Raw genomic sequence first — 72,089 nt, 5'->3', positions numbered from 1 at the left:
GACATTATCCGGCATTGTCCTGGATGAGCCTGATATAAGTGAAGAGAGGAGCAGGGGATCAGAGATGAGCAAGCAGGATGACGGGAGACAGAGCTGGGCATGATGAGGCCATACTATAGGTGGTGCCGGCAGCTTCTAGCACCTAGAAGATTCTAGAAGGAACATATTCTCCCCTGGAGCCTCCGAAAAGAACTCGGCCTGCTGACACTTTGATCATAGGCCTGTAATCCTCATTTCAGACTTCTGATACCCAGATTGTAAATGGATACATTTGTATTGTTTTATGCCACTAAGTGTGTGGTAATTTTTATAGTGGAAAGAGGAAACTCATACACATGCTAAACTGTATTAATATGATAGACAAGACGAAACTCCAGACTTTAAAAATGGTAAGAATAATACATAATCCCAACTCTCTCCCCAGGAGGTGTAGAGAACCATGAGGCATTGCTTGGAGACTTTCCGGTGCATAGTGCCTATACACACGACTTTCTCAGAGCTTTTGAGGAATATCATTGGAAGCACAGAGAATAGCTTCCTCTAAAAAAAATCAGCGAAAATTACCCTTTAAGGATTTTAGAGATTCGTCATTGTAGAAGATTACCTTTATGCATCGTTTACTTTCCTCCCTTCTGTATTTTAAGGAGTTTGAAAATATGCAATTCAAGAAACTTGGTAAACCAAAGAACATACTTAGCCTGCAGGTGCATCTGTGGACCTGAACAGGTGCCTTAAAAGTGAACAAAGCCCTCAAAAGTGTTTAGAGTTGGAAAAAATGTTAACAGCACATCTAGTAAACCTCTGATCGTAGTTAGATCTCATCACATTCTGCCCTTTGTGCCATGAAAGATGTAACCTATTTAGGAAATGCCATACCACGGTGGCCCCGTGCGGCTCCAACCCAAGTAGATAATGTTTACGCACGCATGAAAGCATGGTGTTGTTACCCAGATCACTGCTCTCAAGCCTGTAACCTGAAACAAAATAATGAGGCTCCTTTTGGCTTGAGGAATATTACTTTTTGTCCTTGTAACAACTACAAGATCAAATTCAAGGAGGCTTTTTTTTTTCTTTTTTTAACACACAACGTTCACTTTCTGCTTTGAGTTCCAGCTGTGAGTGGAATTAACTTTCAAAATAAAGAAAATGGACTCTGCAGCTGGAGGGGGGAGAGTTTGGGGCTTACTTGCATCAGACTCAGTTGGCGGAGGGAGGAAATATCATGGATTCTCTTCGGCTACTTTTCTGTCACTGTGGGAGGCCTTTGTGGAAGGAATCTAACCTTATTCTGCCTTCCTGTCGTCTGCCTGAATCGAGGGGTAGCAGCGCCCAGGAAAGCCCGGGTCTTAGGAAAGCGCCAGCTGCGGTCGCTCTTCTGTTCAAGAGGGGAACACGCTCAGTGCATTTTCCAGTAACCCTCATTCACTGAGATTCACCCTGTGGAATGCGGTTCTTGAAAAAAAAAATGGTATATTCATGCATTTAGGTAATTCGAGTACCATGCATTCACTGAGTACACGGTGGGGTAGGACTTAACCTTTTGCTGCCAGTTTGGGTGCAGTGTATTTGCCATATCTCCAGGTGTGGTGAATCATGTTCCTGTGCCACGTTTAAAAAGCAAACACCTTACTCGGTTTGTTCTAAAGATTCCTGAAGTGAGAAAAAAGACAGAAGCACAATTCATTTTTGTTGCAAGTTTCTCCTTAGGTGCATTCATTCATCACGTTTCTATTGAGTACCTGCTAGAGATCAGGCACTCTTGCAGGCACACGCAAGAGAGACGGTCTCTGGGCTCATAGAGCTTTCACTTTTGTGGGAGCAAATGGGCAATAAGCTAAGAAACGGATGTGACAATTATCTCACAGAACTGTGAGCCTGGAAGGGATAAGGAAATTAAGCCTGGGAAGGATAAGGAAACAAGGTCTCTCTCTGCCGAGACTTTCCTGGCCTGTCCAGCAGAGAGCTGAGGGCAGCTCTCCAGGAAGAGAGCAGAGCAAGCCTCAGTCCCGGACGCTTTTGTGTTTGGAAATCTTGGTGGACAAGAGCTACAGTGGAAAGAAGGAAGGAAGGAAGGAAGGACGGAAGGAAGGAAGGAAGGAAGGAAGGAAGGAAGGCAGGCTGCATCAAGTAGAGATCTAGAAAGTGTAGGGTTTGTTTACTTCTCCCAGGCAGATAGTGTAGGTAGCACGTCTGCTCTCTGTTACACGTTTTTAACCATTCATTTGGGCTGATTACAGCATCATGGAGGTATGGTCATTATTTTCTTTCTTCCCGAAGAGGTTCTTGAACTTACAGCCGCGGCTGACGTTGCTGAAACTAACATCGCTTTGATGTTCTCTGCATCCTATCATCACACCAGCTTAAAAGGAGGGATTTGTTTATTTTCTCTGAGGGCTCAAAGAATAGCTTGGTGTTCTCCAAGCTACAGAAGGATGCTTTCGAGCTCATTTGCCTAAATTTTCAAAGTGTTCTTTGTTGGACATACGTGAATATGGTGGAAAAAAAAAGAGGAGATAAGGTATGCTTTCCATATTCACCTCTTCCTTTTCATCTTGCTGAGTTTCCTCCCCCTCCGCCCCCCCCCCCACCACCTGTTGCTTCCAGCATATCTTGATGGTAAATTCCCAGCCCTTAACATGTTCCCCCAGGGCATTGATCCATTTACTCCATTTTGAGCTGCATACGATAAATCACAAGTTTCAACATCAAGCTCTACTAAATCTTGTTTGTGCTCCGTTAATGAAATCACCTATTTTATCTCATCACTGCAGGTAAAAACGATTTTCCATATGCTATGCGCCCTTATCATGACTTCTAAAATGCCATTATGGTTACATACTATCTAGTTTACGTTTATAAAACAGAATGTCAGCTTATGAGGAAATGATCCTAAAAAATGCGTAGAGTTATTCACCAGCCAGTCTCAGCTGCCACTGAATGAATAATTCCATGATTAAGAGCCGGGGAGGGTGCAAGCCACAGAATCTGCTGTTTTCATAGAACTCGATAAATTAATTAGCTCATCTTGTGATTATGTGACTCTGTTAGAAAGAACACAGTATTGCTGAGATAGCTTGGGATAAATACGAACATGCTGAATATCCTTTTTTTTTCCATTTTTTAAAAAATTCTGGGCAGAAATTAAATATCTTGAAAACAGAGAAGCTGCTAATATTGCATAGTAAGCACTAACCGGTTAAGGTGAAATCTCAGGAAAGACATTGAATGCAGAGTAATCAAATAATAGATCGATTAAGTCTAGTGAAATTAAAATATATCTGTAATGCACATAATATGCAAAATAGTGCATCAGCCAATTGAACTTTTCAATTTACAATTATGATAGTCTATGGTCATAACCAGAGATAGGAGAACATAAGTGAAAAATGTTTTGAAAATGGAAAAACAAAAAGATATATATATATATATATATATATATATATATATATATATATATATCTACACACATATACATACACCTACATACATATATATGCATGGAGTATATGGTATATATCATTTGTTGAATGATTATTCATTTATAACTTAGTGTATACATGCAGCTTCCATATTTATATGGAAGATTATTTATTCATGGAATGTGATCCCTGCCCAAATAGTTTTGATATAAATTCCAACGTTTCCATCACATTATCCGAAAAGTCACATTGCAATCCTCCCGTTGATAACCATCTTTCACAGACCTGAGTCTGTTCTGTGATGATGGCTTTAGGAGTCATAGTTTATGGAAAGATAAAAAATAATTTCAAAATATGGGAAACCAATGTTACAGAAGGGAAATGCCTTATTTCATACTGGGAGTGTTTGCCTTTTTAAATAGCTAATCAGAAATTTGACAAGGTAACTAAAAGGTAATGAAGTTGTGGCAGCACAGAAACATGAGAGGAATGAAAGAATTAGAAGAGAATGTCAAAAAGTCTGCTGTAGGGGCACCTGAGTGGCTCAAGTCAGCTGAGCGACTGACTTCCACTCAGGTCATGATCTCACGGTTCGCCGGTTCGAGTCTCGTTTCGGGCTCCGTGCTGACAGCTCGGAGCCTGGAGCCTGCTTCGGATTCTGTATCCCTCTCTCTGTCCTTCCCTTGCTTGCACACTGTCTCTTTCTCTCTCTCATTCTCTCTCAAACATAAATAAAAACATTAAAAAAAAAAGTTTCTTGGGGTCAAAAACAAGAAAGAAAAGAAAAGATCCCAACCAGCAGAAACCTTCAGCGTATTTGATAGAATGTAGTGCTGGCTGACTTCCTAAGGCAAGAAACTTTGCAAATATCCATTTGGGATTTTTGTCCCCTTCAATCTCTACACAAGTGTCCAAGTGGCTTTCAGAGCAAATCTCAGTCAAGGATTCCCATTTGATCTAATTACCTCCAGACCCAAGGGCATTCACAGTTTCCAGGAATGTGTGAATGGCATGAGCCTCACGTTCCATTTCAAAACAGAACCTGAGATTTGGAGCTTGTAACATTAGCGGGAATGTAAATTACAATCTGCATTAGAATAAACTCGCTGCACTGGGAAGAGTGAGCAGAAGGAATGGGGGCAAGACGGACTCTCTGCAGGTGTAAGGTTCAAAATCTGACCAAGGGCAGAAGTTCCAGGAAGACAAGAGTTTGACTCCACGTGAGGAAGTTCTGTGCAGCCCTGAGAGGACTCCAGGCGTGGATTTGCTATGAATGGAGACACTGGGTACAGGGACAGAATTCAACCAGGGTCTCAATGACCCCTTCCCAAGGTATCACAAAACAGAATACTGCAATCGAGTGTGAGATTAGGATGCTTACGTCTGGTAGGACATCTCACCAAACCCAAGATTCTGTGACAAAAGGCAGGTTGATTTCACTTTCATTGCTTTTTTCAAAATCTGAACATCTTTGAGTGGGTAGAAAATATCAGATTAAAGTTTTTATATAGGACCTTTGTTGTAATAAATATTAGTATCAAAATACACAACAAATGGTGTCAATTAAAAATGTTATTATAGCCAACTAACCTTCAACAAAGCAGGAAAGACTATCCAATGGAAAAAAGACAGTCCCTTCAGTAAATGGTGCTGGGAAAACAGGACGGCAACATGCAGAAGAATGAAACTGGACCACTTTCTTACACCATACATAAAAATAAATCCAAAATGGAAAAAAGATCTAAATGTGAGACAGAAGGCCGTTAAAATCCCAGAGGAGAACACAGGCAGCAACCCCTTTGACTTCAGCCGGACCAACTTCTTATTCACACATCACTGAAGGCAAGGAAAATAAAAGCAAACAAGAACTTTGGGACTTCATCAAGACAAAAACATTCTGCACAGAGGAGGAAATAATCAACAAAACTAAAAAGTGGCCTACAGAGTGGGAGAAGATATTTGCAAATGCTGTATCTCATAGAAGGTTAGTATATAAAATCTATAAAGAACTTGTCAAACTCAACACCTAAACAGCCCAGTTAAGAAATGAGCAGAAGACACGAATAGACACTCTTCCAAAGAAGACATCCAGGTGGCTCACAGACACACAAAAAGATGCCCAGCATCATTCATCATCAGGGAAATACAAATCAAAACCATGATCAGACATCACTTCACCCCTGCCAAGATGGCTAAAATTAACACCACAAGAAGCAACAGGTGTTAGCGAGGATGCAGAGAAAGGAGAACCCTCTTGCACTGTTGGTGGGAATGCAAACTGGTGCAGCCACTCTGGAGAACAGTATGTAGGCTCCTCAAGAAACTAAAAATAGAACCATCTTACTATCTAGCAATGGCACTATTAGGTATTTACACAAAATATACAAAAATACAGAGTCACAGGGACACGTGCACCCCAATGTTTATAGCAGCGTTATCAACAATAGCCAAACTCTCTCTATATATATTATATATATAATTATATAATTATCTATCTATATATAAATATATATATATATAAATATATATATATATATATATATATATATAATGGAATATTACTCAGCCATCAAAAAGAATGAAATGTTGCCATTTGCAATGACATGGATGGAGCTAGAGCGTATTATGCTAAGTGAAATAAGTCAATCAGAGAAAGACAAATTCCATATGATTTCACCCACATTTGGAATATAAGAAAAAAACCTCAAATGAATATATGGGAAGGGAGGGATAAAATAGAAGAGAGGGAAACGAACCACAAGAGACTCTTAACAATAGAGAACTAACTGAGCGCTGCTGGTGGGGAGGTGAGTGGGAGATGGCTAGATGGGTGACAGGTATTTTTTTTAATGTTTATTTATTTTTGAGAGAGAGAGATGGAACATGAGCAGGAGAGGGGCAGAGAGAGAGGGAGACACAGAATCTGAAGCAGGCTCCAGGCTTGAGCTGTCAGCACAGAGCCCGATGTGGGGCTTGAACCCAAAACTGTGAGATCATGACCCAAGCTGAAGTCGGACGCTCAACCGGCTGAGCCACCCAGGCACCCCGATGGGTGACAGGTATTAAGGAGGATTGTTGTGATAAACACTGGGTGTTGATTATAAGTGATGAGTTCCTACCTTCTACTCCTGAAATTTAAAAAAAAAAAAAGAATTGTTATTCAATGACCAAGATATGAAAAGAAAAAGCCAATATAATGAAGTTCTATAGGAGTGACTTGAATGAACTAACTTGAGAAGAATAAAACTTGTTTTCCTCATAGTGTGTTAAAATGCCTGGTGGAATTCATTCAGTATGTAGGGGAAAGATCATGAAGCATTTGAGGCTTTATCATTGCACAGACGTGGTCCAATTTTGGCTAGCCTGATAGTTAAAAATTCACTAGCTGGCCGTTTCAAAGAAACTTGGTGTTTTGGTCTCCAGACACTGGCTCGAATATTTCCAGTGAGTTTCCTTCCTCATTAAATCTTTTCTTTTTTTGTATTTTTTTAAATGTTTGTTTATTTTTGAGAGGGAGGCAGACTGCAAGCAGGGGAGGGGCAGAGAGAAAGAGGAAGCACCTCTTTCTCTCTGCCCCTCCCCCACTTGCCCTCTGTATCTCTCAAAAATAAACATAAAAAAAAAAAATAACTGCCACTTAAACAATATTCAGTGAAGGAAATACTTGTAAGGCAAATTCTATGAAATCAAAATTCATGCAATTATAATCTTTTCCAATCTAACCTTAAACCATCATTGTTTAATCAGGACATTTTATCAGGTATTCAGAACAGTTTAGCCTACAGGCCAGGTCGTCCTACTTCAAACACAGTAGAAGAGATGGAAGGAAGTATTCTATTATATACTTTCCAGCTTTTTTAAATTTCATGTTTACTAAATTTTTGTGAAGGAATTCTATTTCTAAAAAGCGAAATAGCACATGGGTGGTTCAGTCAGTTGAGCATCCAGCTTCAATTCAGGTCACGATCTCAGATCAATGGGTTCAAGCCCTGAATTAGGTTCTGTGCTGACATCATGGAGCCTGCTAGTGATTCTCTCTCTCCCTCTCCCTGTGCCCCACCTCTGCTCATGCATGTGTGTGCTCTCTCTCTCTCCCTCTCTCTCAAATAAATAAATAAACAAACATTAAAAAAAAGTAAAATAGCACATTTTCACTGTAATATTTGAATTTCCTGAGACACATCTTAAACTATCTCAAGACTTCTTTTGATTTTTACCATCGTATATATAGATGCTATTTGCATTTCTTGTAGGAAGATGCTTTGTTTGGGGCTAAGATAAACTAATTAATTAATTAATTAATTATGTTTAATGTTCATTTATTTTTGAGAGAGAGAACACAAGTGGGGGAGGGACAGAGAGAGAGAGAGAGAGGGAGACACAGAATCCGAAGCAGGTTCCAGGCTCCGAGCTGTCGGCACAGAGCCCGATGCAGGGCTCGGACGCACAAGCTTCGAGATCGTGCCCTGAGCTGAAGTCGGTCGCTTAACTGGTTGAGCCACCCAGGTGCTCCAAAATTAATTAATTTCTGGCAAATCATCTAGTCAGTTAAAATGTTTAGTTCCACGGAGATCTAGAATACGATTAAAGACCCATGACCAAATGCTTCACCTCTTTGTATTTCTATAAACATTGCGAAGGGCATGTACCGGGTCATTCAGTTCTGGGAACAGCCAAAATTTATCGTAAAAACATTTCTTACATCAACACGTTCTACTAGGTTAAAAATGGATATGCCTAACACCCACTATGAGGGTCTTGCAAGCTTGAAAGAAAAATTCCACAGGTTAAAGTAGATAGCTTTTCTCTCTAAAATATGACAATTAAGAGTGAATATGATTTTGTTGGGGATGTTTGGGCAGGGAACGTTGCTCAGATCTGAGTGACATTTTAATTTTAGGGCATATGCTTATGAAGAAAGCTTCTCGGTTAGCACTATTCTTACAAAGCTTTCTTTTATGTAGATGCCAAATCAATTTTATAGCAGGCTTTTCATCTCTCGCTCTGCCAAGGGAAAGTATGTACTTTAAAACTAAACTATCTGTTAAGGAAATGAAAAAATCACCCAGAGGGCTTCATGGCCTTTGACAATTAGTGCCTAAAAATTTTCAGATGTCCCATCTGATTTAAAAAAAAAAATCACTGACAATAAATATAAACAGAAGGATCACGTTTCCCCGGTAAGCATGGCCTCCAGGCTCATTTGGAGCTTCGGTTTGTCATCAAATACGGTATTTTTTTAAAATCCAGCCCACAATGTCCAGTTTGCCTTGAAGAGATTTAGTTCTCTCTTCTCTTCCCCCCGGGGAGAATGAAAGGAAACTTATTTGATATTTAAAAGACTACAGAACTGAGTCCTCTGTTTTCTCTCCCAGGAAATAGCTATCTATTCATTATTATAGAAAACAAAAAAACTATTCGTGAGAATGTTGCGCTCTGTTGGGGGCGGCGTGGCAGCACGGTCGTACATAGGTCAGGCGTCCAGCAGCTGTCTACACGTCGCAAGAAGCCTCATGATGTTCCACAGCCCACGTGGGACTGTTAGTTACTGGTGTAGTATGCCCACGAAACTAAGCCCTGAAGACTGAACCGTGTATCCCAGCAAAATGTACAGATGCAGACAGGGCATTCTGAGTTTTCAGCTTGTTCAGCCAACCTGGGGCGTCATAGAAAGATACGCAGGAAGGAGAAGTCTGATGTCCTAGCAAACATTTTACGATGTTTTCCAGCTGTTTTAAGACATACGCATTTTACCTTGAATTAGTTTGCTAGAAGCGCCATTAACGATGTACCACCCACTGGGTGGCTTAAGCAACAGAAATTTATTTTCTCACAGTTCTAGAGGCCAGAAGTCTGAGATCCAGGGGTGTGGGTTCCTTGCTCCTGAGGACCCCGAGAGGGGATCTGCTCAGACCTTTCTCCTTGACTTGTAGATGGCCATCTTCTCTCTGTGACTTCACAGCCTCGTCTTTTCTGTTCACACCTAATGCCCGAATTTCCCCTTCTTAGGGGACAGCAGTCATGTTAAATTAGGGCCCACCTTAATGAACTCATTAAATGTAATTACCTCTTTGAAGACTCCATATTCAAGGGCACTCACATTCTAAGGTGTGGGGGGTAAGGACTTCAAGATAAGAATTGGGGGCACCATTCAGCCCATGGTAACTACGCAGAGTGCCAGAAGCTTGGTTGTATTCAAGGATTTAAGGTGATTCTAGTATCTGTTGGATATTTTTATGTTTGCAGGAGTTAGGATGATTCAAAAAGGACAACTACAGAGGGGGGCGCCTGGGTGGATCATTCGGTTGAGCGTCCGGCTTCAACTCAGGTCATAAGCTCACAGTTTGTGGGTTCAAGCCCTGCGTCAGGCTGTGTGCTGACAGCTCAGAGCCTGGAGCCCGTTTCGGATTCTGTGTCTCCCTCTCTCTCTGCTCCTCCCCCGCTTGTGCTCTGTCTCTCTCTCTCTCTCTCAAAAAGAAATAAATTAAAAAAAAAAATTGTTTAAATAAAAAAAAGGAAAACTACAGAGGGAGAAATAATAGAGTACAGGTAATCTAAGGTCTCATTTATAGTGACCCATCTCAAAGAGTATTTGCAATGAAATCTATTTAATCTGCCTTCTATTCCACATTGAGTTTGTTCATAAGTGTCTCACAAATTTTCGCACACCTTTTTCACTATCTGATCCCACTGTCTCATATCTTCGGTCTCCATCCTGTCTTTACCACCGTATGCCTGTGAAGCTAAAACTTTACTTTCGCAAAAACAACACAAATCAACAAAAGCGTCTTTTTTTTTTTGTTAATATCCTCAACTTCAAAACCAATTTTTTCTGCACAAGTACCAATGCTATATTACAGTAGAAACATGATTTTAGTGCAGAAAGTTACTATATTTCTACTTAAGTCTATTGTGCTTTATGAGGGCTATTCATTTAGTTTATGTATGGCATCTCCCAAATAGACTAAAAGATGCTAGAGGGCAATGCATGTTTCTTTAATTTATGTTGGTAACCAAGGCAGCATCCGGGACTGGGCACCGCAAATAAGGGCTCTTGGTGAGTGTTTCTTCCCCAACTTCATGTTGCGACAACATAATCATTCTACCACGCTCTATGGTTTATGGAGGCTGAATTCCTTCCTCACCATGTGTGTGCAACCTTGTTTCACCATATCTAAATTGATCCAGGAAGCGTAATTTTCTTGATATATGCCTCAAGCAAGCTGCTATTATGGAAAGTCAAATTATTGGTCAACGATGTTACTTGGCCTGCACATATCTGACACAAGCACTCTCCCATGTATTACAAACAGAGAGCACATTTTCTCTCATTCAGCAGAGTTACCAGTCAAGTCACTGCACGCATTTTGCCTGGGTTAGCTTCTCAGCGGCCATGCAAAATATGCCATAGATCTCAGTGTACTGGATGGATAATCTCTTGGTGTTGACATTTTTCTTCAGTAAAAATAAATGAAAGGAATGTACTGCTATGAGCTAAAGTCATTATTTTTAAGTGCCAAATTCTCACTGGCAGGTAAGCCACGTGCTAGAAGGGAGTTGGGCACTAACGCTTCTAGAATCACAGAGTAAGAATTAACATATTTTCAGACAGATGGCATTTGACGGACTGACGCCATAGTCAAAATCTTGAAAACATCACAAACGTGTTGCAGTATAACCTCTCTCCATGTGCCTTCTCCATTTCAAATCAAAAGACTATTGATTATTACTGAGCCCCTCGAATGGAAATACAAATTTGGGGACAAATATAAATATGACAAAAGTTATTTTTGTTTCTGGACTTCCTGTGTTTTGCCTTACTTTAAAAGTTTGGTCACAAATTGTTTAACCTTCATTACGGATACTTTCAAATATATAGAAAGTAGGGACGATAGTTTAATGGAGTTCCATCACCCAACTTGAAAATTAGAAACATTTTGCCATCATGTAATTTTAAACAAAACAGATTGCTCATGTGGATTGGGGATTTATTGATTGGTTATTTGGTGGGTTTAATTAGTCAACTACATCAGTTTCATTAAGTAATTATTAAGCTGCTTTAAAATGCTTTTCATGTTTGCAGATACTGAAAAACATCTAAGTAGATCTTTCATCAGCCACCCTATTTTTTTCACTGTCAGATTCGCATGATATTCCATTACCTCCAAAACCTTAACTGTAACATGCACTGATTTCACTGAGATGTGATGGAAGGTTCAAATCATACATTCTATAAGGTAGGAATCGTGTTGGAAAAAGCAAAGTAAGGAGTTTTTAAAGTCTTACTATTATTCTTGGTGTACACAATGAGAAAGGAGGAGAATTTGCTTTTTAGCAATGAGGAAATCATACGAATCAGCCCACACTCCTTACGCCTGGAAAGAAGTCATATAATATATGACTCTTTTATAATATAGAATTTCTCTATTAATTTGTTCATGTGTTTAACCAAAAAGTATTGAATACTTTCTGGGGATGTTGAGCACTGGAGTGATAGCAAGTGATACAGACAAGTGCTGACTCTGATAAAACTTCTAGAAAATTCAGACACTAAACATTTGCAATACAGTATGGAGCATGAGATAGCAGGGGAGGTACAGGGTGTTGTGAGAACTGGATAGGAGAGGATCCAGGTTAGTCTGAAGTCAAGGAAGTCTCCCTAGAGCAAGCAAAGGATTCTGAGGCAGAGGCTCCATAGATGGGCAACATTGAGCCTGAAGCAGGAGTAAAGCAGGGTCAGGGGGAGCAAGGAGAAAGGGAGCAAAGATGGGGCTGGAGAGGAAGTTGGGGGCGGGTCACACTTCAAGCTGAAACATTGGGGTGTATCCTGGGCCCAATGCAGAGCTACCCCAGCACTTTAAAGTGGATAGCAGGACACAATTTGATCAAGATTTAGTCTGGTTCCTATGAAGAAAATGAACAAAAGGCAATAAGTCCATAGGCAGCAAAATGATTTAGAAGGATCTTGCAACTACACAAGTGAGATTTGCTGATCAGTTACATTACGGCGAAATCAACCATATAGAGAGGAGAGGGGTATTGAGAGTACACACCTCTTTTATTATTTTAATACAGACGGGATAAAACACAGTAAAAGTAAGTTGTCCAAAATCAAATTACAGATTTCATTTTTTTCTGATTCACAGTCCAATTCTTTTGATGCTATTATAGTGTTTTCCTTTAAGAAAAGCTTAGTGGTTCTACAAAAAGAAAGGAAGGTAGGAAGGAAGGAAGGAAGGAAGGAAGGGAGGGATGAAGTGAAAGAGGGAGAGAGGGAGGGAGGAAGGAAGGAAGAAAAGAAGGAAGGAAGGGAGGGAGGAAGGAAGGAATGGAGAGAAGGAAGGAGGGAGGAAGGGAGGGAGGGAGGAAGGAAGGAAGGAAGGAGGGAGGAAGGAAGGAAGAGAGAGAGAGAAGGAGAGACAGAGGAAAAGAAAGAGAAAAGAAAGAATGAAGGGAGGAAGAAAAAGAAAAAACTGTCCTTTTTGCTTGAGAATACCTTTTATGTGACAGAACTGTATCTTAGTATCTCAATCAGCCTGTGCTAATTTTTTATCTTTTACACATTTTCCAGTATACTTTGATCTAACTCTTCTATCTGCTACCATCTTGCTTACAGCCTCTCCATTGAGAAGCGGACAGTGAGAAAGTACAACACAGGCAGGAGAGAAACTGGGATCGCCAAACACTTGACTGTCTTCATGTGCCCTACCTAACTGAAGCCTGCTGGATTCAAATGTCTTAGATGTATAAGATTTCTCGGCACATATGTAGATGATCATGTTATTTTCTAATTCCTAATTCGCTTTAAATATTTTCCGCATGATTTATATATGCACCGATCATTTTTAAAAACTTAATTTTGTTGTTCTCAGCAGGCTCTTGATGTTCCGCGATCTCAAAACAAATGGCAACACTGAGAAAAAATTTATAATTTTCTCCTCTCATTTATTTTCCATAATGTTAACACAGTCATTTTGGTTGATTTGGGAATGCTGCAAGGAAATGACAAGAAAATGCGTGGCAGGTGCAGCCAATTCTCCAAACCAGTCAATTTAGGTTAAAGATAAGCCAAACTGGATAAAGTGCCATGATCAACAATAGTTACAACCAACTTGTTATGTTACATTTTTGCTTCGGATCCAGAGTTAGGTGGGAAAATAAGAGCCTATGGTTTAAGTTAGCTTTACTTGAAGAGTTTATTTAAAGGAATAATTCAGGTTTCTTTTCGAATTACTTCTATTTTTGATTTCCCCTGGAGCAAGCTCTCTGTACACAGAAGCCCAGGCATAGGATTTATTTGAATTTGAATTAAAACGTGGGATGGCTCCAAAGTCTCTCATATTTACATTCCTGGCAAAACCTAAATATTGCTAGAAGGCATAGATTCCTTTGTGAACCGTGGAAGGATTTGAGGGATTTTGGTGTTCTAGGGCTCTTTTCGAGGTTATGAAAGCTTTCACAAAGAAATATATTGTGGCTTTACAAATCTGAAGGTGAGAATTCTTTCAGGATGCCAAGTTCACCACAATTTTCTGTTGGTATTAATTCTCAGGATCCAAAACGGAAGGAGCGGACTAGGAAACAGGGTCTACCTGAAATTGTTTACTCCAGGTCCGTGCAATTAGCAGTTACCATCTTAAAAGGGAGAAAACAGGTTTTTCATAGCAACCCTTACAGACTCCACCACCAAACACCCATTAGTATCAACGGTTGTCACACAGCAAAATGCTCAAGGGCTTTATTGAACATATATCCTTAAGGGTCAAAAAAAAAAAAAAAAAAAAACCCAAAAAAACCCAACAACAGTGTTTTTTGATCACAGTTTAAGCAAATGTCTTCTGAAGGATATTTTAAAAAATAAATATAAGATTGATTATTTTTAAGTGAATTTTTATATTCTTACAACGTTCCTCCTTTCTCCTTCGAACCCTATAGGAATACGTATAGCGAATTTAAGTCTTCCCCAAGCCCTTGAGTTTGATTTCTGGCTTCCAAGACCCCTGCATCAATACCTGTACATTCCTATTTACCTGTTTATTCTCCTCCCTAGACACTGAGGTTCTTACGATGGGGGACTGTGCCTCCTTCCTGAACCTAGCAAACTACTCCCCTGTGGGAGGCAGAAGACAGCCATCATTCATTGAATAGGGAGATCAACTCTGTTTGGACTTTGAAGCAAATACCCTAATTGCCACACCCCTAAATGTATGTCAAAGTCGTAACTTGGCCGCATAGAGTTGCATAGTAATAAAACTTTGGAATTCAGGTTATTCCCAGAATATTTCAATAATATTTCTGGAGCTCAGAATACAGCTGTTTTTCACCCTGGAGTAGGACCTGTAGGGCCAGCCTAGATTTTTTTTTTTAAGTTTATTTATTTATTGTTGAAAGAGAGAGAGACCCACAGAGTGAGCATGGGGAGAGGCAGGGAGGCGGGGAGAGGCAGGGGGGCGGGGAGAGAGAGAGAGTTCTGAGCAGGCTCCACGCTGTTGGTGCAGAGCCCAGCACTGGGCTTGAACTCAGGAACCATGACATCGTGACCAGAGCCAAAGTCAAGAGTCAGACGCTTAACGGACTAAGCCACCCAAGCATCCCAGGCCCAGCTTAGAATTAAACGTAGGAAAGACATTTGTTGTGACACCTTCACTTGTGTTCATGCCTCTTTGGTAAGATATCAGTAAATAGGTATAGACAGGTTAAGCGACGACCTCTGTGCATTTTAACCAGGTTATTCTGAACATAAACCCCCAAATTATAAAAACTGCCCAACAGGATAACGGTGTTATGCTCCCTTTACTCAGACCATCCCTTTTCCTGGTGCACGGAAAATCATGAGGCCATTCCATTCAGGACACTGCCGTCCTTCAATCCCAGGCCATCAGACTGGTTGTGTAAAGGCAGTGTCCTTAGATCTCCCACCCTCCTGTTTGTGACCCTAGAATTACATCTATTGGGATTTCCCCATATTCACGTGCATTCATATCTTGTGGCTGGTCTGACAATTGACCACAAACTTGTGGCTTCAAATAACACAAATTTATTCTATTGCTGGTCTGGAAGGCACGAGTCCAAAATCGGTCTTGCTGGGCTAAGGTCAAGGTCTTGGCAGGGCTGGTTGCTTCTGGGGTCTCTAGAAGGGAGTCTTTTTCCTTGGTTCTTCTGGATTCCAGAGGATACTGGCATTCCTTGCCTCATGACCCCTTCTCCCAACCCTCCTGTCTCATGACTCTGCCATCACATCTCTTGCCTCTTCCTTTGACATTCTTACCTCTCTCTCCTAAGGACCCTTGTGATTGCATTTAGGGCCCCTCCCCCCATGGGAGAAACCAGGAGAATCTCACCACCTCAAGATCTTTAATTTAATCACACCGGCAAAGCTCCTTTTGCTTTATAAGGCAATACTCACGGGCTCCGGGGACATCTTTGAAGGGGCATTCGTCAGCCTATTGAACCATTGCTTTAAAAACAAAATAAAGGGGCGCCTGGGTGGCGCAGTGGGTTAAGCGTCCGACTTCAGCCAGGTCACGATCTCGCGGTCCGGGAGTTCGAGCCCCGCGTCAGGCTCTGGGCTGATGGCTCAGAGCCTGGAGCCTGTTTCCGATTCTGTGTCTCCCTCTCTCTCTGCCCCTCCCCCGTTCGTGCTATGTCTCTCTCTGTCCCAAAAATAATAAACGTTGAAAAAAAAATTAAAAACAAAATAAAACAAAAAAACAAGGCTGCCTGCCCCAAATAAGCAAACAGCATTTGCTCCCCTAGGAGTTTCCTGTAAGAGCAGCTACTACCTTTGGAACACAGACCGGCCCGTTTGTGTCTCCTTGATCATTTATCCACACTGCATGGCATAAATAAACATTAAAAGAGTTCAATAGATTACTATGATGTCAGAACCATAGCGGAGAACCTGCGATCACATGACCAAATTACCATCATGTAGGGAAGGCGCGGTCTCCTGTCCCAGGGATAACCCATGGGCCGCCTAGGTCTTATCTTCTCGTTTGAGCTCTTGCCTGTTCTACCCAGATGCTAAGCAAACGCTCCCTTCCTGCAGCCCCAATGCTATATTTAAAAAGAAAGGCCCTCTTTCTATGACTTCCAAACACTTACATGGTCTCACCAACTCCAAAAATTCCCATAAAATTCATGAATGATCAATATATTCTTCTAAGTGTCGAGAATAATTCAATTGACAGGAGTTTTCCTACGACGATTTTTTGTGCCTTATATCTCTCCTTCCAGCCTCACTGTCCTGGCTAAATTTCTCTCCTAAAGAGCTTCTTTCTCTCTTTTGGTTCTCTCACAATTACAACACTCCCCACCGGCTCCCCTGCCTAGAAATCTGGAAGGCAAAAGCCCTTTCTCCGTTACTGCATTTTTCTTTTGCAGATTATAGTTGGTCGAGGCAAGCAGTTTTGTTTTATTAAATATGAAGGAAAAGCATTTGTCTACAACAGATTTATCCATTCAACCATCATCTCATTCATTAATAACAGGTATCACATATTGAGGGTTTTCCCTGTGACAGGCACTGCGCTAAGCACTATATTCACATTATCTGATTTAACAAGCATCTCTGAAGAAATAATTTTGTGAACACTATGATGATAGGTCTTGTAGTGAACATAGGGGACAGCGACTTACGATCTAGTATGAGAATTGTATTACCACACAACTTTAAGGAACATCTCAACAGAGGCCGAAGATACACAGATACACAAAAGGAGGGATCAGATTACATCTTAGGAAACAGAGGTGATTTCTGTGGATAGGGTGGCATTTGAGAAGGAAGGAAGGGGCGTTGGAGAATCAGGAAAAGACAAAAATTATGCACATGCAAATGAAGAGAAGGATTGGTCATAACGCCTACCTGATGTGTCTTAAATGTGCTGTTTGAAAGTTGAAAGCCAGCAAGTATTGTAAGATATTTGTGCTTAGACATAGATAGGATTAGGGACTACTTCTCCTATGTGTCTCTACATGATGATGCTGAAGATACATTCCCAAGTCACAGGAAGTGTACAAGAGGAAGGCGGTTGTTGCTGCCCTTACCTAGATCATCTGGGTTCTCAAAGCATCTCCCAAAATCCCAGCTACCTTTCAAGGACCCTTTTGAAAAATCAAAATTTTCCGGCTGAGTTTTTCCTGTTTATACGATTCACAGCAATTTGTAAGCTCCTCTTTTATGACACTCTTTTTTGCTTGGTTATAGCTCTGCCTATATACTTTTTTTTCTTATCTGCCGTACAAGCCTCTTGAGACTCAACTTCCTTGAAAGAACCACCTGTATTATCATGATCTCTTCCACATCTAGAGCCTAGCACATGCCTTTGTTTACAGTAGAAAAGAAGAGAGAATAAAGCAGAAATAGTGTCAGACATCAAAGAAACATCAAAGCTGTGGAAGGAAACGTTTTGAGGGCAGGTTGGGCTTAGTGGGGAAGGACACCGCCATATTCTGGCAAAACACACTTTGATGACATTGTTTCTCTGCTCTGAGAAAGTGCAGGCTCCATATTCTCCTCCATACTTTTCCCTGGAGGGAGGCTTAGGAGCCCTGATCTCTTTCATATGCTCAGGGGGCCACCAAAGCAGCGACCTGCTGTTTCCAAAGGAGAAAGGCAAAGTGTGCTCTGTAGTGAGAACTGTCTATAGGTATTTCATCGTTCTCCCTGGACTCTGACTCCAGAGGCTGAACGTGGGAAAACAGCAACGCATGGGCTCTGTGACGTCCTCACATCCCCGTATATCAAAATCCAGTTAGCCCTGGCAGGGAATCCAGGCAATGGTTGCTCCTCCATATTTGGGTAGTGTCTGAGCTGCATTCGACCTCTTCAGTGGTTTGTCCTGCACTTTTTGAAAAAGACTTTATTTGTAAGCAGTCTCCGCACCCAACGTAGGGTTCACTCAAACCCGCAACCCCAAGATCAAGAGTCACACGCTCTACTGACGGAGCCAGCCAGGCACCCCTGTCCTGCACTTTTAAAGAGGGAATTGTTGGGGCGCCTGGATGGCGCAGTCGGTTAAGCTCCGACTTCAGCCAGGTCACGATCTCGCGGTCCGTGAGTTTGAGCCCCGCCAGGCTCTGGGCTGATGGCTCAGAGCCTGGAGCCTGTTTCCGATTCTGTGTCTCCCTCTCTCTCTGACCCTCCCCCGTTCATGCTCTGTCTCTCTGTCCCAAAAATAAATAAACGTTGAAAAAAAAAATTTAAAGAGGGAATTGTTCCTGGCAGTGAGCCATTCTTCTTAGAGCTTGATGGTCAACTCCGCCGCCAGCCACGCGGGATGTAAAAGAGCTCTGAAAGTGCTATTCAAATGTTGTCTTCTGCGTCTCAGTGTCTCCTAACTCCATGGCTTCTCTCCCTCTGCGCTGGGTCCCCTTCACTCTTGCCTCAGCCCCACGCATTCCATACCCGGCATCCAGAGTGGTTGTGGGAAACCATGAAGCTGGTCACGATCTTCCCTTGTTCCCTCTCCTCTTTGCCATGATCTGCCAGGTGCACATGATCTGGCCCTGACCTCTTCTCCAGCCTTTCACACGCCCTTTCACCTGGAATGCTCCAGACTTATTCTCCTCCCCACTGCTTTCCAAGTGCATGTGCCTTGCCCATGGCCTTGGTGCTCTCCTCGTGCTCAGGCCTCAGCTCAGATGGCATGCTCCAGAGTGCTCTGGCTGAATGCCACCTCACCACTCTCCCTCCAGTCAGGCCTGTCCCTCTTCTGTCAACCTCCCTTATTTCCTGCTTTGCACTTATCCCTGATGGGTTGATCGACTACTTTCTGTCTCTCCCTACTAGACTTACAGGTGGAATCTCACCTATTGGATTTGTTCAAGGAATGTTGAATGCTGAGCAAATAAGTGATCCACGGTTTCCCGACTTTTACGCATTTGACGTCTACCTTGCTGGAACAAGGACTCTATAGTCTAGTATTATCCATGCTACCAAAACCTTAAGAAATCTGGATTTGATTCTCAAAACCTTGTGGGATAACTTCTGCTGTCTTATGAGAGGTTGCCAGTGTAGACTGAATAAGGATCCTTTTCCAGACCCAGATGGCTTTTGACCTAAACCCAGTTCAATCACTTACTCCTTATGTAACTTAGGTGAATGCATTAACCTACCTGTGCCTCAGTTTTCTCTCCCACTGAACAGATAAATTAAAAAATAATTAAATAATTAATTTAAAAAATAAATAGTAAAATAATTATAAAGTATTAAAAATCATACGACTTCATGAGATCTCTATAAGGAAGAAATGACTCAAAATACGTAACTGCATAGAACATGGCCTGGCCCATTGTAAATGCCCCATAAATGTTAGCTGTTATTAGGGATTTAACATATCTGAGGAATACATACTTGAACTCTTACTGAATATCAGCAATTTTGTATAGTTGACAATCCATTGTTTTAAAATACATGATATTTAAGTTGTTAAAAGGTTAACGAGAGCTTTTATCACAGATTACACCTATTTTTCACTCTTTGAGTCAAGAAAATCTAGGCTTTATTGAAGTTTATACAAAGGTTAGTGTAAAAGGTTGCTCTTTGAGGCTTATGAAATCATACGGTTTTCCAGCTATAAAAAGATAAATATTTGACTTGCAATCTACCTAATGACTTGCATCTGCTTATTTATTGGACTAAAAGCATCCATGGGGAGCCAGGTATGTTGATACTGGGCTTTACACGGTAGTTGCGTGGCAATGCCAATTAGAATGTAACAAAATCACCCATTGCTTCCAATTCAGCTGGACCAGCTGGAATTGAATCTATAAGCTATAATTTGTGCAAATATATATCCAGAACTCTGTTGTTTCTCTCTCTACAGGAAAAAGAAACATGTAGAAGAAAATCGTTCTTCCTTATAAGAAGCCAAGTTATACCGATTTCTTTAAAGAAACTAAGCCGACTTTACAATCAAAAAAGAGAATTATATGCATGCCGCTGTTGCTAAAAATGAGGCACAAACATAATGCACTTAACTTTTTAAGGGATCACATGCTCTGATTCTCTCCGCAACTGTGGTGATTTGGTGAGATGTGTGTTTTTGAGCTGAAATATCCTGTTGTCTTTATTTTTTATTCATAGTTTTGTTTTTTAAAGTTTATTTCTTTTGAGAGAGTGAGTGGGGGCTAGAGAGAGAGAGAGAGAGAGAGAATGAGAGAGAGAAAGAATTCCAGGCAAGCTCCACACCATTAGCACAAGTCCGATGTGGGGCTCAGACTCACTAATGGTGAGATCATGACCTGAACAGAAACCAAGAATACAGGACTCTTCACCGACTGAGCCACCCAGGCACCTCCTGGTGTTTTTTTTTTCAGAAGAAATCCTAGCTAATAGACCACAAAGGACTGCCACTATAATTAAAACAAAACAAAAGAAAAAAAAAGAAGAAGAAGATCAATAAACAATTATTTACCTTGATTGCATTTCCAAATTGAGGTTGCCTTATAATCTCCCAATTATTATCATTTAATTTAAGATGTTCTTATACCCCTTCTTTTCAAGCAGATGGTTCTGAATCGTGTTTGAATAATTTTATTGGCTACATGTTGCAGTATAACAATTGGGTTTTTTTAAATGAACTTAGGGTAGAAAAATCGAGATGAAAGAGTTACTTTCCTGTATTTCTGGCGATTTTTACATCCATCCTTCTTGCCGATAGGATGGAGCTAGTGTTGTTTATTTAAATAGGAATATGGAAAGTGAATTTAACCTCAGAAAATCAGTCTTTCTTTAGTACACTTTCTTTCTTTTTTTTTTTTTAATTTTTTTTTAACGTTTATTTATTTTTGAGACAGAGAGAGACAGAGCATGAACGGGGGAGAGTGAGAGAGAGGGAGACACAGATCTGAAACAGGCTCCAGGCTCTGAGCTGTCAGCACAGAGCCCGACGCGGGGCTCGAACTCACGGACCGCGAGATCATGACCTGAGCCGAAGTCGGCCGCTTAACCGACGGAGCCACCCAGGCGCCCCTACACTTTCTTTTTCTATAACTCCCCAGTTTGAGGAAGCAGAAGTGACTTGGCAAATAAATTACAATATTTAGGATTGTAATCTTAACTGAATACTATGAGAAGGAAAAATACATTGTGTTTCCTTTTTGAGCACCTTTCTTCCAAGTGCTGTTGGAAAATGTTTGACATAGGGAGACAATTTTTTGAAAAAAGTCATTGGATGACTATCCTAATGAGGAACCTTTGACAATAGATGACTAAAGCCCAATTTCTCTCAGGTACGGACTTCTCAGAAATCTCCAATAACGCGACTTTGTGGCAGGGAAAGACGGTACTCTGGGACAAGCTGTATTCAAATTAGTCTCCAAATCCAGTTGTGTAAATGCCCTTGCCTCAATGTGACTCATTGTTCTCTAAACTTAGTAATCTAATCCTTTTGGCGCTGGTCATATTTATGCATTGTCTTCTGCCTGATGTTCTTAAAATCTGTTTCTTGACTGACCTACCCAATGGCTTATTGGAGAGCTTTCTTGAATACCATCATCGTCTGTATACTTTGCAACTCAGCCAGATTTTCACTTCAGGAGGCCAAATCAATACTCTTGCACAAGCAAAAGGCACCTTGTTGGGGTGGATGTAGACCTTAGTCATAAGGCTGAGTGAACAGAGAGATAGTTGGATTTCAGCCCTGCTGGCTTCATAGGTCAGAAGCCATAGAGCATTGCACCAACTGGCCCTCCAGAGGTAATAGCCCAGTGTAATTTGTAGCTTATACGTGGGTGGGCACAATCAGAATCCAGGTATTGTTAACTTGAATTCCTCATGAAACTGATTTAACCACCTCAAATTATTACTTAAGAATCACCCGTTCAATGAATGAAATGCCAAACCACCCTGCTTAAAATGCAAAACCACCCATAGTGTAGAGTTTTGTCCAGAAAAGGAAGCCTTTTGTACTTTTTTTTGCCTTACCCTATCCTTAAATTATGAATTTAAGTGAAATTGAGAAGTCCATAGATGAAGACCATAAGTCACATGGCTGTCCTATATATGCACTTATCATCAACACCCAGTTTACACTTAAAACAAAAAACTAGCAATAAATTACCGTACTGGGCCTAATGGTTAGTTGGCTGGGCTTCGGATTTAGAACACCAGGGTTATAATCCTGGCTTGCCATGGTCCTGAGCTAATGATTCTTTCTCAGCCTCCATTTCCCATCTGTAAAAGGAGGATGATAGGATCGCCTCGCGATCAGGTTTTTAATGCGAAATCGACGAGAAGTTTCATGCAACACACATAGGATTGTGTTTGACACATAGTACTTGCTCAATAACCTGAGATTATAGTATTATTAATTTAAGACGCAAGCAATATTAGGTAATGTTATTTAAATAGTGACAATTCATTTGCATCCTCAAATAGAATGGGTCACTTACATAATATTACAAAGCACGTTACGCTTTTTTATATTACAGTGGAAGGAGGATATGAGAACCAGTGATAGTCCTCAGCAGAGACACACAATAACTATCTGGAGCCTTCTGCCCTCCTCCTTGGGAGCACTCCCTCTGGAGCGTCAGCTGCTACAACAGTGGCCAATGTATTTAGTTGGCCTTCTCATCTTTTCTAGGGGGGAGCTTCTTATTATAAATCAATCTTCTCTTCACGTGAACTTATCCCTTAGAGAGCGAGAAAAAAAGACATCAAACCCCATTCTGGATCCGTACAAAGATTTGTTTACTTACTTTCCTTTTATTTCCTGGTAGAAGATATCTAATGGACCAAAGCTCTCTCAGTGTAGTAGGAATACTGGATTTCAATGTATCACTTTCTTTAAGCCGTTAATCCAGACTAAAATAAGTCCTCCGATTACTTAAAAAATAATAATAATAATAATAAAAGAGTGGGGGATAATAATAAAAGAAGCTTGGCGGAGGGGAAAGCAACAGGAAGGAGAACAGATCTCATTTTAGCCCCCAAATACTCTGTTTAAAAAAAAAGAAATAAATAACAGCAGAAGAGGCTGGTGTTGCAGATGAGGGGATAGGGAGCATACTTATGTAGGCCAGTGTTCAAGATGATATCAAAAAATCACGCTATCATTCCTTTCCTATGTGTCTAAGCCCACGTATTTTTTTTTAATGTTTTAGTTATTTTTGAGAGAGAGAGAGAGAGAGAGAGAGAGAGAGACAGAGAAAGTGAGCTCAAGTGGGGGAGGGGCAGAGAGAACCGGGGGAGACCGGGGATCCAAACCAGCTCTGCCCTGATAGCAGCGAGCCAGACTCGGGGCTCGAACTCACGAACCGCGAGATCAGAACTTGAGCTGAAGTCGGTCGCTCAACCGACTGAGCCACCCAGGAGCCCCTAACTCCAGGTCTTCATCTCTTCCTTTCCCGATGAAACTTTTACAGACGCTTTTCTCAGGGTGTCCTTTTTGTGGCTCTCAAGTCCTGCCTCCGGCTCCCAGATTAAAAATAGAAAAGGGGATGTGAATGGAATTGTATCTGAGCCAGCCTGTTTCCACGTGAGAAAACTCTAGCCGGAGAATGGTTTGTTAGATACATGCCACCATGAAATCATCTTATTGGAATAGAAAAATAATATAAAAATAGTTTATAAAATAGAAAACAGAAAAATACTATAGTAGGTCAAGCCGATCGGCCTTACACTTGCAGTTTCTGGTTATCAAGTTCTACTGCATCATGTGATTAGTTGTGGCTTCTTTAAGGCTATTAGACTTGAATAAGAACACCAAGTAAAGTAAAATTTAACAATGTCGTGCCTGGCAAGGTGATTTAATGTGTAGCACGATGCCATTTTAAAATAGCCATTTAAGATGATGTGATAATCACTACATTTCTTTTTTGAATTAAGAGAGTTGTTCCTACTTGTGTACATCTTTAAGTTTCTGAACATTTTCCTAACTATGACCTGATCTGATTTGATCTCATAATAACTTGGGTGAGATACTGAATACAAGTATTAATTCTAAGGTACACTGGAGTTTTCCACTGCAGACTCTGTTCACATTTTCATCAGGTTTTAACTTCTATTTGTATCTTTGGATTCCTCAAACCAATCTTTGCTTTTTATATTTGCTTCGCTTGGATGAAGGCTTCCAAATGAGCTCGGCTACATTTTTTTTCTTTTTTTTTTTTTTTAACATTTTTATTTATTTTTGCGAGAGAGACAGAACAAGTGGGAGAGGGGCAGAGAGAGAGGGAGACACAGAATCGGAAGCAGGCTCCAGGCTCTGAGCTGTCAGCACAGAGCCCGATGCGGGGCTTGAACTCATGAGCCATGAGATTATGACATGAGCCGAAGTTGGACGCTCAACCGACTGAGGCACCCAGGCCCCCCTCTTTTTTTTCTTTTAACGTTTATTCACTTTTGAGAGACAGAGAGACAGAGCGTGAGAGTGGAAAGGGCAGACAGAGAGGGAGACACAGAACCCAAAGCAGGCTCCAGGCTCTGAGCTGTCAGCGTAGAGCCTGATACAGGGCTTGAACTCACGGACTATGAGATCATGACCTGACCCAAAGTTGAACGCCCAACCACCTGAGCCATCCAGGCGCCCGTCGGCTACGTTTTTCTATGGGTTGTTATAAATTGATACGTGTGACTGTTACAGATCCTGGGACAGGGACCCAGAGCCCAGTAGGAATCAAACACCTACCGGACTTACCTCACTGGGCAGCAGATCAGGTTTCAGTGCACACTAGCTGGGTAAGTCTGGCTCTGTTATCCCATAGATATCACTAATTTAAAAATATTCTGATGCCATTCAAAACACAAAGTCATACAATTCATATTTGACCAAGCTGCCACGGGAGTCCAGGTCTCAAGATCTCTGCTTAACTTCCCCTTTGCCTCTCTTCCTTGCACCTAACACGAAACCAGTTAAATGATGGCATATAAAAAGGGAGCTTGGGAACAGCTTCCAACAGTGCTTTAAAGAGTCACTTCATTAAAATTTAAAATAATTAAATGAAATAAAGAGTCACTTCATCCCTTCCCCTTCTCCAAACTCCTGTGACCCCATCCATGAAATCAGCTGGAAGCGACAGAGAGGAGCCAGGGTTCTATTCTCTGTCCCTTTCTGGACAGGAAATCACCACGAAATGAAAATGATGAGCCTTATCCACAGCCATAGCCGGGCCAGTCTGCTCTCCCTGTCATTCTCGACGACCAACTTATTCATGTTTTATTCGTGATTTGTAGAAAGTGCCGTGGCTCGTGGTTATCAAAAATCTATTTTTGCTGAGTGTTTGCTCTCATTTAAAATTAGTGTCTTCAGCACTCGCATGTGTATTGTTGAAAACTCTCAGCACACACACATCCACACACGGGCACACACAGTCACTGAACACACCGAGCAAACCTTCTCTTTGTACGCTAACGAAGAAACCTAGGTATATCCATGACCTGATCAGTCTTGGAATTCAAAATTGCAAAAGCTCTAATAAAAAATGTGTTCCATTTCATAAATAAATGTCCCTCCGTTGCTTTCCCGTTTTGTTTCTGAACCACTGACAAGTATTTTATTTGTCTTCTGGTGAGAGCTAAATATTTGATGAATTCCATCGGCTCATAGCATATTTGTTAAACACAAACTCTGCTTCCTGTTCGGGATCGAGCAATAAAATTTGTGTTTGTTTGGGTTGGCAAGTTTTTGAGTAGACTCTACACTGTAACTCTTCGCATATTTGAACCGTTTATCCAAGGTTGTGGAACTCTGTATCAAAACTCTTGAATGGAGGGTTTCTTGGCATCCCTCTTATCATTCCTTAATTCTTTTGTATTTAAAAAAAATAACTCATTCAGTTGGTACAGAGTCCTCACTATACCTTTCTAAAAGATGTTGGAACAAAGCAAAAGTGAAAAATTTTTTTGCCATCTTTTAGATTTCTCCTGAATATGTTGACAAAGCTTGTTTTGACGCACTGGTTTTGTTTTGTTTTTGTGCTCTTTGATGCACTAGTTGTAAAAGAAGAAGAAAAGAAACCAACTGGCAGGAAATGTATCAATAATCATTTGTTAATAGCATTTCAAGGTTAGAAAAACACAAGGTCTGTCTAATTTTTATGCGTCACTGATTAGCTTTTTGTGAGGTGTATACCTTTTGGGGTGTGCAATCTAACTAAGCTTTCCCTGAGGCAGGGGAGGCGTTTCCTCTTCCTTCCTTTTCATTAAGTCATAGTATCTTTGCCTCCAGGTGTTAACATTATAATCATAATCTACATAAAAATTGTCAATTTAAAACTCCATCCATTATGATCTCAAATAGATAGTCAAAATACAAGATGGCGAATATCCACCCTCTACCACCATGTAAAGGTAGAAAATGACATGTTTGCATTAAGAGTGCATTAATTGAGGGAAATTAAAACTCTGTTAGGACACAAGATAAATTAGAGGAGACGTTGTTGGATAGGCTTTGAGTAGCAGCCCCAAGCACACTTGGTTTCTTCTCGGACAAAAGCCCTGTAATCCCAATGGGCAGAGCCATGAGTTTCTTTCCTTCCGTTGTTTCCCACGGCCCCAGCCTGTGCCAAGTAGCAGACAGAGAAATGGCCCCAAAGGAGCAAAGATAAAGATAGTGTGATAGCTTAGGCAAGCACAGAATGAGCCTCTGAACTTAGAGAGGAATTGATATAAAAATGTAAAAAGTGAAAGTTAAGGGAGTAAAAACAACATGGCTGCACTGCTGGATGATTGGACTGGGGCCGAGGAGAAGGAACAGTATGAGCTAAATCCTCACATCCTGTGGATGAGGCCATACCTGAGAAAGGAGAAAGAGAAGGAAAGCTGGTCTGTAGGAGACAGGCCATGGAAGGGTGGATTCAGTTGGTACAGGCTGAGCATGGGGTGCGTATCCATGGGGCAGTTTTGATGGAGGTGGTGCCCCCAGACCTCAGCAGTAGCACAGAAAGAGTAGGGGGTGTATTCCTCATGCACAAAGGTGACATCATCCAAGGTGTATATGGAGAGACTAAAGGCATGCATGAGGTTAGAGGAAAGGTAAATTGAGGAACTGTGGACAGGACAGGAGACAAGACAGTGAAAATCCAACATGAAAACAAGTGTATCATTTATGCTATCCACAGTAGGGAACAATGAAAGATTTTTAAGCACCAGAGTGATACTGTGAAAATTGAGGGGAATTAGCCAGGAGATCGTGTGCAACATCACATCACATGCTAAGGAAATAATTGTCCCCTGAAATATTCTAGACACTATACACAGTGAAGAGATTAATAGTGAATAAAAAAAAAAAATACGACCCCTATGTCACAGAGAGAACAATGAGCAAAGGAAGAATCTAGAGAGAAATGTTCCAGTGACAACGGCACTGTGAAAATCCAGGTTTAAAGAAAAATGACTTGATTGTATAAAAAAAAATTGTTTTGTTTTGTCTTTTCAGTTTGGGTGTGTTTTGTTATTGTCGTTGTAGAAAAGTAATCGGTATTTGAGAAACAATTGGAAATAAGAAGTTGGAACCGAGATACATAAATGATGAACGTGAGGTTGTCAAGATTGGCTCATGTTAAGATCATGGTGACCGTAGCAAGGCTAAGTCCAATGGAGTAGGAAACTTTTGTAATGGGGAACATATGAGTGATTCATTTTATTTTATTTATTAACTGCTAGAGCTCTAGAACATGCTTCCCAAAGCTTCTACTGATATCTTCTCCAGTTAATTTGGTCTGAGTCTTAAATTTTATCTGTCACAATTCAACTAAGAGCATGAAACTTAGTTTTTCTGTTTGTTGCTCTTCCTAAATTACTCCAATAAGATATGTTACCAGGACAGGGAGGTGAGTATATGTGGGTAAGTGTGTGCATAGAAGTACATATTCTCTACATTGTTGTGAAAAACAGAAACCACTTTTAGGCCAAACATTGATGTAAAAATAGCTCAACTTCATTTGTAGTTGCAAATAAGTGTATATTGGACAACTACATTGTATTTCACAAACATTTTAGAGTACCAAAAAGATGAAATCACAGTCAATTTAAAGCAAGCCCTGTGTCGAATTACACAACCGTGTCAAACTCTCACATGTGTATGAAGTAGTTAGGGACCCTTCTCTGGGCCTTTGCTTTCCTATCTTTGAAATGAGGAGATTGGGCCACACAATTTCTTGAGTACGTTTCCATTTTTATTGATGTGTCTGATTATGTATAACAAGGATTTGCAGGGCGGCGGCGGGGGGCGGCAGATAATCAATTTTCTCTCTGCCGTAGAACAGAAAAATATTTTGTAAAGTCTTACTCCGCCATCTCATTGACCTCTTTGGAAAAAAAGTCCTATGTGCTGTGTAGAAATCATCACCTTCTGATAACCTGCCCTGCCTGTTCCATCAGTACAGGTTCTAAGTTAGCCCATTGTGGGTTACACATCCAGGAAGTAAAAAAGCCAGATGTGAAGGCACTGCATTGCTATGAGAGATGGAAAGAGAGAGAAGGATCGATCACTCCATTCTCCGTCAATTTAGTGTTTGGGTGGGTGGGGGGTTGGAGGGGAGGGGAGGGATGACTTTTATGATCAATAAAATGATGAACTGGATTTTGCTTTCATTTAAAAGATTTACACTCAATGTAGGAGCAAATAAATCATTAATCATCCAGCTATCAACAATGGTTTCCTAGTCCTTGGGGATTAAGATACATATTTGAATCAAAGCACCCACTACCCCGAATTTTGAAAAAGATTTCTGTAACATCCAGAACTTGACATATATAATGTGAAAACTTGTTCCAAGTCAGTCTATGCCTCTTTTCCTGTCCCCCACCCCCCCCCCCCAGCCCAGAATGGGAATCCTTGTCACTTTTCTCCATTGTTTCAATGATGAAGAAAAAAAAAATAAGTCCTTTCAAATTTATTTTGAAATTTACTACCTTATCCATTACAAACTCGATTGTATGCAGCATTCTATGCAAGTCATGCGTGGATATGGTAGAATTCGCTGCTGTTAAAATTTGATTTGCTATTACTCCATGGGGACATATTTCTGGGCACTTGACTGTGCATTCCAGTCTCTTGCCATATTGCCTACCCCCTTTTCCTTCCTGTCTTTTTGGCACCTCCTCATGTCCAACCAATTTAGCTATCTCTGTTGTCGTCCTTAAGACATTAATCTTAGAATCACCCTTTCCCAATCCTAAGTGCTCAGCAACGCATTTGCCAAAACCAGAAACAGACTCTTCTGAGTTGAACTCAAGGGTCCATATTAGAATGATATACAGACAAACACGTATGAAATTGTGAGTGTGTATATGCATGAATCCCAATTCATATTCAGTCAAATTTGCACATGTCCTGAAGTCTTTGGAAAATGTGCCGTTGTATAAAAAGACGCCCACACTTAACGGTTCTCTGTACAACACGCAATTGTTACTGACATTGCTGTCCAGCCGCCCTTTTCGGGTGACAGAGGACACTGCTGTGAGCAGAGCCGGTTGCCTGGGAAAGCCAGCCTCCCCTGTGACCCACTTCCCCACATTTGAAACGTCGGTCCCATGTCTCACCTGGCAGGAAGGGAGCCGTGGGGAGAGCTCTGTTGGCCGCTGACCCATCGGCAGCAGGCCTGCCCAGGGAGTGAGGCAGTCGGTGCCTTTGCAAGGCCGTCCTTTGCCTTTCCCTTTGTATTCTGTGAATATACAGAGGTTCAAAGAGTAAGAAATGGTCTTTCTTGTCCCCTGTGATTCCTCGTAGGCCCCTATATCTGCGACCACTTATTCAGAACAGCCTCGTCAGCTGCATGTGGTGCAGGGTGAGGTATAGGCACGTGCATGCTTTGCATTGTGCTTACCGCAGGAAGCTTGAACTAAGCAAAGCACAAATGAGCCAAGTTAGAAAGAGAGGAGGGCATCAGGTTCATCATCGGTGCCTTTAAATATCAGGCAGGACTAGGAAGTATGCTTTAAAAGATTTTCTTTTTCTTTTTCCAATTAAGTCTTCCCAAACAGATCTCTCCCAACCATGGTAGGCACTGTCTTGTCTTCCTGATTTCCCTTTTTTGGGTCTAAGTAATGCAAGCAAATAGGCATTGTGTTTACAAACAGCCGTATGGGACAGGAGAGCTCACATTACCAGTGACCGTTAGGGACCTGGCAATGGGTTTTCTTGAACCTACTCTTAAAATCAAGCCATTACTTGTGCAACCCGTCTTGTAACTTCTAGACTCAAGACATAACAGAGCAAAAACCTTTTGTGCATTTGATAAAGTCTCAGTGCGGGTGTCACACAGGCCGACAAGGTGGGACCCCAAGAGGATGATTCGAGTCACCCGATTGTTTCAGAAATCCCACCAAGTTTACCTGACCCAGATCATAAAGACATCCAACCAACATTTTGCGTTGAGCTCTGATACAAGTGATTCAATGAGACTCTGGATTTAAAGTTGTATAAGTGTATTTATTTATTTATTTTGAGAGAGAATGAGAGAGAGGGAGAAAGAGAGGGAGGGAGGGAGAAAGCAGGGGAGGGGCAGAGAGAGAGGGAGAGAGAGAATCCCAAGCAGGCTACATGCTGTCAGTACAGAGCCCAACTGGAGCTTGATCTCATGAACCGTGACCCGGGCTAAAAGGAAGAGTTGGACCCTAACGGGCAGAGCCCCCCAGGCATCCCTGGATTTAAAAGTAAGTTGAATACAATGGAATTTCACTTTGCGCCTATTTACCTAATGGCTTTCTCCTTTGTTCGTGTTACTTTGAGTTTATACCAACTCCGTCTTTTCTTGTTCTTGATGTCTATTTGGACAACTGTGTCAAAATAGCTTAATCCCAGGCACCAGCTAGGGAGGAAAACCTCCTTTTTTTTTTTTTTTTTCCCTCCCCTGTAAATCCAACACAGTTTCTTTTCTGTTGCGTCTGCCCCGCAGACTACATTTGTTAACATTCTTGGTGATTTCCATAAAGATGCCCACATGCAAGGTGGTGGTTGAAATATCATTTGTGCGAACGTATAGCGTAGAAAGAGGGCTCCAGAACAGAGGAGGCCCTTGGGTGGGCCGCTCTGAGGCACGCTGGCGATTCAGGGGGCTCAGCTCCAAGGCCAGACTCTCTGAAGACTTATCTCTGGTACGTGCAAAGAACCCCTTTATTCCTCAAAGGAGGTTTAGAGAGCCTTCCTCTTTGAAAGACTGTGTCTTCCTCGGTTAAATGTAAACTGGTCATAAAGGCAGTAACCGCTGTCCTGGGCGGAGAGAAGGACAGGGTTTGCCGTGGCAGCTTTAGAGTCCCTCCAGGTTTAAAGGCTTTGGGGCTCCTTGATGGCGACGCTGGGCTCCACTTGTAAGGACCTCAGTCCTGGCTGCTTGGCCCACATGCCGGGTTATCATCAGCTATGACTAAGCCGGAGCCAGCTAGGAGAACAATGGCATTGTTTTGTCTCCTCACATGACGAAAGAGCAATATGGGCACACTTTTTCTCTGTGACTCAGAGATGCATTCTCGGAATCCAAATAAGGAGACACGTCGCCTGCGGGGAGTGGGGTTTCCTCCGCCACCAGTGGGAGCTCCTCACCTAATTCTTCCCCAGAACTGATCCACCGGAAGATGAATTTCAGCCACTGAAGGGAACCCACAGTGTGTGCGTGCTGTGTGTGTGTGTGTGTGTGTGTGTGTGTGTGTGTGTGTGTTTCCCTTATGGGGTTTACAAAAAAGCATTAAAAAACCCGAGCAAAAATTCAGAAGGGATTTCTAGTGCCTGAAGCAGCAGGAGCAGGGGCTTTAATAAGGACGGTCTGGGGACAATTCTACTACGAGGCTAACTCAGTTACCCCAAACTCTCCCCAGCACTGTCAAGACTGGCTCTTTGGGGGTTTGAGCTATGTCAGGGCCTCACTGAAGCTTCGCGGCTGCTCGAGGCCATGCAAGGCAGCACAACCTTCTCGCCACCCCCTTTAGAGAGACAGGTCCCTTTTCTCTCCAACTGCTATCCCTTTCTAGTGCAAGGAGCTTGGGGAGACCTTCCGCACTCCACTGTGCACAGAGGTTTTCTTTTTTCTTTTTGTGTGTTTGATTGAAGAGAACAGGAAGGAAAGGAAAGGATTTTGAACAACAGAAATAGAGAAAAAAAGAAGATGCGTGTAGAGATTCAGCGTATGTGGAAATACTTAAGTTTCTAAACTCTGGCAGTTCACATTGTCAATGGGTCCTGTTGGCGGTATTGCCTGTGGCTTGAGGGGCTCCGTCAAGACTTCAGGGACTTCTCCAGCTTTCCTCAAGTCACGCTGGGTGTGTGTGTGCAAGGGGGGGAAACATGGCGGAGAGATTACGTTGGTTTCTGTTGTGGTGCAGGTGGGGCCATGTGTGATTGCCTCACCCTTGAGTACAAAGGATATTCAATCAAATACCATGATCAATAAACACCAAAGGGAAGTCTCCATGGTGGGAGTGGACATGGCTGGGAGCCAAAAAAAAAAAAAAAAAAGCAAGAAAACTGGCCCCATCTACCCTCAACATAAAATGGATCCCTGCCTATGCAATAATTACTGTCACCTCATGAACTCGGTCTTTTCTTCTTGTTCCCATACTCAGTTTCAGCGAGAGAAAAGAGGAGGGGTCTGTAAAGGAACGATAAAGGTAGAGGGGTTATAAAATGTACCCAGCTGCCATCCTGCTTCAGAAACTCATGCTGTGCCCCCTCCCCATGCCCACCTTTTCAGAAGAAACCCCGAAAAACTAATGAGAAAAAAATTGAAAGTCCATGAGAAAAAAAAAGAGAGAGGTTTTGCCCCCGTCTTTTGATGCATAGAGCCTACCAGATACAGATGTTCCTGAGCGGAAAGCATAGTGAATAGTAAATGAGATGACAGAGTATGTTCTCTAAAGTGGAGTTGTCTTAACCAGGATTTAGAGTTCCTCTTAGAAAAAAGAAAGAGCTCTGAAAAATCGGAAGATAAGCCTAAGGAAAGCAGGCTGGGGCAAGAAAGACCGGAATCTAAATACATTTACTTAAGTTTGTATTTATATACAAAGAAATACCAACAAACGGTCTTTATTAGATGAGTTGTACTGGGTTTTTCTATATGCAGTTTATCGTGTTCTTCCCCTCCCCCACCTAAAGAAAAACAAACTTTAAGACTATGCACACTTTTTTCAGGATGAGAAGAGAGAGGAAATCATGTTTCTTTGGAACCAAAGGTCAAAGGGGAGGAGCACAGAGAGACGGTGAAATGATCAGCCAGAAAGTGAACTTTGGCCCCCGGGGGGCCCTAACCTGTGGTTCTAGATACGGCTTCCAAGATTCTCATCCTGTAGCTATTGAATCAAACACTAACCTAGGGGCCGTTGGGAAGGGATTGTTGGGATGTAATTAGGTATGGAGAGGATTCCAGTGGGCACAGCCCAGCCGGGCAAGCCCTTGACACGCACAGGTTTTCAGGCTGGTGGAGGAGGTCAGAGCGATGCAAAGAGAGAGGGAGACTTGGTGGAAGTTTGGCAGGAGGGTGGAATTCACCTGCTGTCGCGTTACTAGAGGGCTTCCCAGTAAAGAATGGGAGGCGGTCTCACGACCTGGGAGCGGCACCTGCTGACAGCCAGCAGGGACGCAGGGTCTCTCAGTCCGGCAGTCTCCAGGTACCGACCTCTGCCGGTGACCTGGAGGACTGCAGGAGGCGGGGAGCTCCAGGTGGAGCATAGCCGGCTGACCCTGGATTTCACCCTCCAGAAAGACCCGCGGCGGAGAACCCAGCTCCACCCTCCTGGCCTCGGGGCTTGCGGACCTGCAAGGTCACACACACGTGGTGTGGTAGTACTGGGACTGCCGTACTTGGTCGCGACTGTCACACACACCCCCTCCTTACAGAAATCAAAGTGAAAGGAAAAGAGGAACGAGTGACCTTGCAGTTCCTTCCTCCTCCATAAAAGGAGCTGGATCTTCTCCTCAGGTTCCTGACACAGGGCCAGCTGGGGGTCCGCGCCACAGGCCATCTAAAGTCCCCACGTCCTCACCGGAGCCTCTCCCGACGGCCTGTGCTAGAGTGAGCCCCATGCCCACGTCGGAATGGCACCGGCTCTTCCAACGATAAGATTTCTGAGACATCTTTCTCTTTGTGAGCCCCCCCCTCCCTTTTGAACGTGCACTTCAGTTTGTGAAGGAAAAGCTAAATCCTTGTGAGATAGCACCCCTGCATTTCTTAGAGTATACGCTCCCAAGTTGCAACTAAATGAGCCACGAAACGCAAAGTGTTGGCAGATGGGAAACCCCCTTCAGTGTGTGCGGGTGTGCTCCCCAAATGACCTTCCTTTTAATTTGCTGTCATGTCAACTGCAGATTGATTAATAGAAAGGACTGGAAGTGTATTCTATATAGCAGGGGATAAAAATGCCGTTTTTCTCTTGTTTTTGTTTGACATTGGAAATCAGGGAAGAGATTGTTAGGGTAATAACTATACAGTGTCTTCCAGGGAATACTAATAATCTCTGTCCCACCCCTTCGGAGCAAATAAATAACCTCATTATTACCATAATGAAAACAAGTTGGGGAATTTCCCAAGGACACGTGGAGACAAATGCCGTCTTCCTATCTCCCTGCCCAACATCTTTGGCGTATAGAACGAAAGAAAGCATAGAACCACCAGAAATCGTTTTTTCTCCCCTTACTTCGTTTCACTGCTGGACACTGTTTCTGTCCACATTCTCTTTCTTTTTCTTTTTCTTTTTTTTTCCGAGCCTCGACATGGAATCCAGTTATTAGGAAGTAAATTAAAAAGAAATGTTCTTGTTATATTTCCTTGTCAATAGGCTGTCCGTGTTGGCAGGAATTCTAAAGTCGAGACACTTATGAAAGCAGCGGGAACCTAACTTAAAAATTACGTAGAGAAGTGGATGAAGTAAGACGTCACAGTGTGAGCTCTCTGCCTGCCGAGCACTTTAAATTTTCTCTCTCATTTTTTTTTTTTTTTAATGATCTAAAAATATCCAGGGCAGATCAACTGGGACTGCAAATAAAGAAAAGAGGCATGGGGGGAAATGCAACTCGAGTTTTTGGAAATATTTATATTTAAAAAGAAAAGAAAAATGAAAGGACATTTTAATCAACATTTTCTCGGTTATTATGAATATAATATACCCAGAATTTTTATCTCATGGCTTTCTAATTCAGTTGTATAGCTAATGGTTGTAGACTATGGTAGCATTTTAAGCCCTCATTTCCTGTATCTTTATCTTTTGTTATTTATTTCAAAAATCCAGGAATATCTATACAAATTACCCTGGATAGATGCAAATCTATGGAAATAGAGAAACCCAGTTAGGCACAAGGATCTGACTTCATTACTCTACCTCTGGCTTGAACCCATTGTCCTGTAAGCTCAAAGTTCCATAATATTTAATTCTGATACTCAAAAAAAAAAAAAAAAAAAAGTGAATTCATTCTAAAAAACCAACCAAACCACCTATAGGTATTATTTTCTGCAGGCATTGGCTATTTGATGTGTATGGGAGTTTTAGTGGTTAAGGATATGATTGCAAGCCTGTGGGTTTTTTTTCAAGGCTTGGTAAAATCAATCTTGTTTTGTGAGGTTGGTTTGATTTAGTAATATTTTGTGACAATTAAGGAGTCAATCATGGAAAATATATCCTAGCTAATTAGAGACCCCCCCTTTAATATGAGATTAAATAGATCCTTACAATCCTTTGGGAGATTATACCAAAATTGCACCTATCTGATGCATATTTAAAAAAAAAAACAGAAATTAGTTCATTTCATTATTAAATCTTAAGGTAGGCGGTAGGTATAATTTCCCCAAATGCCTGATGGACTCCCACGTAGTAGCTTCTGTGATGAGAAAGTGTGACTCACTCAGCCTACGGATGAACTGTTCTTTGTCATTTTGTCATCATTTTGAATGCGGCGGGCTTCGACTTGGATAAGTCTCCATAAACCTAAGTGGCTCAAACCATATCTTATTTAAAAGTCTTCATATCATTTCCCAAGCACATGAAATAAGTGGAATTTAAATTTCGTTTTGGTCCCTTGTAAAACCACCATCGTTCTCTTTATTTGGAATTTCAGGAAAATCACCTAGGGTAACATAAGAGTAGAAAGAAGAGAGCCACCATTTATCTCTGACCCCACGCCAGGCACAGCACTACGAAGCTTGCATATTTCATTCATCATCTGTCCACTCACAATGCCAACCTGCTGATACTCTTTAGGAAGTCACAGTCAAGAATCAACACAGAACTTGTGAACAAATTCAAGTTTAAAACCCACACAAATACATTCCTATTAGCGATATGCAAAATATTACCTGCTGCAGTGTGAAGCAGGAATCCTTTTCCCCTCTGGCCAGTCCCCCAGAAGGACACACATGATTGACGTTTAGGTTTTGGCTCTTAAGAACAAAGGGACAATGTATACAGTCTGTTTCCTTTGATAGCAGCTCTACTCTTTGTGTCTTATTTCCCCTCTTTCATGAGAAATCTCTTCTTTGTTTTCAAAATCTAGGCGTATATATGTTTTGCCTTTTTCTTCCACGACCTAATTCTAACAAGTATCTTCCAAATGTCTCTCCGATTTCTCTGGAAAGAGGACTCACCCGGCAAACTTACCCTTCGGCATGAATTTATCCCTACCAAAGCTTATCTCTACTCTTTGAGATCTCATTTTTTTGGAGTTCCTTTCCCAAGAGAGAGGCCTGCTTGTAATTTAAGCTCTTGCTAAACATTGATATTTCCACATGTTCTCAGTTTAACACATGAAAAGTGTTTTATTTTGTTTTCTAACCTGACACAAATTTACTTCTAAATGAATCAGGAAAAAATTGTGGGATTTTTTTTTTTTTTTTTGAGATATAGCAGCACAAGATGATATTACTAAGGATGTTTGGTTTATAGTTAACTTTTGTGCACAGACCTCTGCCTTACATTGGAAATCTTTCCAGTAACTACTGACTCAGACTCGCCAAGAGTTACTAAATAAAGGCAAAGGTATCTTGACTGAGGGCCCAACTTTATGTCAACTCTTCCTTCTGGCAACTTGCATGAGCCTACATGTCACAAGTTTAGGGCTTGGTCCAAGATTTCTCTTCCACAGATACTGGCTTAACTTTGGGACTTTTCTATTTCCTCTGTCAGTGTGCCCAAGCTTGTGGTTTTACTTAGTATGTGAATAAATATCTCCAGTCCCTGTTTCTGGGATGATAACCATTCAGGTGAATAGGGGAAAGGTACACCATAAACTGTTGACTGAAAAACACATACTATGTAAAAGGGCACTAGAATCTTCTTCAATTTTTCAATGAAATCTAAAACACTTCCAACATTGCTTCAATTAATTATTGAAATCTAAAAAACAAAAAGGCCTGAGAAGACGTTTATCCCAATTCTTTGGCTTATCAAAAGAAAATCATACAAAAGGGCCCTTTAAATTTTCTCAACAGTTTCTCACCACAGCAGAAGTTTGTTCTTCTCTTTGCCTGGAAGGCTGTGTCTCTCCATATTCACTTTCTAAGCATTGCAGCCCGTGTTCAGCACTCCCTCCTCCCACACAGGTAAGTCTTTATTCTGTCCACCTGTTCTATGAGGCCATTTCTGGCTAAGGCTTTCTTTATTCTGTCCACCTGTCCTACAAAGCCATTTCTGGCTAATGCTTCTCCCTTCACACCAGACTCAGGACATAGGACACTTCCAACCACTCTCTCCCACCTCCCTGGAGGGTATGTAACCCAGAGAAGCCAGCCAGGCACTGTCCATCCATCACCACTTGGTTCCCAGCCATGGGTCCTCTACCATAGAGGAGCGTGCTGGACATGGGACATGTGGAATTAATTGTAGCGTCTTTAGGCTACAACCTAGCAAGTTACTAAATGCTTATCTGTGCTCTAGGATCAACCAAATGTTCTGCCATTTCACTACAACCCTCTGTCTGTGCTTGACTCTGCAGGTTGAAAAGCTAAACTACGTCTCCCTCACCAACCGTAGTTGAATTCTAGTCCCAAAGCTTACCACTGTACCAATATCATCTTCCTCTGCACATTCTAAGCTCTGCGGTGTGCACTCCCAGCTGCTTAGCTCTCCTGGGAAAAACTCAGATTTGGTATATCCCCTTACAACGCCAACAGTTGTGACGATCAAACTTAGAAACCCCAGCGACTTAAGATACATGGGAAGTCACTTCTAATTCACATCAAATTTGATCTGTACCAGGGAGAGGGGGGTTAGGGCACAAAAGCAAGGGAGCCTCTACATCATGGAGGGAGCCAGGCTTCCCAGCAGGGGCAAACTGCCTTCTTCAACATAAGCTTCCATGTTGCCGACATCCAACTTGCTGGATGGTATGGGGTAGAGGCGGAGTAGAGGACCGCCCAGGACATTTTTATATGCCAGGCTTCAGAGTGGTAAATATCAGTCCCTGGCCATGCCTAATGACAGGGAGGTAAGAAGACACAGTCCCTCTCTGAGCTCAGGGGGAAAGAGAGGCAGGTGAAGTGAGAAACTGACCGATCTATAACGGAAATTTAACTGTCACATCAAGAATGTTCTTATTGTTTTTGCTCTAAGTTTCGGTGCCTGCTTGGAGTGCTCCCCCTCCCCCATGTGCAAACAAAACAAAAGTAAGCAAACAAAATACCAATATTTATTCTCAGGTCCCTTGTCTTTTGTTTTCCCTGGCGCAATACAATAAAGACAGCCTCTTTGCTACTTGAAAAGGGCAAAAGGAATGATGGGCACAAGGAAGAAATGGGCAGTCAAATTTCAATATAGAAAAAATATTATCCTAGTACTAACATATGCACAGAGAATGCTTAACTTTTGGGTGGCTTTTATTTCAACGGAATATTCCCCTGAATGTCTGGCTTCGTACCGTGAGCTGGCAATACACTGAGCACTGTACGTAAATTATTTGATTGAATCCTCCCAATCCCTGGGTAATGGGCACACTTATTACTTCCATTTTTCTGAGTGATTGAAATGACTTGTTGAAGGTTCAATGATCCTCCTTCTGGTTTGGCTTCCTGAGGACCCAGTATCTATGTTGGAACCCTTAGAACCGATATATCTTGCCTATAGAATCAGTGGGCTATTGTATTTCATAATGAAAAATATTTCACATGCTCTAAGAAAGCAGGTGTTTTAAAGAGATCCAGGAGGAAACATTTTCCTAAGTCAAGGTTTTGTCCCATAACTGCTATTTTTCTCATAAATGAAACACATGTTTACTGTAGAGTACCTCCTTCCCATTCAGTTGTAAAAAGGAAAGTGTTAATAGCATTAATTATGGCCTCTACCCCCTCCCCGAGGCTAACTAGAGACAAGTCTGGGAGAGAACAATAAATAAAATGCCTCAAACAAATGGAAAGGAAAGGAGACATGGAACCCAGCCTGAATGTTTTCGCTCGAATTGTATATGCTTATTAAGGATCCTGATGATCGGGTAGGGTTCTGTGCACGAGGAGGGAACTGAAAACGAAGAAAGGATGATGGTGAGGTTGGGGGGAGGAGGGGAGAAGCGGAGGGTGGGGGGAAGGAAGGAAGGGAGAAGAGAAGGTCTTTGAGGAAACCATGGGAAAAAGCTCAGAGGTGAGAAAATAAAATCAGAGCTGGAGGCTGAATTCCACCTGTGGAATATTGGGTGATTACTATTGACCTGTGGTGAACGATGTTAGGCTGAAGACAGGAACCAACAAGTACAGACACGTGACTCTGGAGGAGTAGATGGTACTTGTGTAAGAGTGGAGGTCCAGACACATATCAGCATAAGGGTACCAATTCCCCACTCAGGAGCCTTCAACTGCCTTTTTTTTTTTTTTTTTTTTTTTTGATATTTCAATTTTTTTTAAGTTTATTTCTTTATTTTTGAGAGAGACAGAGAGAGAGCGAGAGCAGATGAGGGACAAAGAGAGTGGGGGCGGGGGGAGAGACAGAGAGAGGATCCCAAGCAGGCTCCACACCGTCAACACAGACTCTGATGGGGGCTTGGTCCCACAACCCTGAGAATGTGATCTGAGCCAAAATCAGGAGTCGGACCCTTGACTGACTGAGCCAAGCAGGTACCCCTATTACTGATTAACAGATAAAGAATATAATCTTACTTACTAACCTTTAAGTCAGATATCTTTTGTCGCAGGGGATTGTTGCAAAAATGAACTGGACGGATATATGGGAAAATATTGTCTAAACACTAATGCTCTTTAGCAATACCTGCTCATCTCCCTTTACTGGGCCAATGAACCCGTTTTCTCCACCAAAAACCTCTTGCATGTTTATGCCCGTGTAACCTTCTGTTCACATCCGCAGCTATTTACAAAGTTAATTACACATCAGCATAAGAAATAGCTGGTTGCCTGTGTGAGGGGAGTTCGGATTTGAGAAGTAAGTAGATAAGAATCTCTGTCCACCTTTCATCAGATCATCTGGAACTTACTCCTACTTTTGAAATCTAATTCTCCTTAGATCTCTGAAGCCAGGCAGAGCTCTCTGTCCCTCTTACCCTTTACAGCGCTGTTTGTATTTAGTGCTTGCGTCAAGGCTTTAGAATTCTTTTTTTTTAAGCATTTTTTTTTTTCAAGGCTTTAGAATTCTAAGCATCTTGCGTATATAATCCCTTAGATCAGAGTCTGATATTTGAAAATATTTGATTCGGTTTTTAAACTCTTTTTACCAACATCCAACTGTTCATCTGCTTTTCTGTCTTACTCTGCTGGGATGAAATTTCCTTGAATCTCATATTTCCATATGAGATTCTCATGTTGAAATTGCTTGTATCTCATATTTTCTATGCTATCACCTGTGCACATGAGTGTGTCTGACACACCCCGGGCACAAAAACAGAAGATAATTGTTGCGTTAGGACTTGCCACCCCCATGTGTTCTGCTCACATCCCTGGAGCAAATAGCCCAACGCACTCATATCAGTCCAGTTCATTAAGGTTCTTGTCAAGAAAACACGGCTAGCAAACAAAGAATCTTACATTTGAGCAACACCACCCTTGTCCCAGAATCTTTTAGCAATGCCATGAGGAGGAAGAAAAGAAAGGTGTGAATGATATTGGAAAATCAAGACAGTAATAACGCATGATCAGATATTTAAGACAAAGCCACTGGAAGGCCATGGGTCCGCTCATCAAATACCGGTAATAGGAAGAAAGAGGGGAATAAGGAAGAAAGGTGCTGGGAAAAGACAATGGCCCACTAACCAAATGTGACAGTGGATTAGGAGAGGTGATTGAAGGTAGAAGATCAAAAATGAGAAAAGGAAAAGGCTGGAGCAGTGGAGGGGAAAGAATTAAAGTCAGTTTCAGCAGCTATGGTTCCAGTCTCAGCTACACAGACCATGGGCCTGGTGACCCTGAGGAAGCCTCTTCGCATGGTGAAGTCAAACCCTGTCAACTACTCAACGGAGACAGCATCGGTTGGTGGTCCATGCTTAGTGTTTTGTGGGGATATGTGAGAAACTATTTTGAAAACTGGAAGTGGCTTTACGGGTGTAGCCTTATTATTGCACGTGTTAAGGTTCATTTTTTCTTCCAAATTAATCGTCACAGAGCCTGTGTCTTCGCCTGTAATTGCTTTTCTTTGGCCAACAAGGAGCCAAGAGAGATCAGTGCACATGGAGTTGCAAAGTGCACCTGTTATTGTGTGTGTCTCCACTAAAGTTATGTGCGGAGCACCTTGGTGGCTCGGTTAGTTAAGCATCTGACTCTTGATTTTGGCTCAGGTCATGAGCCTAGCAGGGCTCTGCACTGACAGCTTGGAGCCCGCTGGGGATCCTCTCTCATCCTCTGTCTCTGCACTTGCCCCACTCACTCTCTCTCTCTCTCTCTCTCCCAAAAATTAATAAATAAACTTAAAAAAAAACATAAAGTTTGAGGTTCCTGGGGCTCAGTTGGTTAAGTGTCCAACTCTTGGTTTCAGCTCAGGTCAGGATCTTATGGTTCCTGAGTCCAAACCCTGTGTCCAGCTCTGTGTTGGCAGTGTGCGGTCTGCTTGGGATTCTCTCTCTTTCTCTCTCTCTGTCCCTCCTCCACTCTCTCTCTCTCTCTCTCTCTCAAAGTAAATAAATAAACATTTAGAAATAAAAATAATGTTATACATGAAATACCTGCACAAAGAGAGACAGTAGGATTAGGGATAGGAAGACTTTTTTTTTTTTTTTTAATGTTTATCCATTTTTGAGAGAGACAGAGACAGAAAGAGACAGAATGTGAGTGGGTTAGGGGCAGAGAGAGAGGGAGACACAGAATCCGAAGCAGGCTCCAGGCTCCGAACTGTGAGCACAGAGCCCGACGTGGGTCTCGAACTCACTAGCCGCGAGATCACGACCTGAGCCAAAGTCAGATGCTCAACCGACTGAGCCACCCAGGCGCCCCAAGGATAGGAATACGTTTTCAAGAGAGGAGCAGAACCTAGCAAAGTAAGACACAATAGTTCCTGTAGCATCTCTGTACCAATCTGTAGAATTTGCAGTCATGTCTGTCTTGTCTTTACAGTAAGTACTTCTAAGACAGCGCTAATCCTTACAAATCGTGCTGTGATGTAGAGGGCGGTATAAGGCATTTTACAAATGAGGACACCAGGACTCCAAATCTGCATGTATTAAAAAATATTGATGTGCTTATTATTTCCCGGCCCTGAGTCAACAGTGTTAAGTAATCTCACTCACAGAGATTCATGGGGTAAGATACACAACACATGAATAATATGATACATAGCATATAGGTGGGGGAAGACATATATATATATACACACACATACATGATCATGAATATCTAAGTAAATACAATGAACACATGAATGATGATGTTTCAGAGTCCAGATGTTATGCAGAGCATCAACCTGAGTGATGGGATAACATCAGACCAGGGAGGATTGCTTTCTACTGGTTGATCAGGGGACTGCTCTCTGATTTTGGAGCAAAGACCTGGATGAAAAGAGCCAGCCGTGTGAACACCGGCATTCAGATAATTGCAGGCAGTGGGGAAGTGAAGTGAGACATCCTCAAGGGAGAAGCAACTGCCAAGTTTAAGGGATCTGCAAAGTGATATTACTGGCACTTAATAACAGACAGGGAGGAAACAGTGACACTAACAGCAGAGACATGGGCAGGAGCCTGATCAGTTGGGCCATGTAAGGTGGGTAGACTTTTATTCTAAATCCAAAGGGAAAATGTTGGAATTTCTTCCAAAAGGCAGTATTGTGATCTGGTGTTTTCAAAGCTCGCTCTGAGGGCACTTGGAGGGTTCTGTCAGTTAAGCATCCGACCCTTGATTTTGGCCCAGGGCATGATCTCATGCTTTGTGGGATCGAGCCCTGAGTCATGCCCCTTCCTGGGCGTGGAGCCTGCTTGAGACTCTCTCTCTCTCTCTCTCTCTCAACCCCTCTGCCCCTTTCTCCCAATTCCTGTCCTCTCTCTCTCTCAAAAAAAAAAAAAAAGTCATTCTTTCCATTGGATGCAGAAATTATTTGGGGATGGGGAAAGGCATGGAAGAATTGAAGAGAAGGGACGAGTTCAGAAACTTTTTTGGTAGTCCCAGCAGAAGATGTCCATGGGGTGGGCCAAGGGAAAGTGCACAGGTTCAGAGTATGGCCTGGAGAAAGAACCAGTAGATGGGCCACAAGGGGTTGAGGAGGGAAAGAAGAGAACTCACGATGACTTTCTTTTTGGTCTGAACAGCACATGGATGGTGAAGGCATTTGGGGGAAAGGGCTGGAAAACGGATACCCAGCAACTCGGTAAATGATTTGCTGGACACCATTCAGATAGTAAATAGTAAATCAGTCAGAGTTTGACCCCAGCCTTGGAAAGTTTCAAGGATGTAGACACTTCACCACTTGGTCTGGTGTAGAATAGATGTAACACACACAAAATGTCCAAGATTTGGAAAGACATCAAATTATGAATACATTTAATTGTTCACATAGAATATGCTTTTATACATTTTTGTTCATGTGAGCAATTCTCCAATCGAAAATAAGTTATGAACATATTCACCCCGGAGAACTTAAGAAAATCCAGTTCTGGTGCAAATGCCACTTCAAAGACAGACTTATTTATTTTTTTTTAGTTTTAGGTGTAAGATGTTTTCTCCATTATTGCACTTTTGCTGCAAAGTTTGCATCTTTTAAAATAAAAAGTCTGATAAAGTTGCCACGTAGGTCATAGCAGAGGAAAGTATCAAGGGGCTAACACGGCCCGTTTTGGATAAAGGAAACTAAGTTATACAAAGAAAATTGTATTCAGAGTAAAACCATAAATATTGACTTAAACACTAAAACATCTAAGCCAATTGGTGGCCCAGCCCTGGGCTGCTAGAAAGGTTCCCACACTTCGAGCTTAGTGACAAATTAGGGTACGTGTGGCCAGAAAAAAAAAAAACAAAAAACTTCCTTATGGTCTAGTATTACTTAAGGTGAATTATGGGTCTCATTTTTCTTAAGCATTTCTTACCAGCCACCTAGAGTTAATGGTGAAGTGTTAGATCATGCATCCAGGTTGCATGAGCATTTAAATTAATTGAATTACATCGAGATTTACATGATTTAGAACTTTCTAGATTCCTGGTTAAAGGCTCTTCATCCTTCAATGTAGCCCAACCCTAACATTTTAGGATTCTAGTTTTAGATCATTATGGAAGTGAATTTTATTTACAACGATCACAGAGACAGACCTAGGGACCATTTATTCAGTAATGAAAATAAATGAATTCAGAGGCACCTGGATGTCTCAGTCGTTGGAGCATCTGACTCCTGATTTTGGCTCAGGTCACGATCTCAGTTTGTGGATTTGAGCCCCGAGTCGGGCTCCACGCTGACAGCACGGAGCCTGACTGGAATTCACTCTCTCTCTCTGTCTCTGCCCCTCCCCTTCTCACACTCGCTGTCTCTCTCAAAAAAAGTAAATAATTTGTTTTAAAAATACAATAAACGAATTCAGATTTAAATGCTTAATTAAAAAATATAGTGCTTTGTGAAGAGTAACAGGTAGCATAACATAGATATATACAAAATAAAACATTTAAAATTAAATATGTATTGGGGCACCTGGGTGGCTCAGTTGGTTGAGAGTCCGACTTCGGCTCAGGTCACGATCTCACGGTTCGTGGGTTCGAGCCCCGCATCGGGCTCTGTGCTGACAACTCAGAGCCTGGAGCCTGCTTCAGATTCTGTGTCTCCTTCTCTCTCTGCCCCTCCCCTACTCACACTCTGTGTCTGTCTGTTTCTCAATAATAAATAAACGTTAAAAAAAATTAGAAATGTATGTATCATAATAGAATGAAATCAATTGATCACGGTGCACGTAAGCTTTTATTCATTGTATCTGCCATGGATGAGAATAAAACTTCGAGGTAAAAATACCTTAATTCTTTTTCCTTAAATGTCATGTATTGTTGCAATCAATATCAACCCCTGCTTTATGAGGATGGTATGCCACCCTGAATATATGTCTGATATTCTAGGTAACGGGATACTTCTGAAAAAAACATGTCCAAGAACAATTCTAACAGAGAAGAATTTTTGAGGTTTGACTGGATCTGCTTTTCTTTAAGGGCTGACTAACTGTATTTGCCCTTATCCTGGTGAAGAGTTGAAAGGTACTTTTTCCCCCCAAATTAACGTATGGAAATTGGAAAATTAACCCTAAGTTTTTAGTGCAATGTTTTACTCTGGATATAAAGGTTGCGTGGGGCTAAGAGGAATGGGCCAGGGGACCTCGCTCACTGCTGTGGCACAGCCCAAGGGAGGAAGGAAGGGAACGGTCATGAAATCAGAGCCATCTCTCTAATAAACATGGCCCACGATGCATTTTTTGTATTTTCCATTTGTTCTCGGGGAGGCCAGTCATAAGTGGTCAAAAATGAGCATCAGAGGCTGGTACGGGGCATTTTCAATGAACATTTGCAGCTGTGGCTTTTGCACCCCCTGGCAGTTTGCCTGAGCCTACGTTTGGAGACTTGGTGCAAAGACACATCACCCCCTACAATTTCTTGACTGTGGCCTCAACCAGGAATGCTTTCTTTGAAATAGCCAGCGGTGGTTATCAAGAAGGATGGCGATGTCTGCTGTCTGGGTCGGAGAGCTATAGATTAATGTGTTGTTTTAAAGTATGTAATGTGCCCATAGGCTGTTGCGATAGCGAAATAAATCATGTGGGGTGGGGGAGATTCAGGAATGCGAGTGTGGGGGGAAACAAAGTATGCCGGTTGCCAAGGGAACAAAGTTCTGATTAGTAAGAGCAATATACTAACCTGTCCCACATAAATCTTCAGAGCCTTAGAAGGGAGCTTTCAAGTGGGTAACAAAGGTGGTTCACGATTTCTCCTTGACACTCGAGCTTAAGATCTCAATTAAGTTGTTGATGACACTTGATAACTTCCTTCAAGTGTGATAGTACGATTCTTGCCCCCCCCCCCCAAAGGCCAACTAAATAAGCACATGTTTTGAAGTTTGGGGACAACTTCAGGGTACAATGAAAGAAGCCACCGCTGAACTTGGGATCAATTTTGACAGTGGATTTCTACAATAAAGTGAAAACATATTTCAATCCAATTAGGCCCGAAAAACATAACGCACTTTAAACTGTCAGACTACTTTTAAAGTAGAAAATTCTAACAAATATCAGGTTAGGACTGAAGATTATATGGTGAAAAGCATTGCGAGGAAGCATAGTAAAATTATAATGTGAGTTGCAAATAAACTTTGTTTCATTTGCTCGCAGTAAATACATATAATTTATAGCAATATATTATTGATATAATAGATGTTTTCCTAAGAACACACAGAAACCTGCTTAAGGAAGAAAAGAGGTCGTTGAAATCTTTTAGGGCAAAAAAAAATACACTAAGCATTTAGATGTCAAATTGGAAACAAAACTACTTTTAAGAATATAGCCAGGGGGCGCCTGGGTGGCGCAGTCGGTTAAGCGTCCGACTTCAGCCAGGTCACGATCTCGCGGTCCGGGAGTTCGAGCCCCGCGTCAGGCTCTGGGCTGATGCTCAGAGCCTGGAGCCTGTTTCCGATTCTGTGTCTCCCTCTCTCTCTGCCCCTCCCCCGTTCATGCTCTGTCTCTCTCTGTCGCAAAAATAAATAAATGTTGAAAAAAAAAATTAAAAAAAAAAAAAAAGAATATAGCCAGATCATAGAAATCATTTTTTGTAATGTGATGTATTGAGCAGGAGGAGTGGTAGACCCTGTTCTTCCACTAAAATTAAGCACTTTTGGGTACTGTCTCTGCTGAAAGGGGTATTAGAGTTTTAGCGTTCATTGTTGGCATCCCGTGGAGGTTGCATGACTGGAGTATGTGGGAGACGGAGAGGACAGGCTCTGTCTTATCTACCGTTAGGTTTGAACATGCCTTTGTGTAACCTGTTTTTTAGGAATGGCTTTGTTGAAGTTCCCAGAAGGAGCCTTGGGGTAAATATCGTTGCTTATTGCTACTATCCATCTGATGATAAGGATGAGTTTGGATGTGAAGAGGACATTTCTCCCCTTCAGATCAAACGAGACGCAAAATCATGACAGCTTGCAAAGCTAGCCAATATCTGTAGGAACAAAAGAAAGAGAAAGACAGCAAGACAGGGGGAGGGGGCGGATGGGCTCAGGGCCAGTTACGAAGCCATGTCTGATACTGACGAGAAGTGAATGATACTCTTAGGGGTCCAAATCCATGGGACCGAAGGACACTCAGAAATCAGGTCTGACTCTCTACTGTCCCAGGGCCCCCCTCTGTTGTGGGAGAGAAACTAAATATACAAGCTGTGCTCCAGAGAACACACATGAGGGCAACTGCCCTCTGAGAACCGAACAATACCATAATGTTTGTTTCTCACTCTTTTGATGGGTGTGTGTGTGTGTGTGCATCCCTCACATGTGTGCGTGTGGGATCCCTCACGGATAAGTGCTTTGTTTGACATTTCGGGCATAACATATCCTTTTGTTACCTTGTGGTCTCCACAGAGCCAACGTTTATGGTTCCGATCTGTTCCTTAGGTCCTTTCCTTGGCCGTCCTTTGTTGTTTGAAAAGGCAAGACATGGCTGAAATTGTTTTCAGTGATCCATGTGAAAAATAATGGATAACTATCTGGAAGCATTTGATGTTGTTCTACCAAAGTCAGTTAAGATCTCTAGGTTTTATCTCTGAAGGCAGGATTTCTTTCATAGTAAGGGATCCGTGCCTATCTACTTGTTTTTTTTTTTTTTTTTTTTTTTTTTTCTGATATGTACATCTCTCTGGATGTCTCAGAAACATTGGGACATAAGACTTTACACATCATCAGATTAATAAAAGTGCTGGTGTGAGTGAAATGGGATAAGTTAATTTTAGTTCTAATTTGAAATATCGCATGAAGTTCTTTTGAGCGAAAAAAAAAAAAGGAAGAAAGAATAAAGCTGTCTCTGGGAAGAAAAGCAGAGACTTTGTTTTCCAGTACCCAGTCTCAGGATAGAAATTGTTTTGGATCAATGCATGTCCATGAAAGGAAAGATTATGCATTCTATTTCTAGATTTAAGAGCCATCAAAATTCAAAGCACAACATTGGGCCTCTAGAAGATGTTTACGTAGGAAACAAAAATGTTAATTTATCTTGACTTTTGGCAACTTGTAAAACAGAACCGTAAAATAAATAATAAAAATGTGATATTTTTCTAGTATGCTGTAAATATCCAACACAGCTGAGCAGGACCTCCTTGCAAGTTACGCACCCACATGTTAGAGTATTGAGCTTGGCTTAAATGCAAATATCACAGAACCCCACTCAACTCTGATTTAGAGGCCAACACCGTGGGGAGTTTTTAGGATGCACTGAGGGATTATACCATGAAAAGGGTTATGTGTGATCCAGGAAGCAGGCAGTCACGAAATAGGTTAGCCATTCATTGCTGGTACTTTCGGTGTGGGCTCTGCCCTGCTCTCTCCTATATCACATGACTTCATATCCGCTCACATTCTCTACCAACTCTCCCTTCCTAAGCCAACTATCAACTTCCTCTGGGTTATCTCTGCACTTTGGGAGTTTTGCTAACTTCTTTTGTATTCTGTTACCTGCTGTCCTTTTTGGTCCTTATGGTTTTCTGCATTTTTGATACCTTTCTAGGCATTTTTGCATTTCAGTGGGGTTGATGGACAGAGCAGAATTGGATCATGCATTCAGCCTACCATGCTCCCTTCAAAATTCCTGATATTTGTGATAAAAATAACAAATCTTTCTCATGATTGCATAACATACACCCTACTATTCTGTTCTTTTCTTTTTGCTTGTGATGTGGAAAATGTTTTGGGATATGATTTTTTTTTTCTTTTCATCACAGATTATTTTCTTTTCTTTATTGTTTCAAGGTGGATCGAACAGTTACATAACTTTTCATTATTTTTAAACGTATTAACTCAAATTTAGCTGCGATATATTTTGGTTTACTGTGTAAACTGAGGTACCAATTTGAATTATTTTTTTTACTACTTTTTTCAAGTCATTTTACTTGAAAGAAAATTCTTGGCATAATGTTCCAGTTTCCACTCTAGTGATATTTCTATTATATTTACTTATATATTATGAATCCTATTTTGACCTATTACTCTGATGATCTTTTTTTTTTTTTTTTTCAACGTTTATTTATTTTTGGGACAGAGAGAGACAGAGCATGAATGGGGGAGGGGCAGAGAGAGAGGGAGACACAGAATCGGAAACAGGCTCCAGGCTCCGAGCCATTAGCCCAGAGCCCGACGCGGGGCTCGAACTCCCGGACCGCGAGATCGTGACCTGGCTGAAGTCGGACACTTAACCGACTGCGCCACCCAGGCGCCCCGTCTGATGATCTTTCTAAGAGACCATAGCATACTTTATATTATAAAGAAATCCTAAATAGGAGGGTGTAGGTGGCTCAGTCAGTTAAGCGTCCAGCTATTGGTTTCAACTTCAGGTCATGATCTCACAGTTCATGAGGCTCTGTGGGCAGCATGGAAACTGCTTGGGGTTTCTCTCTCTCTCTCTCTCTTTCTCTCTCTCTCTCTCTCTCTCTCTCTCTCTTTCTCTGTCCCTCCTCCACTCAGGCTGTCTGTATCTCTCTCAAAATAAGTAAATACACTTAAAAACAAAGAATTCCTAAATAGACACTATTTTCTAGGAGACTCTCCTTTTTTAAAAATATATACTAATGCCCAGAGTCTAACCTTTCCTTTCTATTCACTTTTAAAATTTTATTGATCATTTTGTTTCTTCGAAAACCTGTCTAATTATCAATTTTGCATTAAAAATTTCACTAAGCTTTTGTAGTTAACCTTGAAACATAGAGTGAAAACATCTTTGAAGACTGAGTTTCATTTCTATTTTCCATGTAGAAAGGGAATTCAAAATAGCTGTCATAGAAAGAGGCAATCAAAGAGTACGCAGCCAAATAAATCGGTGGGGGGGGAAAACATATTTTATGCACTCGGCACACAGTAAACTCATAAATATATTATGTCAAAATTATCTTATTTGTGTGCATGTGATTTTTATCCTTCTCATCCTGGAATACAGCAGTGGTCTCTCTTTTCCATTTTTTTTTTATTTTCTTGCAGATTTCTCCTTGAAGTTTTGAGAAACAACTCTGCTCGTTTCCTTACAGAGGTATCACCTCGTGGTCATAGGAATCATCTGAGTGAATTTCATCGCAGAGCAAAAGGGATTTACCGTTCAGTTAATGAAGCTCAAACTTCATCCTTATTTAATTTCTAAAACCCTAATAGGGGCACTAGGAGGTCCTCCTAACTGTATGTTGTTTTTTTTTTTTTTTTCAAAATTGTAATAGTAAGTATTTTAAAAATTTCTTGTGCTAAAAGAGGGTGCCCTTGTATGAAAAAAAAAAGGGAACACTTAAGGGTTCCTCCATTTGAGACTTGGATCTTCCTTTATTAACTGTAATTGGCTCTTTTTGCTCCAAACATGAGCTCATGTGGCAGTGAGCATCAAATGAGATAAAATATGCCAAAAAAAAAAAAAATCGGTAACACACTATGAGAATGTCAGCCGTTATTTTAGATTTTTAACAATTTATTCGAATCAGAATAAAAAAGGCATACATTTTGGTGTTGGATGAAAGATGGAGCCAGTTTAGGAAGGCACCAAATGCCAAGGGAGGGGATTTTGAAGGAACCAGGGGGAAACTCTGTTCTGTGTATTTTCTCAGAGTCCCACAAACATCATCTGTAAATTTCTAGAGCAGACCGTGCATTATTCCTCACTGTCTGTTGGGCTATGTGAATAAACTCTCAAATGATCTCACGAGGTAGCATCATCGCCTCCCTTTTATAGATGAAGAAACAAAGGCGTTGACGTGTTAACTAACTTGTTCAAAATTTTGCGGCTTTGTAAAAATGAAACTGTAGGGCAATCTAGGTATCTCTCCTCAGAGCCCACATTCCTAAGTGCTGAACCAGTTTGCGTCTTCTTTGGCAATAAATAAAAGTGAGATCGGAAGAATTGTGGGTAAACGTGTAAGAATCTATTGCATTCATTCAAGTGTAAGGACACAGTGATCAGAATGAAGAAAAAACGCCCAGGAGACGCATTTCAAGGCCAACATGGGCAAGATCTAATGATAACACTAGTCAAGAGAGTGGGGTAAAGAGAGAAAATAAATTCAGGTATTGAGACTGCCTGGCTGTGCAGATAACAGTCACAGCCCAAGACGAGGGATTTGGACTCTAAGCTCACAGATTCGAGTTGTTCACATGCTCATTCTCATCCGCCGTCGGAATGCAAAGTCAGAAGGCCCCTGGAGTCAAGTGAAAGCTGACAGAGAGGTCAGACCTTGGGATAAAGTCGGAGCTGTTGGCCTCATGGTGAGTGGCTAATCCATAAGACTAGAAGTTCTCTAAGTAAAGACCGAGGAGAGAAAATCCTGGAGGACCCACTATATATTCTTAAATACCCAGTTATAGGGAGGAAGACAGGACTATCAGATGTGACAGAGCAGGACGCCTCTGTGGCAGGAACTGGGATAAGCACAAGAGTTAAAGCAAAAAAGGCTTCCTCCTCTACCTCTGCTCATGTGTTCAGGGCTGCTGTTTCACAAGCCATTTGGGCATCCTGGGCGGCAGAAACTCTGCTTCCAGAGTCTCTCTAAGTGGAGCCTCTGTAGCTGGGTTTACATGAGTGAAGGCAATGGCATTTGCGCCATTGGGCATGGCCTCAGAAAATGTAATCAAAAGTCATTTTAATGACGGCCCTACTGAAGGCCTTTGCATCAAAGAGCATGCGTTTGACAGAGTGCCTCATTATCTTAAGTGTGTGCCTAGCTATTTGAAGAGGGAGCATCCTCTGAACATCATCCGAGTACACATCCAAAGCAAGTTATTTATACTTTAGTTATGTCTTTGTCAACACATTAGATATTTTTGTACTGTGATCTTTTACATGTAGCCGATATTTTAATTTTTCCATTCTCTGCGGGACAGTACGAGTGTGGCATATTAGAAGGCTCATCCTCAGTGTGAGGTTACTGTGTCCATTACTGATGAGTCTCGGAGGTTTTTTTAATTAATTTTTTTTTCAACGTTTATTTATTTTTTTGGGACAGAGAGAGACAGAGCATGAACGGGGAAGGGGCAGAGAGAGAGGGAGACACAGAACCGGAAACAGGCTCCAGGCTCCGAGCCATCAGCCCAGAGCCCGACGCGGGGCTCGAACTCCCGGACCGCGAGATCGTGACCTGGCTGAAGTCGGACGCTTAACCGACTGCGCCACCCAGGCGCCCCTCGGAGGTTTTTAAGTAAACTACCTTTCTCCATTTGTAGGAGGTGGTGAGTGACCACCGATTACTGGATCCCACCCCCAGGAAAACCCTAGGGGTACTGGAAGGTTACTGCTCATTCAGATTAGTTACCATTCGGCAGCTAACAATATTTCCCCTGCGTTACACAATAGAAAAAGAAGAGAAAACAGACAAACTAAAAATTAAAAAAAAATATTGTGTCCGTTGGGTTGGAAGGAAAAATAAAATGAGACGTAAGACATGAGGAAATGAGGAGAGCAAAAAACAAATTGAAAGATTTTATTAGGGAATAATATATAGCAATTAGATGCAATGGACTGAATTCACATGTGTCAACATGAATAGATCTCAAAAACACAACTTTGATAAAAAGAAATGAGATTGGATTTGTGCATCACACCCAGGGTACAAAACTAGGGCAGCCAAGAAGTATTTTGAAAAATATACCAACTTTCAAAACAAACCAATAGTGTTTGGGCAGGAAGGGCATATTTTAAGTCTTTTAGGGTGTATTTCCGTGGAGAGGAGACAATAGGATTGGAAATGCAGAAAAAGAATAGGATGGAATAGAATAGAATAGAATAGAATAGAATAGAATAGAATAGTGTCCGTATAGACTGTACCATGTAAACTGCAGAATATCAGCAACTCTGTATTGTACCCTGAGGTCCTCAAGGGAATTGTTGTCCTTGTAGAGGCTGGTTGTAGACAACAGGCTTGAGCAGTGGAAACTTGATCAAGTCAAAGGGGCCCACAGCAACCCCCTGGTGAAACAGGCCCATGAGGCAACTCACTGCAAAATATCCATATGCCCTAACCAACGGGCTACGTGCAAGCAGGTACAGTTACCAAAAATGGGAAAATTCCATAGGCCCTCATACTTACTCCCATTTCCCCTTTATTTTTTTATTTATTTTTTTAAATTTTTTTTCAATGTTTATTTATTTATGGGACAGAGACAGACAGAGCATGAACGGGGGAGGGGCAGAGAGAGAGGGAGACACAGAATCGGAAACAGGCTCCAGGCTCCGAGCCATCAGCCCAGAGCCTGATGCGGGGCTCGAACTCACGGACCGCGAGATCGTGACCTGGCTGAAGTCGGACGCTTAACCGACTGCGCCACCCAGGCGCCCCGCCATTTCCCCTTTAATACATCTCCCACTCATTTCTTCCTTGCAGACAGCTTCCCCGCTGTCCTGCCCACAACTCCCTTGTGGTATATTCAGTAAACTTCTATCTCCTTTTTGCTGCCTCTTGTGAATTTTTTCAGCACCCAGGCCGCCTGCTTCCACCCAATGTTGCCTCACATTTGGGAACCCCCATCTGATCACGAGAGACACCACACTCTTCATTTAAGAAACATGAAAACCCTCTTCATTTTACAGTGTTCTCTAGATTATTTTATTTTATTTTATATTTTATTTTATTTTTGAGAGGGACAGAGTGTGAGCAGGGGAGGGTCAGAGAGAGAGAGGGAGACACAGAATCTGAAGCAGGCTCCAGGCTCTGAGCTGTAGGCACAGAGGCTGACACGGGGCTTGAACTCCGGGACTGTGAATCATGACCTGAACTGAAGTCAGGTGCTTAACCAACTAAGCCACCCAGGCACCCCAATAGACTAAAATAGACTAAAATCTATGTTCACACTCTAGAACTCATATAAATTAAACGGTTTTTTTTTTTTTTTATTTATTTTTGGAACAGAGAGAGACAGAGCATGAACGGGGGAGGGGCAGAGAGAGAGGGAGACACAGAATCGGAAACAGGCTCCAGGCTCTGAGCCATCAGCCCAGAGCCTGACGCGGGGCTCGAACTCACGGACCGTGAGATCGTGACCTGGCTGAAGTCGGACGCTTAACCGACTGCGCCACCCAGGCGCCCCGAACTCATATAAATTAAAGAAAACATATTCAGATATTTAGGCTTAATTAAAAAAAAATAAGAAGTAAATAGTGTGGCTCTCATTAGACTATTTTAGACCATATTTTTGAAAGACTCTCACGAGGCCAGTAAAATGCTTCTCAAAGAAATTTATTTATAAGAAACAATGTGGTCCCATGATGCAAATGTTTCAGGAGCCACTGATGATCATGGAAAGGGAGGTAAGATGCTTCCTGACAAATCGAGCTTTCCTCTACCAGTATACAGACATACAGGGATGCAAGGAAGGCTAAGGAGCCTTTGCCCAGACCTTCAGGTGTCCACCCAGTGGAGATCCAAAATGGCGGCTGCGTCCAGCCCAGCACGTTTCCTTAGCAGGTGTTATGAAGCACCTTGAGAAGACGTGGCACGTTACCTGGTGAGTGGTTCCCTGACAGCATTCTGCAAACTTACGAGTAAATAAATGGGATTTGTTTAAGAAAGCATTTAACTGCTTTTCCTAGGTTTCACCATTCAGGACTTGACCATAACAACAATACTGCCATCTTAAAAGCAATTCAGGCCTGCAGGGTTTTCTCAGGGTCTAAAGCAAACTGAATTCAGATAGAGTGAGGGGATGGGCAGGAAGTTCCCATTGTAAGGACTGGGCTTCTGTACAGGATTCAAAGTTTCAGGAAGCTCATCTCCTTGTCTGATCTGCGTCTGATCCCCTTTGTTCTCCCTCTTTGTTCTACCTTCTCCGGGATGATGACGTGCCTACTTTTCTATTGCGTCACCCCAATCTCATTTACCTAAAGACTTTATATTGCTCTTGTTTATATTCCCCAATCTTCTTTATTGAACCCACAACTCGAGCCTTGTCATGCTTACAGCATATTTGCTCTCTACGTGCTCTGGGGCATATTACAAATCCTTCCTCAACTGTCTGACAACAAAGTGTGCCACACCCAAACTTCCTCTCTTAGTCCAAGCATCTCCCTTGGAGTTGGTATATACTGTGTGATGTCAGTTTACAGCGGCTTCGTGTGCGCTACATGTCTGGATTTGAAAAGACAGACACCTTTTATTTCCATCTATTATATTTCTTTCACATGGTTTGCAACCTGTTTACTGAGTATCGTCCACACTCTACTGCACTACACTACTCTGCCATGACTTTGAGATACAAGATGTCTAAAGTGTGTGATCTACCCACTGAGACTCTGAACATTTGACCCACATTTCACTTAGAGTAAAGCTACAGATTTTGCTTTTTGCCAAAATTGGTTTTTATGCGTTGACCGATGAGGAATTTATCACAATTTTCTTTCTATGAAAACTCTGGACATAATATTCTTTTTAAAAAAAAAAAATATTTATTCATTTCAAGAGAGAAAGAGCACAAGCGAAGGAGTGGCATAGCAAGGGAGAGAGAGAGTCCCAAGCAGGCTTCACACGCTGTCAGCACAGAGCCTGATGTGGGGTTTGATCCCACAAAACATGACATCATGACCTGAGCCGAAATCAAGAGTCCCACGCTCAGCTGAATGAGGCACCCAGGTGACCTTGGATGTAATATTTCTAAAGATGAAGTCAAATTATGCATCGGTCTTGTTTTTTTTTTGTTGTTGTTTGTTTGTTTGTTTTAATATGCTTCCCAAATGACAATGACAAGTATCTGATTGGCTTTTGGGTTGTTGAAGAGGGAAGCCATAAATATTAGGATGGACCAAGAACTACCCTTAACATCTTCTGCTTTGCCTGTGGTTTCCCCACATGAACTGAGGTTTCCATCTTGCCAACTCCAACTGCAAATTAATTTAGATTACAATTGACATTTAGGGTCGAAGAGGGAGAGGGAAAAAAAATCAATGGTATGTGAACACTGAAACCATAAATAGTAACAAGTGGAAATCCCAAACCTCAAATGTTTTTGAAGCATTTTGTAAAATCCTGCAAAAACATATGCAAGATTACAATGTACAAAATAATCATGGAAGGTTGGTATGTGGGGCTTAAACGATGGGACCACAAGGGGAGTTTTTTTTGTTTGTTTTTTTGTGTGTTTTTTTTGTTATTGTTACTCTAATACTTCAAGGTAATTCCTGGCATAGAAAAATATGCATATGTTTAAGAAACCAGAAAAATGTGCTTATTTTATTAGGCTTAATTATCAGGGAGAACAAAAAGCACTTGGAACTTTTTAAAAATGAATTCATCTCATTCACCAAAACCAAGAGCCCTGAAATCACTTCTAGCTTTAAAAATGCCTTTTTCCCCCTAAGATCAGGGTACCGATTTGATGAATGTTCTCAAGTTAATCACCCATATAGGACTTCTTGAACATTACTCTGACATTGAGTGCTGTCTGTGTAACTTAATGTTATAAAACCTGGAAGGCATATTTATAGCCCAATCCAGATGGACCAAAACAAAGTACAATTATTCCTTCAAAAGCCGACCTTTGCATACAGATTAAAATGGATTGCTTCCAAGTTTCAAATGGAGAAATGGACTCCATTCCCCAATTGTCGCGCATTCATTATGGCCCTATTCGACTTGGTTTTGGGCAGTGCTAATTAGTGACATGTCTGTATTAAAAGTTGGACTCCCAGCCTGATTTGCAAAGTGGCAGGAAGAAGAGCTGTTAGAAAACTAATTACAGCTCTTCGAGATTGTGCGATTTTAAATAGGCTGTGGATTAAGTGGTTTCACAGAATCAAATGAAAATGATTTTACTACTGACAGCGGGCATTCCCATACAAGGATGGCAATGTCTGTGTATTTGGCCATTTCTAGATAAAACTTATGCTATTCTAGTCACCTTGGACAACTCAAAGGGAAGTTCTAATCTCGATTCCCATCAGGATTGGGATATAGAGAGGAAATGTGTAGCCTCTTTCCCTCTTTCATAATTTTAAAATGAGGAAAGATTTATTTTAAAAAACCTTAATCTTAAGGACTTTGTGGTACTCATTTTGGTGTGTTTACAGAATCTTGTTTCCTTGTCAATTTCGTTACTATTACTGGGTGCTATGAATTCTTTCCAAATGTTAAAAACATAACTTTTGGGGCGCCTGGGTGGCGCAGTCGGTTAAGCGTCCGACTTCAGCCAGGTCACGATCTCGCGGTCTGTGAGTTCGAGCCCCGCGTCAGGCTCTGGGCTGATGGCTCGGAGCCTGGAGCCTGTTTCCGATTCTGTGTCTCCCTCTCTCTCTGCCCCTCCCCCGTTCATGCTCTGTCTCACTCTGTCCCAAAAATAAAAATAAAAAACGTTGAAAAAAAAATTAAAAAAAAAAAAAAAAAACATAACTTTTAACTCTCATGAGAAAGACCGTGTCCCAACTATTTATGAAAGTGTTGCCGGGGCTCAGGTAGCTGAAAAGATTGATATCTCCTCTCAGTGGCGGGGCAGCCTGGAGATACCAAGTCACGTTTTTCTGGTGTTGGAATCTTTTATTAGGTCTAAAACTATTTTTTTTTTCAATGTTTATTTATTTTTGGGACAGAGAGAGAGCATGAACGGGGGAGGGGCAGAGAGAGAGGGAGACACAGAATCGGAAACAGGCTCCAGGCTCTGAGCCATCAGCCCAGAGCCCGACGCGGGGCTGGAACTCACGGACCACGAGATCGTGACCTGGTTGAAGTCGGACGCTTAACCGACTGCGCCACCCAGGCGCCCCTACTTTAACTTCTTATTGACATATTCCTTAACTTTTCAGCCCCTCTAAGCTAGTAGATCAATTTTTCCTTGGGATTCAAGGTCTGCCCTGTTCATTTTACAGGGTCTCCCTTATTCCCCATGGCAAGCTCTTCCCTTTTTCCACACTATAGTCCAGCATGGTGGTTAATAGTGACCTGGAGGTGAACTGGACTTGGACAAGCTACAAAGCATCTCTTCTTTTTGCTCTCTTTCAAGGATGGGTTCCATCACGGTAAGGGAAAGGGAATACAAAGAAGGAGAAACAGTTGGGTATGGTTGGAGTGGCTTCCTTTGTTGGTGAGGCCTGATATTCCGACATCTCAGCCTATGATCATCTTGAGTCCTGGGGTGGTTCTGACGTATCCCGTCGGGGAGATGTTCATGCCCATGGCATTTTTACCTTCTTTGACATCTTGTCTTCAAGTTACCTCCTTGCCAGTGACACCAGGACATATTCCTAAAATGTGTAGCCATTTCCCATCATGTAACAGAGGTCCATAAAAATCAATAGCCCATGATCTCCTCTCTTCTACTTGGCTATATCTGATCTACAGCCATATACAGACTCACGTTCTGGAATTCGGACAAATCAGAAAAATCTGTGGGTGTGAGTGGCAGAGATTGGGGTGGACAAGGAGGAGACAGGTGGCAACGGAGAGGCAACAGAGTCCATAGGTGCTGAGAGTTATTGGGTCTCAAGGTCTTTTCCCCTAATGGTCCCTCGACACCCACCTCCCCTGGTTTTCTTCTCCCTTCTCCCTGGAAAGGGAAAGGACATCCGGTTTCATAGCTAAGCAGACATCTATCCGATAACACAGTGCCAGTTTTCAGTTTTGCTGGTTCTCTACTCCTCATTTGAGATTTGATGCCCCTTCCACTCACATCCTTGGCTTTGGCAAAAGGTGAAAAACAAAACCCTCCTCTACTACCCTAGCAGGCAAAGGCTAGCCTCTTCTTAGCAATACTTTTAGAGTGACTTTTATCTACTGACTATGGAGAAGCAGGAGGTGATAGTGTTTGATGTTTCCCACGCATCCTTAACTGTTACACAGAGAAAATTCGATTTCATAGTCTACTGGATTACCCGTAGACTAAATGAGGGGTAAGATTGTTAATGTTATATTTTTAGCATTATTATTTTATTTACTTTTTTTTAATTTTTTTTTAACGTTTATTTATTTTTGGGACAGACAGAGACAGAGCATGAATGAGGGAGGGGCAGAGAGAGAGGGAGACACAGAATCGGAAGCAGGCTCCAGGCTCTGAGCCATCAGCCCAAGCCCGACGCGGGGCTTGAACTCATGGACCGTGAGATCGTGACCTGAGCCAAAGTCGGACGCTTGACCGACTGAGCCACCCAGGCGCCCCAGCATTATTATTTTAATGTATTTTTTTAAAATTTTTTTTCAACATTTATTTATTTTTTGGGACAGAGAGAGACAGAGCATGAACGGGGGAGGGGCAGAGAGAGAGGGAGACACAGAATCGGAAACAGGCTCCAGGCTCTGAGCCGTCAGCGCAGAGCCCCACGCGGGGCTCGAACTCACGGACCACGAGATCGTGACTTGGCTGAAGTCGGACGCTTAACCGACTGCACCACCCAGGCGCCCCATTTTAATGTATTTTTAAAAATGTAATAGAAGGAAGTTACTAAAATTTAGATGTAAGCATATTTTACCTTAAATTTATATCCTAAATTAATTCCATAAACATTACTTGAGTTCCTGCTATGTCATGGTTGCTCAGAAGATTCCAGATATGTGGAGATAATTAAGAAAAGACCATGCTCTCACGAGTCTCAGAAGCTGAAATTTAAAATATTGTGTTCTTGTGCAAAAAAAAAAAAAAAAAAAAATATATATATATATATATATATATATATATATATATATATAACCAGTAATGTTTTAAGGATGAATACAGAAGCATTTTAAACGTTGCATTGTGGTGAGTTATACGTAGTACATATTACATCAGTGCTTCCCAGATTTTAATGTACATTTAAATTATCTGTTGTTAGGTTAAAATACAGATTCCAAATCAGTGGGCTTGGGACAGGACCTGAGATTCTGAATTTCTAAGAATCTTCTGCTGGTCTGTGAAAGATACTTTGAGTAGAAAGGGCTTAGAAAACCCCATGAATCACATTTCTTATTTACGCTGAAGGGTACCTAGGAATCTGTTTGGGTGAATCTTATTCCCCTAACACTGTCACCTACCCTAAAGGAAGAGAATTCTGACAGGGCGTGATTTTAAGACTTCTCATTACTTACTAAAAAATGAAATATAATAAGCTTAAATGTACAGAGAGGTCAAGTGACTTACACATTATCAGAGAGTATAGTGGCCAAAGTTTCAGGGTTTGCCCTGATGACTAGAATCAGCCAGATATTCAGTTGCAAGTCTTGTGTTGCAACCTTTCAGGGGCTGTTAGCTGAAGTGCAGAGAAGTGAACTCACTCCCCCATCCCGATGATGAATGGCCCAGGAGGTCAGCTGACCATCCATCTGGGGTTGAGAGTCAGACACATTTCCTTGTCTCAAGTAACTTGATAGGGATGCTGGTAAATCAAAATATTGGCATTTGGCCCCATTTAGCGTGAGAGAAACTTAGGGGAGTACTTGATTCTCTTTTATTTTAGTTTTCAATGTTCTTAATCCTGCTCTCCCCCCATCTTCTTTTTGAGACCTATGAGTTCGCCCCCCCTGAATCTCGCCATTCTGATTAATTCAACTCACCCTTTTAGCATATGCATGAACTCCAGAAAGTCTACCAGATTCTATCCACTTGGGAGCGAATGTTACAGCAATTGTACATCTCCCCCCTGCTGCTCATAGGGTCTAAAGTCCAAGCTTGTGGGTGTGTTTAGCCATTAAAGGATTTTACAATATAGAACAAAAGGATAAAAACTCAATTGCCAGAATAATTTAAGACCTTTTCACACCACTTGAGCTAAATACCCCCATCTTGCAATGGTAAGTTCTAGGGCAGTTAAATAAAACCTTCACCTTTCCAGTGTTGGAGGGTATGGAATCCCAGATGATTTCTTTCCCAAAGGAAATCATTTTAAGGGCCAGGGAAAAGGAGACAACAGAAGTCATACTATGGTCCTGTTACATAAGTCAAATATACATTTTTCTGCCAAAACAAAAATTTCAAAATAAATTAGTGGCTTCCAAAAACGTGTACCACACACTCAAGTTGGCGGGGGGGGGGGGGGGGGGGGAGCAAGGTCAATATTAGTGTGAGTCTTGAATGCTTAGCCTCAGTCCACCTCTAAAGTATATAACTTTCATCAAACTTCTACCCAGTAACGGCTTCTTTATTGTAGGAACTTTTTTATGGGTTTGAAATGTTTTCTGTATGGTTAGTGATCTTAAGTCAAACTTCCCTGATTGCCACTTTATGTAAACTATGTGAAGTTTGAACCACTAGTAAATCAAAATTCAATCCGTTTTTATAAGGGTCTGGATACCTCCATATTTCAACTTAGTTTAAATCAATCACCTCTCTCAACATTTTGCCTCTCTATAATTTCTAATACCTTTAGCCTTCAACTATGTCCTGGCTGTCGTTTCTAGAACTGACCCTCCCGCTCAGTTCTTATCTCTATCTTTCACATTTAAGACTGTTTTGTAAAGTCCGTAGTTTATAAAGTTTCATTAAAAAAAAAAAAAAAAACAACTCTTAAATGCTGTATCAGAACTATTTGTTTTTAAACTATAGCATATTTTCCCAGCAGTTTTCTTCTTGGTTTTGTTTTCATAGCACTTCTGTAGCCAAAATAATATAATATACAACTTATATTAAAGCATTCACACAGAAATGTTAAGATGTATGCAAAAGTTATATATACATTAATGCAAATTTGGAATTGTGCTCACAGTTCCTAAATTAATAATCTGTCCCAAAGGATACAAAGACCTTGAAATAAGACACGTATGACAGGTTCCAAGGAGGCACTCAATAATATATTTGGGGAGAAGGTTGAGTAAAGAAGAGAAGACAAAGGGTAGATTGTTTACACCATTCTGCTGAGAACTTGTGTGCATGCATGAACAAGTTGAAAAGGTAGTTTGGAAAGTTTTGGATAAGCGCTTGAATATTTGGAAATTAACTTATCAGTGCTCGCAAATTGTGGAACCTCGTTTCAGAAAAGGGCTTGAAGGCATCTCCCTACGCATTTCCCATTGTCATCCCTGGAACAAAAACCCAGATTTACTTCAGATCAATTCAGTATGTACTGGTACAGTCGTGTGGTTTGGGGCTTACTTTATGAAACCAGAAACTTTTCACCTTTAATTACCAGAATTAATCTAAACTTCAAGACTCCAGTATAAAATCCCCACCTGTCCTATAACATACAAATAAGAGACTTCTAAAGCCATGCACCTGTCAGAAGTTACTTTGATGATAAAATGATAAACTAGACAAAAGAATTTATGCTTCTTCTCGCGAACCTAATGAAGTAATAACAGTTGTAGACACTAAGATATTAATCTTCTAGAGGGGTGTTGTGGGTTTTTTTTTCCCATCCCCTGGATGAATTTTTGAGTATATGAGCCTTTCTGGTTTCAAGGATTCAAGTTTTTGATGTGCGTGACTGAATCTCATTCCTAAGGTACTTTAAAAGACTAAATACACCTCAATTCAAGAAACAGGTGTGTTTCAAGGTTTCAAGTGGAGAAAAAGGTGAATTTGAAGTTTTCCTCATTGTCCTAACTCTGCAGGTGACTTACCAGCAAACCCCAGAACTTACATACCGAAGAAAGAAAACAGGCATTTGCATATATTTTTAAATCATTCTATTCATTCATTCATTCATTCATTCATTCACTCATTCATTCCCCTATCTATTCATGTATTCTGTTAGGCATTAATATACTGCTAGTTATTTTAATAGTCTTAGTCATAAATCATCCTTTGTGTTTCAAGTACTCTGTTGGGTACATACAAAGTGAGGCAAACTTGAATAAGCTCTTACTGCAAAGAATTTACAGTCACATAATAGCCAGGGGACGTTCTGAGGGCTCAGAACATGGCATCATGCAGCAGGTGGAATTTTAACTAAGTTAGGAGACATGCGTAAGAAAGTGACAGGCAGACAGGGAGGAGATGATATTCCCAGGGAACAGCATGATTGCAAATTCGCAATTAAGGTGCAAGTCCCAATTTGAAGCTACGGAGAGGAGATCACGTAGAGGGTTGGAAGAAAAGTACAGTCGGACGGATAGTTGGATAGTTGGAAGTGGTGTCGTGTGAAATTGGGGAGGACAGAGTGGTGGTAGTTCTTGATATTCTTTCCTTATTTTTTCTTCCCTTTCACTTTCTTTTTTTAATTTTTTTTAATGTTTATTTATTTTTGAGACAGAGAGAGACAGAGCATGAACGGGGGAAGGTCAGGGAGAGAGGGAGACACAGAATCCCAAGCAGACTCCAGGCTCGGAGCCGTCGGCACAGAGCCCGACGCGGGGATCGAACTCACGGACTGCGAGATCGTGACCTGCACCGAAGTCGGACGCTCAACGGACTGAGCCATCCAGGCGCCTCATCTTCCCTTTCACTTTCAATGCCTAATATTTAACCTCCTCCTCCCTAGGTAAGCAGAAAGTATGGGTGGTAGCTATCAGACAAATTTGGCAGGGAGTGGACGTCACAACTGCTCTGGGGTAGTTTGGGAGTCGTGATGCTCTGAGTGTTTATGCCCGTGTCTCACTTACCGCTTCAAAGACTCTTCTAAGGTACAGTAGCCAGGTAAACATGAAGGCAGTCTTATTCAAACTGACATTTCTCTGCATGTCCCTTTGAATGTCAGTCCATCAAGCAAAATCCCTGGGCACTTTTCTTTTCATCTTCTGGATGATGATTATAATCTCCATCCATACAGTTGGTTTGGATCCATGGATTTCCTGGATTTCCTTTAGAACTCAGTTCTATAAGTCCATGACCATTTGTTCATAGTCATTCATCGTGAATATGCAGAGAAGCGACATTTCTAAGACACTTAATCTGACCTAAATGATATGATTCACTGTTGCATAATGTGGAAAGTGTCATGAAAAAATTTAAAAGATTTTGAAAGGGGTAAAAATGACCATTAGGTGTCCCATTTAGCACACCTTTCTACGTTAACTCCCCTTTCATGGTCTTTGAACTTCTTAAAACGTTGCATAAATACTGTGTACTATATACCATCAATATATCCGTACCTAATAGTGATAGTAATGCAAACAATTCTCGTCCATAAAAACGCAAATATTTTCAGGTGGTGATTCAACTGACTATTTATTGTCTTATGGACATTAACCAATTTATAACTTTACTTCAGCATTTCTCATGACCAATATGTGTTTTTCAAATCCTCCTTTGAACTAGTTCCAACAGCTTACAGATTATCTCATTAATTAGCTAAATAAACCTGTGCTATGTCTCCATTGTATACTTGTATAAAAGTCATGATTTCATAACGAAACTATTCTTTAACAGAGATAAGGGATCTGATCACATATCCTGCGGTCCCAATTTACCTGGCAGATACAATGCACACCCTTCGCACTGCATTCCTCTCTGACGCTACAGTGGAATAAAGGTCATAGGAGGATTAAGTAGGAGGGCTTATTCTGTTTTCAACAAATAGCATGAAAAACACGTGAATCGTTAACGCATGGGATGAATGCCACCAAATGATTTGTCAAAATTACAAGACACAACAGCCAACCACCTCACCCAGTGAAATCCAGGATCTGAGTTTGTATCGAATTGCGGTTCAGCATTTCATTTTGCACTCTTCCTATTTTTCCAAGACAGTAATTTTCAGTATGCCAGAGATGATCTCTTTGAGCGGTACCTTTATCGCAAACTTTTCAAAATAAATTAAACAGCATTTTTTTTAAGTTTAGTTATTTATTTTAAGAGAGAGAGAGAGAGCAGGGGAGGGGCAGAGAGAGAGAGAGAGAGAGGATCCCAAGCAGGCTCCGAACTATCGGGGCAGTGCCCCATGTGGGCTCGATCTCACAAACTGGCAGATCATGACCTGAGCTGAGATCGAGTCGCATGCTTAACCAACTGAGCCACCCAGGTGCCCCAAGGGCCGTGTTGTTGTTTTTTTTTAATTGATAAGTTTCAGTGTAACATAAAAATTATGATTAAATGCTGAGAGAGAAAGCAGGAGGGAAGAAAAGAGGAGGGAGGGAGGAAAGAAAAGAGGAGGGAGGGAAGGAAGAAATGGAAAAACCTACTGACAGTTGCCCATTTAGGACCTCGCCTCCTGGGGGCAGTGCTGGAGAAGAGAAGAATGCCAGCAGGCACATTGAATGATAATTAAGAAACATTGTTTCAGGCTCTTTCAGCCTTTCCATAAAACACCTGAGCAATTCCTACCCTTATCTTATTCATTAAAGAGAAACCATTCGTCATCAAGGCTGTTTCATTGTCTCCTTCCCACAACATACCACTTTGCTGGACCATCCCCAAATTTCTGAGTCTTTTCAAGATTAGAGATCAAACCTTTCATCAACTGAACCATGACCATTCCTTGGCTTGGTGTGGCATTGGCTTCCACTGCATTATTTTCTATCTAGATTAAAATAATTACATTTTACCCTCCCAACATTCTGTGTCGAGACTGTAAAATATTTTGACAGCCCTCACCAATAGGCATTTTTTATGATTTCATTTTCTAGAAAAGCATTTCTTGTGCCTAAAGTTTTCATGTGAGTCATTCCCACCCCTGAACCTCCTTCGACCAGCCTGGAGAGTGTGCAGTTTTACATGTAATTATGCGATATATTCTTCATTGTAAATAACATTTGAAGATGTATTAAACAATTATTCACTCCTGAAAAACAAACCAAACCAAACCAACAACAACAACAACAACAACAAAAAACAGTCCTAAGCGTGAAGATCTCTTTGGGAGAAACAAATACCAGATCAACAAACCAAAACTTATTGCATTGTTCATAAGTCAGATTACAACACAGTGAAAAATGTGACTAAATTTTCACACTGGCACTTAAACGTGAGAATAAGTGAAAATCCAAGTAAAGAAATTATTTACTACAAGGAGACAAACCTCAAATTAGGGTTTTTTCAGCGAAAAGGTTTAGTAGTTTTGTTATTTACTCTGACCATTCAGACTCAGTAGAGAAGATATAGCAGAAAATCTAAAACATTACTTTAGATTTTGGTTATCAGGTATTTTCATATATAGTCCTCATTACAAAAATATTGATAGTGTATTGCAGAGAGCTCGGAGAGCAGAAAAATATTAAGAGCATATTAAAATCAGCATTAATTCCACTCTTTGGACATAATTACCGTTAACACTGTGACTTATAACCTACCAGGATGTTTCATACACATACATATGTTTTGCATGTTTTAAACAGCTCTTCATGTTAATAATGTATTGTGAACATTTTTTTCTTATAAATTAACAAATCTGTGAAATGTTACGTATAATGGCTGCATAGACTTGATGCTATAAACGTTTCCAAAGATCATTTATTCTAATCCTTTGTTAAAGATGTGCTTTTCCTCAATAATTAATTATTATAAACAATACTTTGCTGAACATTCATATCTATCTATGAATATATCTGTCTTTGAATGACTCTATGTATTTTGTCATCATTCAATCCCACAAATACAATTGTTTCACCAAAAGGTATTAACATGTTCGATTTTCAAGATTCTAAAAGCAACTAAATTTGAAAAAGATACTCATACTTTAAGGTGTTTTAGTCCATACTGTCCAATTGCCCTCTAGAATTATTAGTGTTTTATGCACTCACATCTCACTATTTCTCAAAGTAATAGGAAGAAAAGCATTTCAAATAATTTCTCCTGGCTAACCAATATTTATTCAATGCCCGTCAGAAAAGAATGATTCCATTTGAAATATTTTTAAATTATTTTTGAAGAACTTATTTGGAGTGCCTGGGTGGCTCCGTTGGTTAAGTGTCCAACTCTTGATTTCAGCTCAGGTCATAATCTCAGAGTCATGAGATCGAGCCCCACATGGGGCTCTGAGCTGAGGTGGAGACTGTTTAAGATTCTCTCTCTCTCTCTCTCTCTCTCTCCTCCCCTGTGTGCTCTCTCTCTGAGAATGAATGAATGAATGTGTAATGGAAACTGGTCTGGATCACCCGGCAGAAGAACCACGTGGCATTCAGAGATCTTGGAAGGCAGGAGGTTTATTTTACACCCGTGGGCTCAGAGGAGATCATTCTCCAGAGGTCTTAGCCCCTGGGCATCAACATAGGGGAAAATTTATAGTCTGTAACTTCCACATTCCTCATTAGTAGTAATTAGGCATGAGCTGCAGGTGGGGTAGGAAGAAGAAGCTGGAAGGGGAGTCTTCAGGCAGAGACTGGCATTCTCCTATCCATCCTGTCGGCCATCTTGTAACAGATTTTTCCCTATCAAATGAATGAATGAATAAATAAATGAAATATTTCTATTTTTGGTTATTATTAAGTAAAAATATTCATCATTCAAACTGGATAATGTCACGATTAGATTTTAAATTTGTTCTTTAAAAAATACTAAAACAATTTCGGGGCTAACACTTGAGCATATTTTTATCTCAAATTATATCTGACATGGACACTGGTAATTTGATGGCAGACTAAGATTATTAGAAAGAGAATTAGATAATTAGAAGAGGAGGAGAGGAGGAGGGGGAAATGGGGGAGGAGAAAGAAGAGAGGGGAAGGAAAAAGAGACGCTAAAAACCTTTTTTGAGTTCCCACCATTGGGAAGCCAACATTGTCCCTTCCTTTCCTGAACTCCACCCACCTCTGCAAAAATGGAATTCGTATATGGAAAGGGAAATTGCTCCTTTAGGGAAAATTTCAATTAAATGTCTAGCAAGTGAAGCAAACACAATGCAAACTTAAGGATTATCGAGGGTCATCTCAACCATCACCAGACAACTGCAGAGCTCTGTAATTACTAACAAATCCTTACTGTTCTGCTTCACAATCATGATGAACCCAGATATACATTTGCTGACAAATCACAGTCTGAGGTAATTGCAAACATCATAAAAAGTTACAGCCATGGAACTTAGTTTGGGAGACTTTGCTCTTATGTTTCTGATTATTACTTTTATTTTCTATTTTTAGGGGACATTTCGCAGCTGCTCATTTGCACGTGTGTGTGTGTGTGTGTGTGTGTGTATCTTTGAGGAACAATAAAGCTGTTAAAAGACTAATGTACCCAGTTAGATCTAATTATCACCTTTAACTTTATAACCTTATAAGCAGTCATAAATAGTAACTGTTTGCATATAGAATGTTGTTGAGGACATTTTAAGTCACAGAACTCAGAGAAGTGTATGTCACTGACAACATTTTCATTGGCATTTGAAAAATACCCACTTATCAAAGCACACAGTAGTCACAGATAAGCAGATATGGACCGGAGAGCATTTCCTTCCATTGTCCACACAATGCTGTTGATTGATATCTATATGACTATTTCTGCCTCCTCCAGGCTTGAGGTGGAGATACAGAACAAGGTTGTGTTCATGACCTCCTTTTACATTAAGGTCTCAGACACTGAGGCTTTCTAACCCATTCATTGTATTTGCCTTTTGAGACATGGAGATGGCAATCTCTTCTTTGAACATTGTAGCTATGGCAAACTCTAAAAAGAAAAGGACGTCAAATAATCCACGTAAAGGATTAAAATCAAGAAAAATAGTCATTGTTGAACTTGAAAATATGCCTCTTCTTACCAACAACAAAAGAGGAGTAGAAAACCCTATATGACCTTTACAACTAATCCTTGGCATTTTTCCCCCCAATGTTTCTCCAAGATTCACAGATTTTAGACACTAAGGAAGATAAACGATGAGTGAATGATATCAGGTGTCCTTCAATATTCTTGGCAATGCCCTGGGGTTCCATTTGCGTTTCAGTGTACTCAGCAGCCAGGTGAGCTGGGCTAAGCACTTATTGAATTTGTAGTTTAGGTGCTGGAGAAATAATCAGTATCTGCATAGCCTGTCTTCTGGGCAATACTTGTTAACCAAATGTATTTTCTTTAAGAATCTAATAATGAATCCCAACAGCATTAAAAGAAACAGAAAGAATGCGGTAACTTATTCCATCCTTTCCTCTATAGTTTTATTTTAAATTGCTTTATACACATCCCAGATTTTCACCGAACTAAATAGAAACACTCTGGGCACCCTGGTTTTCCAATACTGTCGTCCCAAAACATCAGAATTGTAATGATGGAGCGTAAAATAAATGCAATAGATACAATGACAAATGACAGAGTCCAATCTCAAGTCATAATTCACTCAAAGGGACCCGCTGATATCATGAGCTGGGAAAGTAAAGCTTGAGTTATTTATACTTAGTAGAATTTTAAGAGTCAACTATCATAATTCATCCAACTCATGGGTATCAATTGGCTTTTTTCTGTGTCTATCTGTCTTGAAAAGCAAGGGAAACACAAACAAACAGATGATTCTTTTGGAGGTTTTTACACCCTGTGATTGATAAGCAAAAGCCATTGTATTGTGTACTTAAATCAAAGCTGTATGAATACACTTTAAATACAATCGAGGAAAGTGCATAATTGAGGACAGAAAAATCAAATGCACTTTTTGATCAGATAGTTTCCCCGATATGATGAGAAGTTTTATTTTACTTTTTGTTACTATTTCTCTAAATGGAAGGAAACATTATTAGATATTTGAGGATTTTTTTTTTCCTCTGGACACTTGTACAGAGGAGGACACTACACAGAGGAATCATCAGCTCATGGGGCTTCATGTTTTAGACTGAGCTGCGGACTCCCGCTGGGAGGCCATCAGTGGGCATGAGTTTATCCCTGGATTCCTCCTGCCTCTTCAGCACCTCAACCTGCTCCCAGCCATCATTCTGACTTCAATATTTGTCTGTTTGGTGTATTACATCTATTGTCTTTGTATTCAGTTAATCTCAGCCTTATTTGCTTTCTGTGTTTGGATTTGAAGAAGTTGTCTCCATGCTTCATACATAGACCTGATCATTGCAGTCTAATCCCGTTCTAAGGGAAGGAAGATCTCTGGGAATTTTCTCCTAGTAGAATCATGAGTAAGTGTTCTCTCTCACACCCTCCCATGCTGATTGGAACAATAACAACAACAAAATACCTCCTGCTGTGAATGGAAATTCTATCATCTCACTATCTCATCTTGTTTCTTATCCGTGTGTCATCCAATATAAGGCTTTCAAATGCCTAAAACCTCTAATACTTTTCTTTGTTACCAAATAAATGTAGAGTTTTCTACACCAGTATTTTCACAAAGAGGATTTCCCTGGCAAATAGGCTCTGTCCATGGCCTTGTTCTCTTTCTTTTGCTTCTATATCTCTTCATACCTTCTAAAACTACTTCAGCCTAGAGATGGCTTTTTTTCGTAGCATCAGAGAGCAAATTCTCAGGATTGTTCTCAACATTGTTCTTACGTTCTTGATAACAATGAACATTTCTCTACTCATCCAAAACTACTGAATCAGGGTTGCTAGAGACAGATTTAGAAGGAGGATTTTAAGTAAACACCCAAATGTCATCCTTTAATTTCCCTTGAATGGGAAATTTGGGACAAATTAAGGAGTACATCCAGATTCAGGACTTTATTAATTTTCCACAGTTTTCCTGATTCACTATAAAAATCTGGTACAAATGTCTCCATGATCATAATTTGCATACAATCGTCTGTTGAGGGGATGGGGAAGAATCCAGCAGATAAAGTGTTGCAGAGCAGTTTATCACTTGTCAAAATAAATGCCTGATAAGTTGCTCTCATCCCCACCATGGTATGTTACTCCACAGATACCCTAAGATATCCTAGCATCTCAAATGTAAAGGGGATACAATATTTAAATATACGGTTAAATATTAAATATAGCATTTTGAGTCACAAATGAATAAAATGCGAGTAAAACATGTATTTGAGACTAGATAATTGATTCACTAATACGTCACTAATTTAAAACTGCATTATTTTGCCACACGTTCATCAATGCTGAAGTAACGATTTATAAAATGAATTTGTCCCTGGAAAACAGCGTCAAACATTGTTTCTGAATTAGAGCCCTGTATTCAAAGCAACTTTTAAAATACACTTTTTAATTTCATTTAATTACCCTCAGGAATTTAAGCCAGTTCTCTTTTCTGATTAAAAATAAAGTCACTGTATGCAAAAGTTAAGACATCACTAATATCCAGCAGTTAAAAATCACTATACAGTTCTTTTTTAAAAATATTTTTTGAAAGAGAGAGAGAGCATGAAAGGGAGAAGGACAGAGAGAGAGGGGGGAAACAGAGAATCCCAAGCAAGCTCCACACTACCAGCACAGAGGCCCATGTAGGGCTCCAACTCACAAACCATGAGATCATGACCTGAACTGAAACCAAGAGTCAAACGCTCAACCGATGG

The 72,089-nt window shown here is 41.1% G+C and overlaps 1 long non-coding RNA gene across 2 annotated transcripts; it reads right to left on the bottom strand.

The window, feature by feature from the left end:
- Positions 1-35,368: 35,368 nt before the first annotated feature.
- Positions 35,369-64,914, bottom strand: LOC147584633 (uncharacterized). 2 transcript variants are annotated; one of them, XR_015251796.1, is made up of 2 exons: positions 64,368-64,914; positions 35,369-36,415 (listed from the first exon to the last, which is right to left on the bottom strand). It is a non-coding gene; the product is annotated as an uncharacterized LOC147584633 (long non-coding RNA). The 2 variants fall into 2 exon arrangements; XR_015251792.1 differs by lacking the exon at positions 64,368-64,914 and adding an exon at positions 36,645-37,173.
- Between the last annotated feature and the right edge of the window lie 7,175 nt (positions 64,915-72,089).

The sequence above is a fragment of the Puma concolor genome, chromosome A1 (assembly GCF_028749965.1).
Source record: "Puma concolor isolate L17-30 chromosome A1, mPumCon1.1.hap2, whole genome shotgun sequence".
Classification (NCBI taxonomy): Eukaryota; Metazoa; Chordata; class Mammalia; order Carnivora; family Felidae; genus Puma; species Puma concolor.
Note: the sequence above shows the minus strand (reverse complement) of the source record. Positions and strands in the feature narration are given on the sequence as shown.